The sequence below is a fragment of the Gorilla gorilla genome, chromosome 6 (genome assembly GCF_029281585.2).
Source record: "Gorilla gorilla gorilla isolate KB3781 chromosome 6, NHGRI_mGorGor1-v2.1_pri, whole genome shotgun sequence".
Classification (NCBI taxonomy): Eukaryota; Metazoa; Chordata; class Mammalia; order Primates; family Hominidae; genus Gorilla; species Gorilla gorilla.
Window position 1 is genome coordinate 165,289,350 of NC_073230.2, and position 60,948 is coordinate 165,350,297.

At 44.3% G+C, this 60,948-nt stretch overlaps 1 long non-coding RNA gene across 1 annotated transcript; it reads right to left on the reverse strand.

The window, feature by feature from the left end:
- Nucleotides 1-32,417: 32,417 nt before the first annotated feature.
- Nucleotides 32,418-44,305, reverse strand: LOC134758968 (uncharacterized). Its single transcript, XR_010134799.1, has 3 exons — nucleotides 39,152-44,305; nucleotides 36,136-36,283; nucleotides 32,418-33,871 (listed from the first exon to the last, which is right to left on the reverse strand). It is a non-coding gene; the product is annotated as an uncharacterized lncRNA (long non-coding RNA).
- Between the last annotated feature and the right edge of the window lie 16,643 nt (nucleotides 44,306-60,948).

Consider the following 60,948-nt stretch of genomic DNA (forward strand, 5'->3'; position numbering starts at 1 on the left):
ACATCAAAGGTTCAGTGTGTGTTTAATAAGAAACTGTCAAACATTTTTTGAAGTCATTATACCACTTTACATATCTACCAGAAATATGTTAGAACTCTAATTGCTCCTTTTTTAAAATTCTAGTCATTCTAACAGATGTGTAGTGTTCTACTGTAATGGTTCTAATTTGCCTCTGATGACTGTGATATTGAGCACTTCTTTGTGTGCTCATTTGGCCCTTTACAAAGGAATACATATCTTCCTTTGAGAAGCAGCTCTTCAAGTCTCTTGCCTATTTTACTATTATCGAATATAGGAATTATAATCTTACTACAAGTCCTTTGTCGCCTACATATATTGAGTATATTTTCTCCCAGTCTGGGCTTGCTCATTCTCTTCTTAAAAACTGTCTTTTTAATAATAAAAAAGGAATTTTGCTCCAATTTGATTTTTTTTCTCTTATGAATATAGTTTTCTGTGTCCTAAGAAACCTTTGCTTACCTCCAAGTAATGAAGATATTCTTCAATGTTTTCTTTTAAAAACATTATCATTTTAGGCTTTCCTTTTATGTCCATGATCCATCTCCAATTAATTTTTGCTTACAGTGTTAAGTAGACCAAGTTTCTTATTTTTCTACATGAGTATCAAGTCATTCTAGTAACGTTTGCTGAAAAGACTTACTTTTCTCATTGAATTTCTTAGATTCCTTGGTCAGAAATCAATTGGCCATACTAGTGTGGGCTCTAGAATCTCTATTCTCTTTCACTGTTCTACTTATTTATTCTTACACCAAAATCACACTGTTTGATTACTGTACTTACTAACAAGTCATAAAGTCAAATATCACAAACTCATAATTTTCTGGCTATATTCTTTTTCATATCAATGTTAAAATCAACTATTTAAGTTTCTATGGACTTATGATTGAGATTGTGTTGAAAATATAGATCAAATTAGCAATGACTAACAACATTTTAACAATATGGAGCCTTCCCACCATTCATGAACATGGTATATCTCTGTTTATTTAGGTATTCCTTATTTTATCTGTTCAATATTCTATAGTTTTTAGTGTAGATTTGTTGCATGTTTTGTTAACTTTATTTCTGTTCATTTATGCTTTTTTGATACTACTACACATTAATTTGTATTTTATTTTTTAATTTTTTGCTGCTAATACAAATTCAACTGTATTTTTGAATATTGACCTTTATCCTGAGACCTTGGTAAATCCACGTTTTTGTTCTAATAAGCTCTTTTTGTTGTTTTGTTTCATTGTTGTCATCAATAATTTTGGATTTTCTGTGTAAACAATTATATTGCCTGTGAATAAGGCAGTTTTACTTCTTCATTTATAATACATAAGCTTTTTATTTTTTTTCTCTTGTCTTTCTACACTAGTTAGGATCTCCAGTACAATGACAAATGGAAGTGATGATAGCAGGTATCCTTGCCTTGCTCTCAATCTTAGGAGGAAAGCATTCAGTCTTTCAACATTAAGTATTATGTTACATGAAGGTGTTTGTAGACGTCTTTGATCACATTGAAGAAGTTCCCTTTTATTCTTAGATTCCTGAGAGGTTTTATCTTGAATGGGTTTGAATTTTTGTCAAATGCTTTTCTGCATCTATTGAGATGAATATATCACTTTCTTGTGTATTCAATTACTATGGTGGATTATACTGATTTTCAAACATTAAACCAACTTTACATTTATAGGAGAAAGCCCAGTTGGTTATGATGTATTATCCTTTTTATGTAATGCTGGACTTCATATGCTGATATTTTGTTAAAGATTTCAGCATCTATGTTCATAAGAGATATTGGTCTATAATTTTCTTTTCCTGTGATTCTTTCGTCAGGTTTTGATGTCACAATTATGCTGCCCTGATAAAATGAGTTGAGAATACTGTCTTTTCTCATTTCTAAAAGAATATTGTAAAATTGGTAATATTTCTTCCTTAGGTGTTTGAAAGCATTTACCGGTGAAACCATCTGAGTCTAGAGTTATGTTTGTGGAAAATTATTTTGATAGAAAGCTTAAGATCTTTGATGGGTATGAAGCTATTCAGATTTTTTCTTTCATTTTGCATCATTTTTAATAAGCTAGTTTTTTTGAGGAATCTGTCCATTTCAACTTGTCATTTATTGACAAATTTTCAATGTTTGCCAAGTTTATTGGCATAAAATTGTTTATAAGACATATTTTTAGGTCTGTAGCATCCATAATTATCTCCCTTCTTTTATTACTAATATTATTAATTTATGTTTTCCGTATTTTTTCTGAATTATTCTTGCCAAGGTTTTATGAATTGTATTAATATTTTCAAAAGACCAAATTGAGCATTGTTAAATTCTCAACTGTTTTGTCTGTTCCCATTTTATTTATTTCTGCTCTTGTCTCTATCATGTCCTTCCTTTTAGTTACTTTGCATTTAATGTGCTCATTTGCTTCTAGCTTTTTAAAGTGGAAAATTAGATCACTGAGTTAAATCACTTCCTTTCTAAAATAAGCATTTTGAGTTATAAATTCTTTTCTAAGCATTGCTTTAACTTTATATTTCATAAAATTTTATATGCACTATTTTCATTTTCTTTTTTTTTCTGTTGCCTATACTGGAGTTCAGTGGCTCAACAATGGCTCACTGCAGCCCCAACCTCCTGGGCTCAAGCAATTCTCCCATCTCAGCCTCCTGAGTAGCTGGGACTACAGGCACGTGCCACCACGTCTGGCTAGTTTTTTCATTTCTTTTGTAGAGATGGAGTCTCGCTATGTTGCCCAGGCTGGTCTTGATCTCCTGGGCTCAAGTGATCTTCCTGCCTCGGTCTGCCAAAGCACTGGGATTAAAAGCATAAGCCACCATCATTTTCATTCAGTTTGAAATATTTATTGTTTCCATTGTGATTTCTTATTTGATATGAGATTTATTAAAGATCATAAAACAAAAATATTTGTTGCTTTCCTAAAGCTCTTACTCTTATTGATTTCAAATGCAATTCCATTGAAGCCAGAACACAACTCTAAACATATTTCAGTCTTTTGAAATTTATTAAGAATTGTTTTGTGGCTCAACATGTGGAGTATCATTTCATGCACACTTGAAAATGATATGGATTCTGCAGGGTTGGGTGGAGTTCCCATAAATGTCAATTATGTCATTTAAATTCTATAATTTAGATTTATGATTTAAATGTATATATTTACAAATAAATATAATGCATTTCTCACTCTCTCTCTCTCTCACTTCTCTCATTTATTAGCCCATATATTTGGAAGTTCTGTTACTAAGCTTGTAAATATCTTTAATTATGTTTTGCTGATGAAGGCTTTTATTATTATGTGATATGGTTTAGCTGTGTCCCACCCAAATCTCATCTTGAATTGTAGTTCCCCTAATCCCACCATGTCATGGGAGGGACCCAGTGGGAGGGGCAGTTTCCACCATGCTTTTCTCCTGATAGTGAGTAAGTTCTCATGAGATCTGATGGTTTTATAAGGGACTTCCCCCTTCACTCGGCACCCATTCTCTCTCCTGCTGCCCTGTGAAGAGCTGCCTTCCACCATGATTGTAGATTTGCTGAGGCCTCCACAGCTATGCAGAACTGTGAGTCAATTAAACCTCTTTCCTTTATAAATTACCCAGTCTCAGGTATTTCTTCACAGCAGTATGAAAACACACTAATACATCATGAAATGTTCTCCTTTATCTTTGGTAATATGCTTTGTCTCGAGGTAGCTTTGTCTAGTGTTACTGTAGCTATTTCAGTTTTCCAATAGTTACATATATATATACAGAGACTTTCCACCTATTATGTCTTTGAATTCAAAGTACATCTCTTAAGACAACATATACTTCATCTTGCTCTTTAATTCAATCTGATAATCCGCCTTTTAAATGGTGTATTAGTCTATTTATATGTTTCTAGTTATTAATATCATTGAATTTAGGCTCTACTATATTATCATTTGTCTTCTATTTGTCTCATATGCTTTTTGTTTCTCCTTTCTTGACTTTTTTTGAGTTCATCAAAGACTTTATTTGACATTCCTGTTTAATTCTTATATTGACTTTTTAGCTATATATACATTTTTTTAATTTAGTGGTTGCCTTAGAAATTACAATATACATCTATAATTTCTTATATCTACGTACAGGTAATATTGTATCACTTAATGTAAAATACGGTAATCATGCAACACTATAGTTCAATCTTCACATGTGCTATTGCTTTCATATATATTGTGTCTACGTGCATGATAAATCCTAGAACACAGTTTTATAACTTGCATTTTAAAAAATCTTTTGTTTTCTTTAAAAAAAAAAAAAGTTTTTTGAGACAGGGTTTCACTCTGCCACCCAGGCAGAAATGCAGTAGTGCCATCTCAGCTCACTGCAACCTCTACCTCCTGGGCTTAAGCGATCCTGTCACCTCGGCCTCCCAAGTACTAGGACTTCAGGTGTCTGCCATCACACTGGGCTAATTTTTAAAGGTTTTATGAAAACAGGTTTTTACCATGTTGTCCAGGCTGTTCTCAAACTCTTGGGCTCAAGCAATTCACTCCCCTTGGCCTCTCAAAGTGCTAGGATTATAGGTGTGAGTCACTATGCTTGGCCTTCTTTAAAAATTTAGACAAGAAAAAAAAATCGATATAGTCTTTTGTGTTTACCCACATATTTACCATTTCCAGGGATCATCACTAAATATTCTAGATCCAATTACCATTTATTATTTGTCTTTAACCAGAAGAACTTCCTTTAGCATTTCTTATGGTGTGGGTCTGTTATAAACTATCTTAGTACCTGCTTATCTGAAACATCTTTCACCTTCATTTTTACAATGCTATTAATATGTTTTATTTAACCCAATATACTCAAAATATTATCATTTCAACATGCTATAAGTATAATAAAATTATTACTAATGTAGTTTACCTTATTTTATTCACTTCTCTGAAATTTGACATGTGTTTTACATGTACATCTCCATTCAGACTAGCCACATTTAGTGCCCAATAGTTTTCATAAGCGGCTACTGAAATGGACAACACATCCCTGGAATGTCTCTTTCCCTTTCATTTTAAAGACTAGTCACATGAGAATAGAATTCTAAGTTAACAGACCTTTTTCCATTGCATCACTTTGTCATTCCATTGTTCTCTCACCTGCCTCATTTCTGCTAAGAATTATTCAGTCATTTGTATAACCATTTTCTGTATGTAACATGCATTTTTCCTCTGACTGCTTTTTAATGTTGTATATTTATATTTGGATTTAATCAACTTGATTATTATATGCTCAGATGTGGTTTTCTTTGTATTTATCCTGCTTGGTGTTCTTTGAGCTTCTTGGATTTGTTACTTGATGTCTTTAATCAAATTTAGGAAGTTTTTAGCCATTGTTTCTTCAACACAATGTTTATGCTGCATTATATTTCTTATCTCTTTTTTGGAATTCTAATTATGGTTATATTAGACGACTTGATACTGCCCCACAGGCCTCTGAGGCTCTGTCCATTTCCAAGGCTTCTTCCGTTCTTTGAAAATAATAATTTCCATTGATCTATCTTCAAGTTCACTGATTCTTTAAGCTACCATCTTCATTCTTCTGTTAAGTCAATTTTATACAAATTTGTTTATTATTATTGAACATCTAAGTTTTTAAAATTTTATTTATAGGCCAGGTATTGTGGCTCATGCCTGTAATCCCAGCACTTTGGGACACCAAGGCAGGCGGATCATCTGAGGTCAGGAGTTCAAGACCAGCCTGGCCAACATGGCAAAACCCCGTCTCTACTGAAAATACAAAACTTAGCTAGGCATCGTGGTGCGCACCTGTAATCCCAGCTACTTGGGAGGCTGAGGCAGAAGAACCACTTGAACCCAGGAGACAGAGGTTACAGTGAGCCGAGATCGTGCCACTGCACTCCAGCCTGGGTGACACAGCAAGATTCTGTCTCAAAAAAAAAAAAAAAAAAAGATTTATGGTTCTATGTCAGAGTTTTCCATCTATTCATTGATTATGCATTTGTTTTCCTGCAAGTTCTTTCACACACTTTATTTGCTGCTCTAAAGTCTCTGTCTGTTCATTGCAACATCTGGCTCACTCAAGGTTGGGTGTTACTTGTTTCTTCTTTTTTCTTGAGTATGGGTCACATTTTCTAGTTTCTTCACATGTCTGGGGTTTTCTGTTATTAGTAAATGCAAGTCATTCTGTATGAAACATTGTAGAGTCTCTGGATTTTTTTTTATGCTCCTCTGGGGAATAACTTTTATCTTACCAAGCAGTTAATTTGGCTAGACTCAAACTCCATAATCTACAGGGGGCAACAGACAAAATGTCTGTTTAATCATATTGGCTTCCAGATGCTGCTTTTTCGCCAGCTCATCTGTGATCTCCCCGCTACTAGCATAGCTTAGCAGTCACCATTGATTTGGGTAGATTTTGGATACAGATTGGGAGCAGTCTCTGGGTTTTCCCTCTAACTTTCTAGATTGTCTTCCAGCCCAAAATTCTCTCTTCTGACACCTCAATCCTGTAACACTGCAGGTTTCCGCTGTCCAAAGCCATGGACTGGAGAGTAGCCTCAGGCAAAAGGTTTTTACCAAGTGTAGACCCTGTATTCCAAGGGTAGATTCTCCTCCAGTTTCTACCTGCTATCACTCTCCAGTACTATCAGAATATTGATTTGTGCGTTTCATTCAGATTTTATAATGGTTATCCGTGGGATTGTTAATATGACCCAGCTATTCTGCTGCCACAAACTTGAACTCCCATGTTCTGGGTTTTGATTCTTGCCTTCCGTTAAACCCAGTGATTCCCCATATCGAGTTGTAACCTGAACTAGCATTGGCTAGTTTTCTTCCTGTATCTTTCCCAGCAGAAGTTCTTATACTACTTAGAGTACCAGAGCAGGTCAGGATTGCCTCTCAACGTTTCTCTCAAACTCTGAAGACAAGTAGAACAGAAAGTTGAGAAGCACTATCAGAAAATTAATCTAAATTTGTCATGCTCCTCCTCAGAAAAGCAACCACAATCACTTCTCATAGACAGTATTTTGAAGCTCAGGTTGAGACTGTATCCCTTTTTAAAACTAATTTGGTAGAAAAAAAAAACAGATGAGCTGGGAATCTTCAGAAATTCTGTTTCTGGGAATAAATGTTCTACCTTGTTCCCTTTTCCTACCTATCTTAGAGCTGGCCAACATTTTATCACATTACTGTGTTTTTTAAAATTGTGACCTGATGTCATTTTATTAGAGCCTAGACGTGGAAAAGCAGAGGGAACGGGCTGCGACCATTGACGACAGCCAAGCTGATCCTGGACGTGCACCCAGGCTTTCCATCCCTGCAATCTGCGACCGTTGACGACAGCCAAGCTGATCCTGGACATGCACCCAGGCTTTCCATCACTGCAATCATCTGTCCTTTTCTTTTTCCTCTGTAGGGCAACATAAACTTAAGAGAAAGGTGCTTAATAATTAATTCTGCCATTTTAAAGGAAGCCAGTGATCATCGCTGTGTATTTTGAGGAAAATAATATATTAATATTTCAGGAAAACATAGAGGGAAAAGAAATACACGCCCCACCAGAGTGACAGTGCTGTGTTGCAGAGATGTGGAGTAATTGAAATGTTCATCACTGCTGGTGGATGTGAGCATTGGCACAGCCATTTTGAAAAATATTTTGGCATTATCCTGTAATGTTGAACATACATATACCCTTCAATCCAGAAATTGCTCTCTTCATTTATTCCCTAAATAATCTCATGCATATGTGTACCAAGGCCCAAGAACATGTAAAAGAATGTTCTTCATAGCATTTTTGTATGATAGCCAAAACCTAGAAACAATCCAAATAGTGACCAGTAGGAGAATGAATAAAAGTATTTGAGTATATTTACATGATGGAACACTATACAGAAATACAATTAAAACTAAATGAAAATGAAAATAAACTATAACAACATGCGACATCATGGGTGAGCTTTACTAACATATTAATGGCAAAAACTGCAATTAATTTTGCACAAACCTACTATTAGCCAATAGAAACAAGATGCCAAAGAATACAGACTACATGACTCCACTCATATAAAGTTCACAACAAACCTTTTTAATTCTATGATTTAGCGATGCATAGATAGGTGGTAAAACTACAAGGCAAAGCAAAGAACAATGACCATAAATGTGACATAAATAGGGGAGGGGAGGAGGTATGATAAGAGAGGTGGGTTCACATTTTGTTTATAATTATTTATTAAAGTATGCATTTATACTTAATGCACTTTGCCATACCTATATTTCACAATGACATCTTTAAAAATATAATAAAAATAGGGAAATATTAAGGACCATGAAGCCCTCTGAATATTTGGTACCTTGGTATTTTTAGTGCCTTGAGAAAGTTTTGCAATACACTGGACTCTCAGGGCTTCCGGGCTTCCTCTGCCCCCACTCACACTGGCCTCCCTGACTGTCCTGGGCTCACCAGGGCCCTCACATGCACCCTTCTCTCTGACTCCCCTCAGATGTCTGGGCATCTCTCTCCTCACCGCCTCCTTTACTCAAATACAATGGCACCACTTAAAATCGCAGCCCCATCCCCCAGACACTCCCCACGCTTATGCTAACAAGGTGCATTTTACTCATTTATTTTGTTGATTGTCCTTGTTACGCTAAGTGCTCCATGAATCAAAGTTTCTCCACTTTGCTCACTGCTGTGTTCCCAGTACATAGAATCGGGCCTTGTACAGCAGGGTCTCAATAATGTTTGTTGAATGAATAAAGAAATGAGTGCAGCGATACGTCCGTGGTAGAGGCATGAGGAAATGCATGCAGCAATGCACGGTGGATGAATGAGGAAAGGAGCACAGACATGCATGTTGGATGAATGAGAAAATGGGCAGAGCTATGCATCTGTGGTGGAGGCCTGAGGAAATCCATGCAGCAATGCATGGTGGATGAATGAGGAAGTGTGCACAGCCATGCATCCATGGTAGAGGCATGAGGAAATGCATGCGGCAATGCATGGTGGAGGCATGAGGAAATGAGCAGAGCCATGAATCCATGGTGGAGGCATGAGGAAATCCATGCAGCAATGCATCCATGATGGACACATGAGGAAATGCGCGAGGAAATGAATGAGAAGCAGCCTCCTCCTCGGACTCCCATCCAAGGGTCCACTGAGGCCACAAATTGTTCCATTGTCCCTGATTCCCTAATACCCATGAGTTCAACCAAGAACACTGGGCACACTCAGCACTATCCTGACCCCTGCATCCTACAGCACTATCCTGACCCCTGCATCCTACAGCGCTATCCTGACCCCGGCTCATCAGAGGCTCCATCTACTTCCTGAGCTGCCAACTGGCCATGACTGTGGCATCGAGCAAGACCAGGACACAGCAAGCCCATCGGGGCCAAAAATCATCTTTTTGTGCCCAGAATAATACCATTTCCACTAATTCTCCTGAAAAAAATAAAAACCCACACCTTCCAAGAGAGTTAGCATCTTTAATGCTCTTGTGAGTGTTTACCAAAAGCACTGTTAAATGTTGACATTTCCCAAGGGCTTGTTATTGGCCTGTGGAGTGCTGGGCCTCTGGGGTAGAAGAAAGCACAGGACACATCTCTGTCCTCCACCTTGACTCATGCAGACAAAACTGACCTAGAACTATGGAGGGGCTCAAGCTCAGAGGAAAGTGATGATTTAAGCACAGTGCAATTTGTCCATGGACAGAACAGGCAGGACACACACTGGGAAAGTGAAAGAGGGGGGCCCTCTGTGCTGGGGGAGCTGGGAATGAAACGTCGTGAACAGCGCAGAATTGGCTGAGCTGAGCAGAGACAGTGAGACCGAGGCAGGGGACTTGAGGGCCAGAAGGGAGGGACATGTCTTCCACCTTTCCACGGCCACTGTCCCAGGGAGGCTGCCTGCAGACAGGGCTCAGGAGTTGAGAAGGAATTCGCACTCTGTGTTCCTACGCTGTGAGTTTCCTCTATCTGACTTCACCCCGAAGCTTTGTGTTTCAGTAATGTCAGAGCTAAGCACCGGAAAGAGCACCGAGGCCACCCGGTAGGACATTCAGAGTTGGAAAGGAAAGGGATGTGTTTTTCACTTGCTTTTCCACTCAGTCACCACTGACTGTACACTCGAGTAATAATCATAGAAGCTGCTTCACTGAATCCTAGCTACGTAAACGTACAACACACAGGAGAAATCACAATAACCCTGCAAAGACAGAATTTGTACACAGATGAGGAGGCTGAAGTTAGGAGCGAAGGGAAATGGCTCCTCCGGCACCCCAGAGCTGGGCTGGCAGGGTTCTGACTCAGGTCCAGTCGATAGTGGACGCCTTCCCACTGTGCTGTGATGTTTTCCCATGGAATCCCATAGGAATGCCGGTGCCAGGGACAAGAACAAGACCCATACGGTAGACTTTCCACTTTCCATTCTACACGACTCGCTATTGGAAACAGCACCACTACCTAACAAAGACAAGACACCCTGCCTGTCATTCAGCCTCTCTCACCGTGTGGCTTAACTGCCTTTTCAGGCTCACTTCCCACCTCCTCATGGCACCCCATGCCACAGCTGACCAACACAGCAAAAGTCCCAGCACGCAAGATCCCCTGTGTCTGCTCCTTTCCTTAGTCAATTTCCTAACCACCTCCTAACCACCTCCTGACCCACCTCCTACTGCATGCCACATCCCAGTCCACATAAAACACCACCTTAGGAATGTCTGCATCCCCCTAAATGCCCAGGGTTCCTCCAAAGACAGTTACGCCCTTAAGTGGAAGTTGTATATGTTCACGATGGGACAACTTTGTCGTAAAAGGACACGCGCTTTTGAAATTCTGTATTATTTGCAGGACTCAGAACTAGCAAAGTGCTTGTCCCGCTGTTCAGTCGTCATTACCGCCCTGATCAGCAGGTCCTCGACACCGTGCCCTGGGAACACATGATGGTTTCACCATTTTTACCAAAACTACAGCAGAACAGTGTTTTTCCTTGGATGTGACTGTTAGCTTCAATGGGTGTTTTAAGGGCATTTGCACAGCAGCTTCCTGCTGACCACAAACACCAGATGCCTAGGCAGCACTGCCAGCGGGAGAGCCTGGCCTAGTCTCAGGCCCATGGAGGATGGGGCGTGGCCTCTGTCCAAAACTGCTCCTCTGTCCCTGGACTTATCCTTTTAATTCAAAGCCTGCTCCCCGTCTGAATTGCAACTATGTCCAAAAGGGGTAACACAAATTGATTCCTTTAACATTAGGTCCCCTGTTTGTATGGCATTTCCCTCCAAGAGCTGCCGCCCTGGTCCCCACCTGAGGCCCTGGAGGAGAGAGGATCACTTGACTGTGGGCCGCTCAGCCCCGACTGTCTGGGATTCGCCAGCACAAAGTGCCCATGACCTGGCCTGGTCCTGCCTTGCCTCTGCTTGCTCTTGAAGTTTAGCACCCACCCGGAGCCCAGCTCTCAGATGGGGCTCTCGCCTTGTTCTCTGTCCTGTGACCCACCTGCTGCTCTGCTCTTTGATGCCCAGAATCTGACTGTATGCTTGCAAGTTTTCCTCTCTGGCACTAACGCAGGGACTGCCCCTTCTGCCTGGGACTGGCCTCTCCAAAGCTGGCTGTCAACAAGCTCCTCCAATTTTGGCCTTTCCGGATTTCACTTGCCCCCAGCCTCTCTGTCCAGCTGTAGCTAATCAGACGATGCAGCCACGGCAAGAAAATACGGCATAAATATTTCAATCAAAGCAAAGATCCTGATAGAGACAGAGTTTCAGGACTTTGCGTAGGTGGGTGCGTGCACACGCGTGTGCATGTCCTGTACAAAACCCCGTGTGAATCAGCACCCTGTACAGAGGAAGGAAAAGGTGGAAGCTGGAGACCAAAAGCCAACTTCACCAACCCCACAGTTTTGCTGCAGCCACAGGTGACGGGTATCAGAGCCGCTGATTTCTGATCGCTGTGCTCACATGTGACGGGCCAGGGATGCTGCCCTGAGATGCAGCGTCTGCAGGCATCATGCTCTGTGCAGGCAGAAGACCATCACTAATAGGCCCAGGATGAGCATGCCAGCCGGGCCCCCCCAGGGCTCTCGATCATGAGCCATCACAGCTCCAGGCTGATGCACATACAACAGCTCCAAGTACTCTTACTCCCAGCTCAGCCAGGAGCTCCCCCAAAAGTCATAACGGTCCTCATCTTTCAGGGGAAGAGCCAAACATGGAGGTAATGGTCAAGAGCTTGGCCACTTCTGAGATTTTTTCTTATTGTCCTTTGAAAGCAGAGAACAGGAGAGATGCACTGGTGCATGTGCAGCAAGCAGGTGCAGCATCAGTGCAAACACACAACCAGGCGGGGGTCTGATCCATACTAGGCAAGGTCCTGCAGGCCATCACCTTCTCCATGACAAGCCCATTTGAAGCCCAATCCACCTGCTCTTCACTGTGTCCCTTTGACACAAACCACTCAACTCAGAACTGACAAGAGAGTTGGTTTGGGGTGCACATAATCAAGCTTGTTTGAGACCAGTTCATGACCAACCATTCTCCAAAGCCTGCAGCTGAGACTCCAGGCCTCAGTGGTCTCCTTTCTCCTAAAATCTGATCCGATTGTCCCTGCTGTTTGAAATAACCCATGGTTCTATATGGTCCCATCATGGTCACTAATTGTCTTGTGTGAGTCCATCTAGACCTCTTAGCTGGATCATAGACTTCTGATTGGCCACCCTCTTGCCTCTTTTGTAGCCTCCACAACACCAAGGAATGGGGTCAGCCACATGAGGCCATGCTTACTCAGCCATGTTGGTTCTAAAATCTCCCATGGAGGGACCCTAAAGATTCCCCAATCCGGCCAGGTGCAGTGGCTCATGCCTGTAATCCAAGCACTTTGGGAGGCCGAGGCAGGTGGATCACCTGAGGTCAGGAGTTCGAGACCAGCCTGACCAACATGGCGAAACCCCATCTCTACTAAAAATACAAAATTAGCTGGGTGTGGCGGAACATGCCTGTAATCCCAGCTACTCGGGAGGCTGAGGCAGGAGAATCGCTTGAACCCAGGAGGCAGAGGTTGCAGTGAGCTGAGATCATACCATTGCACTCCAGCCTGGGCAACAAGAGCAAAACTGTCTCAAAAAAAAAAAAAAAGATTCCCCAATCCAGCCACCCACATGATGTTTGAAGATGATATAGTAACATAATTTTGGAGGCCATACAAGAAGTTTAGATTTTAGATCTTCACAACAAACTTTAATTCCAATTTTGGTTTTAAGTTAAGTGCCTACCCTGGGTCAGGCACCTACAGGGGCCCAAGTACACACTGACATCTAAAACAGGACACAATCCCTGACCTCAAAAGATTCAGAGTCGATGAGGAAAACAGATGATCCCATGTAAACAAATAAGTAAATATGTGATTGTAAATATTGTAAATGTCAGCAAAGGAAATGAACAGTGGAAAAGCATAGTCAGTCTGGAGGAAGGAACTTTCCAACAGAAATATTTATTACAAAGCTCAAAGGTCATCTCTGAGAGCTATAGTTTAATCTTAATGGAGGGTAATACTACTTTTGACAAACTGCACAGCCATAATTCTCCACTAAAGCCAGGAAAAAAGCATAAGAACCTCTTTACCTTGGTAAAATGTAAGAAAATGTGATACTCATTCTACTAAGGGCCTCTCCAGGCTTGTGAATGTTTTCTCGCCCCCTGCACTCCCTGTTCCTTACAGGCAGACAATCTCGAAGATCAGCAGAGAAAACGAGGCCATGCAATTTAAGATTACATAAACACAGAAGTCAGGCGAGGTGAGAACATTTTGAATCTGCACTTCTGTTTAGCTGAACACTCTTCATTAAGAAATCCATGAGCCTCCAAATGCCTCTCCTCATTGTCTGAGACGTTCATCGTCTGATGCTAGGAACAGGGTCTGATGAAAGTGATGACACCGCAAGTTCTCACAGGGCCCAGTCAGGCCCCTGAAATTACCTGGGGTGGATTTTGAATTCCTTACTAATTTGACTGAGTGTATTCCCAAATCCAGCTCTTAGGCTGGAAAATGCATACATTATGTTTCTTCATGAACACAAAGTTTTTCATTTCTCCAGCTCAATTATAATTTGAAAGTATCTAAAGTTCACCTTGGTGGTTTGGTTTATCTATTAATAACTGGATCTTCAGAATTAATCTCTTGTTAAAAAGCTCTTCTTCAGACACCTAATCCTAGTTTCTCAACATGCCATGGAAAAATTTCTGGTTTTCTACAAATTTTGGAGTCTCTGAAAGCTTCTGGGGTTGGACGGAGAGTGCTGAAGGCTTCCTCTTTTTAACCAGAGTAATTGTCATGCTTCTCCTTCTATTTGAGCAAAGATACAAGGTACTTATTAGAAGATGCAAAAGTATATCATTGATTGATCCAACATCTTATCACAGTGTACTAACCAAAAAAGCAATCTGCACAAACAACTGGGTTTCTAATTAGAGTAAACCACCAATCAAATTCTTAATTTCAACCAAGCTCCTGGGAAATATAAATCATGGACTGAATGGTGTGGAAGGTCCATGTATTGATGAAGGCCCTCCCGGAGGGAAGCCTCCAGGGCTCTGCCAGAAGGCTCCATGTGTGACCCTGTTCTGATGGATATTCTTATCAACAATTTGGGTAAACTACTGCAAAGTACATTCATCAAGTGCATCTGTGACAAGGCTGAGGAGAAATAATATGTGGCATTACAAATAATTGACAGGCTAAAAAAAAAAATCTCTAAACAGCTGAAACTAACTGTCTATAAAAAGTCCTGCAATTCAAAATCTCAGTGGCATTGTTCAGAATCTAGGGGAAACTGATGATAGCCATTTATGTTCAGAAAAAAAATTCAGAGTTTTTTTTAATGACAGCATTTAAATCCAGTCCATCAGAGGACAGGTGATTAAATTCCCCCATCCGGGGCTGTGCCTTGTTTGCTTGGCATCACACCCAGTAACAAGCACATATTAAGCATTTAGTAAACATATGCTGGGTGAGTTAATTGTGAAACCATGTAAAGTAGGCATGAAAGAAGCCCCGGTATGGCCTGTTCCCATGGCACTTCTCTGTCCAGGCAAGAACAGAATGGCCCCATGGGGCTAACACTGGCCAGCATCCATTGGTAATTCCAGTTTGGTACAGACACTGTGTTGCAAGCCCAAAAGTAGAAAAATGAGATATTGAGGCAATGTTGAAACTATGTTGTAAGATGAACCTGGTGAAGACACTGTAAGTATTCATATTGCGGAAAAAACAAAAACCAAAAAAAAACAAGCAAAAACCAAGGTAGGCATGATGACCGCTTTCACTGACTGAAGGACTGTCATATGGAAGTGGGTTTACTTTTTGTAGAACCTGAGTTCAGAACAAGGACCAAGGGATTGACCTCCAGGGAGACATATTTTTGTTAGAGCAAGAAAGAATTTTATCCAGACACAGAATTGCCAGGCCATAAAACAACCAGCCTTGGACAGCGATGATTCCTCTGGACAGCGATCATCTCTCCATCACGGACCTATCAAAGAATGATCCAATGACCTCCTACAAGAACTGCTAAAAGAGGAATCTATCTGCTCTTACAACAAAGCCTACGATGAGCACCTACTGTGTGTCTGGTGTACCATGAGGATGAGGCAGAGAAAGACTTTGCCAGGAAATGTTGCCACATGTGGATGTCCTCAGTGTTGGGAGAGATGAACCTCATGCAGAGAACTCACCTGTGTTGAGGTTTGAAGGGGGAGGTGGGGCAGGAGGTGGTATGGAAGGTGACAGGAGCCAGGTACTGTGTGGAGAATGTCATGCCAGACACCTCTTCCCTGGGGTCTTTCATAAGTCTGATGTTTCAAATACCCTGGTATCAAGTGAACATCATTGAGTATTTCAGAATCTCCAAAGAAAACAGATTTAAGATACAACTCCAGGCCCTGACTGGATCTTCCAGGCAGATCCCCTGACCATAACCTCAACTCTAAATAGAAGAGCTTCCAGATTCACCCAGCAATAGATCTATTAAGGAGTTTCTGCTAATAAGCCATCTGTAGTCACACCACCACAGCATGGAACACACTTATCCATGGAAGAGGGTCATTAATCCTTACAAGGGGCATGACTAATGGAGTCCATCATTTCCACTAATTTAAAATCATCCAGTAAAGCTTCCAAGAGCCTCCAGAGGTTAGAACTCCCAGGATTGCCTGGGACAAGCCAATGCTGCAAGCATTGGTAAACATGTGAATCTAAACGTTTTTGTTTGTTATGTAGAGTTACTCCTGAATATATACCACACTGTTTTAAAAAATTTAAAAAGCAATCCCACCTTGCTATAGTTTGGATGTGGTTTGTCCCTGCCAAAACGCATGTTGAAATTTGATCCCCAGTGTGGCAGTGTTGGAGGTGGGGCCGAGTGGGCAGTGTTTTGGTCATGGGGGTGGATCCCTCATGAATAGATTAATGCCTTCCCTCAGGAGTAAGTTCTGGCTTTCACGGGAATTGATTAATTTCCATAAAAGCAGGTTGTTAAAGAGTTTCACTTCCTCCGTTTCTCTCTCTTGCTTCCTCTCTGGCCATGAGATTCCTCTGCACACACCTACTCCCCCTCCTCTTTTCACTATGAGTGGAAGCAACATGAGACCCTCACCAGACACGGCTGCCCAATCTTGGACTTTCCAATCACCAGAATCATGAGCCAAATACGCCTCTTTTCTTTATACAGAATACCCAGGCTCAGGTATTCTGTTATAGCAACACAAAATGGACTAACATAGACCTCCAGAAAACAATAGTCAAGATCTTTGGACCAAGTGACTTCCAACAGGAAAATCCTGAAGGGAGAAAACTGGGCAAAATGAACCTTTCTTAATATTACAAAAGCCTAATGCCAACAATGCATCTACTCAAAAGGAAGCTGCCCAGCAGTTATTTCACAAACACATTGTGCTGTGCAGACAATTCTTTCCAAATATATTGTTCAAAGTGTGTGGAAAATCACAAAATATGGTTTGGTCGTGAAAAACTTGTTCATCATTGAGCTAGTACACAGCTTCATTTCATATGTGAGAACAGCAAAAGAAAAGAATTGACTTAGATTAGCATTTTCCAAAGTGATTCTGCAGAATGTTGCTGTCTAGTGAGCTGTTAACAGGTATTAGGGGAAATAAGAGCTCCCATGGACAAACAAGTTGAGAAAAAAGAACAAACCTTCCTTTTGGAGTCAAAATATGTATTAATTTATTAAAACGTCTGAGAGGTTCTGCAATTTAGCTGTTTAACCAAACTTTTTCCAAACATGTGTGATCTCAAGACTATTTTCCCACCACATAGCAATTAATACCTTGGAAAGACTCTGAGAGTTTGACTCAGGCACATAGAATGTTGGGGTGACTGTCCCTTTTAGTATCTTCAGTCTACAGTTGAGGAAACTGAGGACCAGAGATAAGAACACACAGGCCAAGACCACACAATGTGATGGGTAGAATGGAAACACAGCTGTTGATCTCTAGGCCAACTCTGAATCTTCCATACCAACCCAATATGCTCGTCAGTTCTGTGAACTAAAGTTGCCTCAACATATAGCTAAAACGTTTTGTAAACTTTTGAAGGGTACAGAAAAACAATATGAGAGACAACTACATTTATTAAAGATGTTTTGTTGTTTATTTGTTTTTATATTTTTTTACAACTTTTATTTTAGATTCAGGGGGTACATGTGGCAGGTTTGCAACCAGGATATATTGCAGGATGCTGAAGTTTGGGGTATGAATGATCCTGCCGCCCAGGGACTGGGCATAGGACCCAATAATTAGTTTTTCAACCCTTGCTTCCTTCCTTCCTTCCCTCTTCCATCTAGTAGTGCCCAGCTTCTATTGTTGCTGTCTTTATGTCTATGAGTACCTGATGTTTAGCTCCCACTTATATGAGAACATGCAGTATTTAGTTTTCTGTTTCTGTGTTAATTCACTTAGGATAATGCCACGTTGCTGCAAAGGACATGATATTTTTTACGGCTGCATAATATTTTGTGCTGTGTATGGACCACATATCTTTATCCAATCCACCATTTAGGTTGACTCCATGTCTTTGCTATTATGAAAAGTGCTGTGATGAACAGGCAGGTACATGCGTCTTTTTGGTAGAAAGATTTGTGTTCTTTTGGATATATACCCAGTAATGGGATTGCTGGGTCACATGCTAGTTCTAAGTTCTTTGAGAAATCTCCAGACTGCTTTCCACAGTGGCTGAACTAATTTACATTCCCACCAAGAGTGTGTAAGCATTCCCTGTTCTCCACAGCCTCACCAGCATTTGTTGTTTTTTGACTTTTTAATAATAGTCGTTCTGACTGGTGTGAGACGGTATCTCATTGTGGTTTTGATTTGCATTTCTCTGATGACTAGTGATGTGGAGCCTTTTCTCATACGTTCATTGGCTGCTTGTATGTCTTCTTTTGATAAGTGTCTGTTACTGTCTTCTGCTCATTTTTTAATAGGGGTATTTGTTTTTTGCTTGTTGAATTAAGTTCCTTATAGATTCTGAATATTATTGTTAGATGCATAGTTTGTTAATATTTTCCCCATTCTGTAGGTTATCTGTTTACTTAATTGGTAGTCTCTTTTGTTGGACAGAAGCTCTTTAATTAGGTCCCACTTGTCAATTTTTGTTTTCATTGTAATTGCTTTTGAGGACATAGTCATAAATTATTTTCCAAGGCCAATGTCCAGATGATGTTTCCTAGGTTTTCCTCAAGGATTCTTATAGTTTGAGATCTTACATTGAAATCATTAGCCCATCTTGAGTTAAATTTTGTATATGGTGAAAGGTAGGGGTCCAGTTTAATTCTCTGGCATATGGCTTGCCAGCTATCCCAGCACCATTTATTGAATAAGGAGTCCTTTCCCACTGTCTATTTTTGTTGACTTTGTCAAAGATCAGATGGCTGTAGGTGTACAGCTTTATTTCTGGGTTCTCTGTTCTGTTCTATTGTTCTATGTGTCTGTTTTTGTACCAGTACCATGCCTATTCTCACCACTTCTTGTCTTTTTCCACTTCTCAAGGGGAATGTTTCCAGTTGTTGCCCACTCAGTATAATGTTGGCTGTAGGTTTGTCATAGATGACTCATTATTTTGAGGTCAGTTCCTTTGATGCCAAGTTTCTTGAAGGTTTTTATCATGAAGAGATGTTGAATTTTATCCAAAGTTTTTTCCCTGTCTATTGAGATGATTGTATGGTTTTTGTTTTTAATTCTGCTTATGTGGTGAATCACACATTTATTGATTTATGTATTTGAACCAACCTTGCATCCCAGGAATGAAGCCTACTTGATCGTGGTGAATTAACTTTTTGATGTGTTGTTAGGTTTGATTTGCTAGTATTTTGTGAAGAATTTTTGAATCTATGTTCATCAGGGAGATTGACCTGTACTTTTCTTTTCTCATTGTGTCTTTTCCAGGTATTGGCATCAAGGTGATGCTAGCTGTGTACCATGTTAGAGAGGAGTCCCTCCTCTTCAATTCTTTGGAATAATTTCAGTAGAATTACTAACCACTCATAAAATTGGTAATAGCTCTCTTTTTATGTCTGGTGGAATTCAGCCGTGGATCCATTTGGTCTGGAGCATTTTTTGATTGGTAGGTTTTTTATTATTGGTTCAATATTGGAACTTGATATTGGTCTGTTCAGGGTTTCAATTTCTTCCTGATTCAATCTTGGGAAATTGTGTGTTGCCAGGAATTTATCCATTTCCTCTAGATTTTTTAATTTGTGTGCATAGAAGATGTTTATAATGGTCTCTGAGGATTTTTTGTATTTCTGTGGGATTGCTTTTAATGTCACTTTTGTCATTTATGGTTTGGATTTTCTCTCTTTCTTGTCAATCTAGCTAGCAGTGTATCAATCTTGTTTATCCTTTCAAAGAACAAATTTTTGGTTTCTTTGATTTTTTATATGGACTTTGGGTCTCAAGTTTGTCCAGTTCTGCTCTAAATTCAGTTATTCCTAAAACAAGCAAGTTTTGTTCATTTCTTTTAAGCCCATTCTTGTTGTTTGTGTTGTGTGTTGTGTGTTTGTGTATGCGTGTGTCTGTGTGCATATATACATATACACACACACACTTGCAGACAAGTTCCCGATTCACTGGTGTTTCTGTAAGCACAGTCTGATTAAAATGTAAAAAAAAAGCATTCTGGCTCCCTACAAAGGTTTCAAATGCAGCCACTGAAAACACTTTAGGCTAAACCTGAAAAGGGCAGGGGAGGGGAAATCTTATGCAACAATTTCTTGTCTTTGCCAAACACTAGTACTTGGAGTGAAGAAGAGAGCTGCACACCTGTGTCCATTGGCATCAAGTTAAATAGATACAAAAAATTAGGCAAACAGCCAATCATCTGTCATCTAAAGATTCACTTGAAGGATTTTAATAGAATTTTTACAAGTAGGGATTTAAAATCTCCATACTTGGAGAGTCTTCCTCAGATATTTACAGAGACATTACAATTTTTTGTGACATTCATGCAAAATTAGGAAGTCATATTAATTATAGATATTTAGAAGCAATCATGTTAATAACTTTGGGGAAACCCAGGTAGGTTTGAGTAAGTGATCGTTTATCACACTTCACCATTTACTTCTGTTTTTACCCTTGATAATTCTGTCTTCATATAATTATAATCATATATCCTTGACAACTTTTATCTCAAATACTCACTGGTATTAACTCTCTGTTACAGATTTCATCGCTCATTTGTTCAAGCTTTATGGAATTCCATTCTTTGCCAGGCACTGTTCTCTGCACCAGGGATAGAACTGAACAAACACATAACTCTGTCCTCAAGAAGTTTATGTTCTAGAGAGAATTTTTAACATTTTCCTAAATTTTGTTTTGTAAACCAAACTCCCTCTGTTCCAACAGCAGAAAATAAAAATAAATGGACTATCTGTGAAATCTATTATGAATCCCATTTTGGAAAAGCCATTACCTGGAATTCTGAACTCTGAAATATGTACTTGCTAGGGATTTCCATGACCAACAGGCAATGGTAAGAAATAAATGTCCCTGTATGGGTTGTCTCAGGGGCTTCAGGTGCTGTGGCAAGAGTATGCCATTTTAGTTATTTATTTTCATAAGACTCAGGAAGTAAGTATTTTTAAGAACAGTTCTAATAAGACAGGTTTCATAATATAGTGGATAAATAACCACTGGCAGCTTTTAGCACTTTAAAATTTCTAAATTGCTCTCGAGAACCACTTTGTCATTAGCCACATATAGTCCTATGGGGTCAGGTGGGGTGGGAGATAACCCCACTGTAAGCACACTAACTTCTAGCCTCAGAACAAGGCAGCCCACCAGGAGATGGGGCACCTGCCCTTGTCACTTGGTCTCTTGCAGATTTGACTTCCTGGAGCAATGTGTCTTACTGAGGGTCACTGCAAGGAATCTCTTTATGAAAACGGTCACTCCAAATCTTTCATGGAACAAATGAGAATATAAATAAGTAATTTCTTGTTGCACTTGTTACTGTTGTGACACTGCACACTAACCCTCAAACCTGATAGAAAAATCCAAGGTAATGCCTTTCGCATCTGGTTTTCAGAAAAGATTTCCTTCTTCCAAAGAACTAAAATGTTTTATTCATGTCTAATGAAAATGTTGCTTCTCACCATGTCTCTACTTTTTTATGCATTCCAAGAAACTCTGAGTCAAATTTGAAGCTGACATATTATGTTTTTGTAGGGCTTTTGGTCCACAAAAGATGGGCCTTTTCTACTAAGTAGGACCACTTTCCTACTTCCATTTTCACACTACTAATTCTTAGTAATGGTGTTTTTTCTGCCTGTTTCAGGCTGTTATGTTTTAATAGTATGATATTTTTCTGCTTGTCTTAACCTGCCTCAAATCCTTTTTGGAGTGAGTAGAATGAGATGGAGTATACTTACATTTATATGCATCCTAAGTTTATAAGTAGAGAAATTAATCATAGACATTATAAGTGCTGGGTCCAAGGTAACAAAGCTTGGATAGACCTAGACTCGGAACCCAGATTTCTGAGCAATTAGTCTGTGTTCATTTTATTATGCCACCTCCATTCCCCTTATTTTTTTTTTTTGGATTGGCAAATTCTTTCTTTTTTTTATTCCCCTTATTAACTATAAGGTAAATATCAAAGACATCTTGATTGGAAAAGTGTCTGAACTTCACAGAACCATAACACATTTGCTATCCCCATGAATCTTCTCCGCAAATTGACCCTGTCTAGCTCTACTGTTCAGTTTCTCTTCATCAGTCCAGGTCACTAGCACCAGCGCAATAAAAATTCACTTCAATTTATCCAAAACCTAAGCTGGTTTGGCCAAACATTGATGATTTAACTATGTGGTTTCAGTCAGTCAGGACTTAAACATTAAGAAAGAAACACAGACCCTAAGGGAAAAAATTGGTTGGCTATGAATGCCGCTGAAGCTAAGATAGATGTCTATGATGTACTCGTAGCTAAAGATAATCTTTTCTTAAAGTTCTTCTTCTGCCTAACAGAATCCCCTTGGACTTGCTTAGGTCGAAGTCCAGACATTTGGATTTCATCCAAAATGCTCAGTTCCCAGTTTCAGAAGGAGAACTCAGGCAGTCCCGTCAGTTAAAGAGCGATAGCAGCACAAGAAATGCTGCCATGTCTTATCAATATTCAAGCCCCGGCTAAGCGATCCAAATCCGGTGTAGGAGTTTGTATTTCTGTCTCTCCATTGATCTAGGAGCCCCAGTGGTGTCATCCCGGGGAGCTGAATGCCAGTTTATTTAATATACTGATCTTTGAATTCCATTAATGTAAATGGCTGCCTACAGTGTTAAGCCTGTCCATCGCAAAGACAGATTTCTGCTAAAGCGATGACTACTTAAGGTGCCACCTCTTCATGATGGTTATTCCCCTGCCTACAAGCTCTGGAAATAAAGATTTAATAATAACAATGGGTTTCCAGTGAAGAATTGTAAAGGTCATCAGATGGCCCTGGGGTAGCTGGCCAGTCCAGGCTCTCAGCACCTGACAACAGGCCCACAGCGTAACCTAGGTCAACTGAGAGAGGTAACCTATCCCGTTGACTATTTCAACCAACAGATACCCGTGGAGCCCCTTCTAAGATTCAGGCTAGAAATGCTTGCTGTGGATACTGTCATAAATACAAAAGACACTGATGGTTTTCAAGTAAGCAGACTTTCCCAGCTCTGACAAAGGAAGTGGAAGGAACATAGATGGCTGGAAGCCACTATAGATGGACTTCAGAGAAGCTCAGCCTGAGAAAGGGTCTCAGGGAGGGAAGGGAGGGAGCTGCACACAGACAGGGAAGACACAGCCCAGGGAACCACAAGTGCCAGGGCAGAGCCAGGAGCATGTGAGCCCTAAAGTGGCTCCAGAAGCCCACAGATGAGGGGACACACCACTGAGTTTGCAGAAGTGGGAGAAGGGAGCTCAGAGCCACACAGAAAATGGCTGGGAGCTCAGATTGGAAATGCCACAGAAAGCAACTAAAGTCTTTTAAGCAAAAGAATGACAAGATCTGAGTCACATTTTAAAGTCACCAATATGACTTCTGTGTAGACTATGGACATGCAGAGCAAAGGTGGGAACACCAGGAAGGGGCTCCCAGAATCCAGCGCTCATTCTGCAGAGCAAAGGTAGGAACACTAGGAAGGGGCTCCTAGAACCCAGCCATTCATTCTGCAGAGCAAAGGTAGGAGCACCAGGAAGGGGCTTCTAGAACCCAGCAGCTCATTATGCAGAGCAAAGGCAGGAGCACCAGGAAGGGGGTCCTAGAACCCAGCCGTTCATTATGCAGAGCAAAGACAGGAACACCAGAAAGGGGCCCCTAGAACCCAGCTGTTCATTATGCAGAGCAAAGGCAGGAGCACCAGGAAGGGGCCCCTAGAACCCAGCTGTTCATTGTGCAGAGCAAAGGCAGGAGTACCAGGAAGGGGACCCTAGAACACAGCTGTTCATTATGCAGAGCAAAAGCAGGAACACCAGGAAGGGGCCCCTAGAACCCAGCTGTTCATTATGCAGAGCAAAAGCAGGAACACCAGGAAGGGGCCCCTAGAACCCAGCTGTTCATTGTGCAGAGCAAAGGCAGGAGCACCAGGAAGGGGCTCCTAGAACCCAGCAGCTCATATGACTTCAGGAGTGCTTCATGTTCGTCTTTGACTCACCTTCTGGAAGTTTTGCTGCATTTTAGCACTTGCCCAGAAGTACAGGGCTACAGAGAGGTAGAGAGGAAGTTAGCTACTCACTAGTAACTCAGATGAGGGAAAAACTCAGGGCTATGTTTAAAGGTGATCAATTACCTGACAGCCAGTTACCACGCACAGCTGTTCACTGGATATATTTTCATCACTACCATGTCCCAAATATATCCGCTAGAAAGCAACCGAAAATGAAACCATGGCAACTACAACAATTCTCCTACACACTGATAAAGTTTGCAGATCTTGCCCATAAACCTGAACTAAACTTTAGTCATTCAAGTTAGCCCACAAGGAGTCCCTGCCGTGCCATGGGAGGTCAAGCTCGCATGAGGAGCACCTGGTTGCCTTGGCCTCTCAGCTGTGCAGCTCCCAGTTAGGCCTCTGAGCTATAGCTCCCTCAGAGGTCAGATGGTTTTCGAACTGTTTCCTCAGGAGATGCTCCAGGGCCCAGGAGATGAGAGGGAGACCAAAGGGATGGGGCTCCAGGCCTCACCCCTGACTCAACTGGATCAGCCAGGTAGTATCTGTTTCCTCCCTGAGGCTCTGAGATTTCATTTTAAAGTAGGATTCCCCTGTCCCAGAATACTGCAAATTATGTAACTAGATGATCTCAGAGGACACTTGTAATTCTGCAATCTGCCATTTGTCACTTAGCCAAAGCCCAACACCACCAGCCTTTACTTTCACTGCTGCAGCCAAGACCGCCATGGCTCTTTTTGCTGGACCCACAGTCCTTGTCCTACTTGACCCAGAAGCAACATTTGAGGCTGTGGACCAATGGCCTCCCCCTGGGGACTCACTTCTCACCCACACTTGTGGCCTCGAATACCATCAGCAGACTGATGCTTCCACAATGTATACATCCAGCCCAGGTCCCTCTCCCCAGTGGCGCCAGGTTGTATACGTCCAGCCCAGGTGTCTCTCCCCAGTGGTGCCAGGTGCACATTTCAGCTTCTGGACACCTCTGTTTGCAGTTCCCACAGCAACAGAAACTCAACATGGTCACAATGGAGCCTCCTACTTTTCCCAAAGCCTGGCTTTCCTCATTTGCATATCTCATTGTAGCTATGCGTAACAGTCTTCTCATGCTTAAGGTCTCCCATATAATGAGCTCGGAAGTTGTGTGTGTGTGTGCACTTTCGCATATGTGCACATTTGTATAAAATCTGCATCCTCAGTTAAGGCTAGAGCTTAATAAGCTATGAATTTGTCATCTCTTCTCTCCATTATCCTGACCCCTTACATTCAGTATCTATGTCCTAGACCAAAAACGTACTAACCTAGGCACCATTTATTCAGGACCTAACTAAGGAGCAGCCAGTCAGATTGATAAACTAATGTGACCCTAGCTGAGTAGATGGGGTAATAGACCAGGCAGCACTCTTGGATGTTATAGAACTCTTCTGGAAGCAAAGGCTAAACCTAAATGGCTTTGACCCTTAATTGTGGACAATTTTAGACATCATAGGAAGCTGGATGCTTAAAAATCACATTCGCTGAGCAGAGCCCTTGGTAACCTTCATGTTCCACTGCCTTTGGGAACGCCTGCTCACCCTGACCCACACAAGTTGTTCCTCACCACTTTAATAAAATTTTGCTTTGTTAATCCTAAACAATTTTGCAGTTCATATTAGATAGTATTTTTAAGCCTCAGACATATCTCTTACATAGTAGTGTTGTGTAGACAACAAAGATTCTGGAAATAAGAGGATAAAGGAGAGGACTGTGATAGCAATATTGTACCACCAGGGAGAAATTACAAGGCTGCAGCCCATTTCTAAAGCATTTGTGATCAACTCCTGCATATACAATGCCATAGTTACCCAAATCAATATTTCAGGACAGCAACCACAGAGAATATTTTCTAAGCATTAATTATAGCTAATGTGTAAATCAAAGGATAAAAGCACTGTCATTAACTGCCCTTTATTTGTTCTTAAAATTCTATCTGCAGTTGCTTTATATTTGAATATCTTCATTCGTTATCAGAGATCATTCACAGGGAGAGAAGGCAATTATTGAACACAACTTTCTTTGCCCATATGTTTCCCTGTGTCATTAGATGAATAACTCTCTCTATTTCATCCCTCTGATAAAATCCTAATAGTAGTAGCCAAGAGCTACTAGGATATAGTAGTAGGAGATAGTATAGTATATCCTACGTATAAATCCTAAAGAACCATTTTGGTAACCTCACACTACTCAGACTATTTTGGAATATTCTGTCCAACTATGGATGTCATATATTAAAAGTGTTGGCAAGCTAGATGATATGGTTTGGATCTGTGTCCCCACCAAAATCTCATGTAGAATTGCAATCCCAAATGCTGGAGGTGGAACCTGGTGGAAGACGGCTGGATCATGGGGGCGGGTTCTAATGATTTAGCACTATCCCCCTAGTACTGTTCTTGTGATAGAGTTCTCATGACTGTTTAAAAGTGTGCGGCAGCTCCCCTGTCTCTCTTCCTCCTGCTCTGGCCATGGAAGAGGTGCCTGCCTCCCCTTTGCCTTCCACCATGATCGTAAGTTTCCTGAGACCTCCCCAGAAGCTGAGCAGAAGCCACAATGCTTCCTGTACAGCCTGTAGAACCACAAGCCAATTAAACCTCTTTTTTTTTTTTGTAAATTACCCAGTCTCAGGTATTTCTTTATAGCAACGTAAGAACGGACTAATACACTACAATTCATCCAGAAGAGGGTGATGACGAGGATGCAGTGATAGAAACTGCCACTTAAGGAACTATCAAAAATGAGGACAGAGAAGAGAGGGTTTGGAGAGGACATGATGGCTGTTTTGAAGCACCTGCAGGTCACGTGGAATGGGAGGAGCACGTTCAGGTCCCTCAAAGGGAGCGCAGTAGCTAATGGTGCAGACAGACTCTGGGTTCCAACCCTGACTCCAGCCAGCGCTCGCTGCATGGCCTCACGGGGGTCCTGGGATCACCTCACCCGGCTGTGGGGCAACTGCATGAGACAGTTGAGGAAAGTAGTAGTTCTTGGCACATGGGAAGGCACTCAATAAATTTCATTGACAAACTAATCAACAGCAGTTTGAAAATCTACAAAGAATTCCCTGCAAAAAAAAAAAAAATTTCCAAACTGAAGTCAGAGGTAACTCTATTTGTTGACCGTGGTGAAATCTGACGTTGTCCAAAGGCGGTTGGCAAAGAATATCATCCACACCTGTCTGCCGGGGTCCGTAGCACCTTGCTGCACTGCACCATTGGCTCTCCCGGGCCCCCAGCTCCCCAACTCACCCCACGGATCTTGGGACTTATCAGCCTCCATAATCATGTGAGCCAATTCCTCATCATAACTCTTGTTCTTTCCTTCTTATTGGTTCTGCTTCTCTAGAAAACCCTGACTGATAGATCCAAGTCTCTCTGGCTCCCCCATTCACACACAGCCCTTCAGACCACAGCTGCAATCTCAGTCCTCTCTAGCTTCCAAGCCTGCTCTTGAAGAGAACAGCTTCCTAACGGTACATTTGTAGGCCGGTACTGCAAGGAGATTTTCAGTAGGCTTGGAAAAGAGGAAAAATATTATGATTAATGACAATCTGGGAGTTTTTACTTAAGCTAATTTTTTTATTCTAATATAATGTCCTCATACCATTTTGCTGTTTTGTTTTGTTTTGTTTTGATGGAGTCTCACTTTGTTGCCCAGGCTGCAGTGCAGTGGTGCTATCTCAGCTCACTGCCAGCTCTGCGTACTGGGTTCATGCCATTCTTCTGCCTCAGCCTCCCGAGTAGCTGAAACTACAGGCACCCACCATCATGCTCAGCTAATTTTTTTTTGTATTTTTAGTAGAGACGGGGTTTCACCATGTTAGCCAGGATGGTCTCGATCTCGCTGACCTCGTGATCCACCCACCTTGGCCTCCCAAAGTGCTGGGATTACAGGCGTGAGCCACCGCACCCAGCCCCATTTTGGTTTTAAATGCTATGTCTTTTCTGGGATTGTGGTGAGAAAAAAACAAACATTATTTTAATCAACCTCTTCACTTAGAAAATGTAAAGATGGTGACCTGAATGTAGTTTACATTTTTCCTGCAATTTTAATGGTCTATGAAATTCCTAATTCTGGGAAGCCCTGCTCTTAAAAGCATTGAATGTTTATGACCTTGGTGGCAGTCATGGTTTCACAGGTGTATACATAGCCCCAAACTCTTCAAGTTGTATACGTCAAATATGTGCAGCTTTTGACATATCAATCATACCTCAATAATGTGGTTTAAATATGTATATACATATATATGTATACACATATACATGGACCATATATACATATTTAACATATATATTTATATACATGTATATACATATATGTGTAAGTAGAGTCCAGGAGCATCCGTGTGTATATCTGAGTGCATGCATATATACAAAGCCTGGCACTCCAGTACCTCTGAATACACTTATTTGCTCATTCAACTAGCATTCATTGAGAGTTTACTATGGCTCATACTCTGACCAAGCCCTGAGGATCCAAATCTTCTCAAAGCTATAGACTAGCAGGGCTATATATAATGTAAAATCAGCTTTAACACAGTGTCATGGGGTCTATGCTATAGAAAGTGAGGGTGCTACAGAAGTGTGAACCTGGAGCCCTGCCTTGGCTAGGATGGAAAAGAAGGTTACTGAGGGAGAGCTGTACCAGCCAAGAGCCGAAGGGCTGGGCAGAAAATAGCCAGAGAAAGTGAGGAGGAAGAAGGAAAAACACACCAAACACCTTGAGGAATCAGAAAGCCAAAAACAAAGTATTTGTATGATTAGAATATGAAGAGTGTGGAGGAGGCAACTGAGGTCTGGGAGGAGAGGAAGGACCAGAAGGATAGAAACACAAACAGGAACCAGACCAAGAGGGGCCTGAGCCCTGCATTTAGGACTCGGGATTCCAGCAAGGACAATGGGAAACAACCAAGAGTTTAAACAGGATTGGATCAGGTTTACGGTTGGATCTTCAGTGTGGACAATGGGTTAAAGGTGGACATGGTGAACACAGGGAGACCAGCTGGGAGTAAGCAGTCTCAGACAGAGACATCCAGAGCTTGGGCCAGGGACAGCAGGGAGCCTTGGGCATGGTCATAGTCATGGAGAGAGGATCCCATGTTTCTTTCTAGGCTGCTGGGGTGGCAGCCTCGGACAGAAACATCCAGAGCTCAGACCAGGGTCGGTGGGGAGCACTGGGCATGGTCATGGACTGAGGTTCCCACATTTCTTTCTAGGCTTCTGGGGAGACAGTGGCACCATTCATTAAGCCAGGCAGCTTCAGAATGGATGAGTTCGTTTGGGGACATGTTTGAGATATTTGTGGGACATGCAAAATGCAATGTCTCTCCAGAAGACAGGTGGGCCTGAGACTGAAGAGAGAGACCTAGCATGAGATGAGGACGCAGAAGGCACCAGTACAGAATGTACGGCCTGGAAAAGCCAATGCCAAGAGAAGGTTAGAGCCTGGAGAAGCCTGAGGACCACCTGCGTCTAGGAAGCAGCAAGAATGAGGTGGGGGCAGGGGGATCTCAGTGTCTCAGAAAGAGCCAGGAGCCACCAGATTGGTGAGGACAAGAAACCCCTTCGGACTGGGCGGCCAGTCCAGGGACTTAGGGGCAGAAGCCCCATGAGGGGGCACTGAGGAGTGTGTAGGAGCAAGGGACGGCTAGCACGGGTGGGCTACTTCAGAAATTTGGTGTGACTGGGAGGAAAGAAATGGAGTTTGGGGTGATGGAAAACCAGGGTGCAGGGAGAGGTATTTTGAGATTGAACTCTTCCAGTCCAGATAAAAGTGTCAAAAAAGAGAGAATTTTGCAGAGACATCCATAAGGGAAGGTCACTACAAAGGCAGGTGGCCAAGTTGCCCCTAGTAGGAGGGAAGGAGGACAGGTTGGGAGGATGCCAGGGAGGGGTCAGGTGGCATTGCCTGATGTCTGTTCACTCTGGAGGGAGGCAAGGTCATCTTATGAGGCTGCATGGAGGAGAGGCTGCATGGAGGAGGCAGGCAGGTGAAATGTTCGAGACTGGTATAGAAGGTGAGGCATCCATGAAGGAAACAGAAGAGGCAGTGTCACGTTTCTGTGTCACACTGACAGAAATCAAGTGCAGCCCCCATCTTGTGACTTTCTGGATAGTACTTCCCCAAGCCCTGCTTTACATCATGTTTTACTTTTTCTTCCCACTGTCTTGAGAGTGAGACCAGGTCCTTACCAATTGAATCTCAACATTTTGTGTGTCCCAAAATACCCACACAGCACCTGACACATCACCATGACTCAAGAAAGCCTCGATCGAGATTGGCTGGTGTGACTTCCGCGCCTTTGCTCCCAGCGGCCCAGCCCCCGCCCCACAGCCTCACAGCTGCCCATTCTCCCCACTAAGGAGCAGCAGTTCCTTTAACTCACTCACGCAGCTCACAACATGGCAGAGAGGTGACAGCTCGTGTGCACCTAAAGAAACGTGGGGTCAGGCATTTGAGCACAGCAGAGCAAGGCGCCCAAAGGGAGTTCTTGGACTAGACCCATTCTTTGTCAGGAATCTGAAAGTGAGAATTGACGGTATATTAATAAATAACATAAGTATAATACAATTAATTAATTATTAGTTAATATAATACATAACTATGAATGTATGTTATTATATTAACTAATAATTGTGTTATACTTATATTATTTATACATTAATTTGATTTATTATTAATCATTAACTTGTATGTTAAGAAATACATAAATTTATGTATTAATAATATAATTATATTGTTATTAATAATTAATTAATTGATAATGCGGCCAGCATGCCAGCCTGTCCCTGGGTTCTTCAGAGTTCTGTCCTGTGGGCTGATCCCAAATTGTGCTTTAATCCAGACCCATCCCTCTCACCTACCCCTACAAAAGGGCTCAAATCTCCAGGTTATTATTAGTTAACTGATCAATAACCCATGGAGGGGGAATCCCCAGAAAACCCTGCCTGTCTAGACCATTGTCCCCTTCACACCAGGAAAGTGTGGTTTTGCAAGCAAGACCCTCAGAACCTACACACAGTAAAATCACAGTTCTTCTCCCATAGACCCTGCAGTGAGTCAGATGTCACCACCACCAGCTCCCACAGGCAGAAGGAATTGTCGAGACTGAGGCCTGAAAGAGAGAGAGCTTTCCTTCAGGTTGCCGGCAAATTCTAGCAGATCTGAAGCTGTAAGCCTGGGCTTTTTAATTCCCAGCCAGTTCTTTCCACTGCATTCGTCCCAATCATTCAATTTTGAGCAGATAGGGTAAGAAACTCTTGAGTTTGGGTGGCCCAAGCCAAGATCAGAACGTAGCCCACCTCGTTCTCCCAGCTCCTGTTTTGTGTCCCAGAGCTGGGGGCAACACTTAAGTCCTTTCCTCTGACTGGGCCTGGAGGCCCCCAGAGCCGAACATCTCCCATCTTTATTTTTCTTACATGGTGTCAAAGTCAAGTTAAGCTGAGCACTGAAATTGGTGTTTTCTGCCTCAGAGATAAAAATAGTTGGTGAAGCTTAAAGAAGTTCTGCCCCAGTTTATTTAAGGCATAATCTCAAATATCCCTTTGTCCTAATTATCACGCTATCCCCCGAAGGCAAGGAGCACAGAGAAAATCGGAGAGCAGTGCTAGGTTTTATTTTTGATCTTCAATTCAACTCTGTCAAATATTTACAAATCCCCTCAGAGCGTGAGTCCATTGGGCGAGTGTCTTTGGGTTCACCAAGTGGGGGAAAACATTAAAATGAAACGAAGCAAGGGCAGAATTCCTAAGGAGTAGGAAGCCTTCATTCCAAAGCTGTTCGGGGATGGTCGATGGTTTTAATGCACTGACAGGTGCTCAGCCTTTTTCACCATCTCCCTAACCTTGAACCAGGAACTCAGAGTACTTCACAGGGTGCCCCACCCACGTCGCGGTTCAGCCAGGGCCAGCAGAGCCAGCTGCTTCTGCACTAGTCCTGTCCCTGGTAAGACTGCCCTAACATTTGGGTTCTATCACAAGGCAAATACCATGGAAATCTGAATTTATGATGATGAGTGTATATATTTTTATGGAAAAAAATGCTTAGGCAGACATTTTCTTTTAGGATGCTGGATTGAGCCATAAATCCAGCCTAAGGTTTACCTTTGGGCCTCTTAGTGAAGTACCTGATTCCATTAAGAGTAGAAACATCCTTCAAAAACAGCTGTGGAACAAATACAACCTGCAAACAGCAGGTCTGAAACAGACTCTCCCTCGTCAACCACTTCTCAATTCCTGCAGCCCTACGTCTATCAACACAGACGTCTTAGAGTCTCTGGGACCCCGTTCTATACGGGACTTGTCTTTTTTAGAGTCTGAAATTAGCATTCCTCCCTTCAAACTCCCCCACTTTAAATTAACATGAAAAGGCTAAACTTTAATAGAAGAGCTGCTCAATTATGATCTGGGCAATGGATGGGTGTGAATTCCTTTATTCTACAAATATTTATTGGGCCTTCGATATGGAGAAGGCCCATGCTAGGCACTGAGAAATGCTGTTACACTATGAAATGTTCTAATAATTAAATGCTTCTGTGTGTAGAATGGTTTATAACTAACTCAAAGTGCTCTGTGCAAAGGATCCCCAAAGTGAGCGGCATGCTGGCCACGAAGAGTTTCATCACTTACTGTAAATCACATAAACAAATAAGATCATTATTTAAATGAGGGCCCTTTACTTACAGAAACCCTATTGCAGTTATTTTCTTTCAAGATCTAATTAGATTTAAAGCTTCATTTGGAAAACAGAAGATGAAAATGAACCTCTTATCCTAAGGGCATCTGGATGAGAATCAAATGCATACATGATTTTTTTTATCATACAGCAAATTTGCCCAGGTCATAAGCAAACAAAAGAGCTCTGTTCTACGAGTGTAGTAAGAAGGAAGAAAAAATAAACTGAGCCATGTCTTGTGACAGTTGATGCTCATGCTTAGTGTGTTCATGATTGATTCCCTTGTTTTTGACACTGTTTTAGGAAGATTGGCACTGTCTAATTTGATCAGTCCCTGTACATTTGAGATACATAAATTCAGGGATTGTATTGAAACTCCCAAAACAAACATACACTACACCATACGTTTAGGAGTCAATATAAAGTATTCTGAAATTGAAAATAAACAGATAAGTAAGTTACACCCATCCTTAAAGATGTACAATGAGTAACATGGCCCTTAGTGGGGCCTTTAAATATTTGAATCATTGGCTGGATGAGCCAGTGAGACAACTCTGCAGACAACTTTTGAACTTGGCCCACTTGGAAAGCACGTGCCTTTGTCAGAAACTCATTCTATCAGGCCACAGTATTCGTTACAAAACATACAAATGTAACTGCTTTCTGATTTTAGTAATTATATTTTTTAATGTTCCTAAAACAAAGCATATGAAGAAGAAACATGCTTGTGTTCTTCATTTTGCCAAAAGATTCTTAAATTTAAAGGAGCTGCAGGAAAGTTCTCGCGTACATTAAGCTGCCAGGTGCATTTAAGTGGCGGTCTATAAAGCAGTGGCTTTCTGGCTGGGCGCGGTGGCTCATGCCTGCAATCCCAGCACTTTGGGAGGCTGAGGCAGACAGATCGCTTGAGCACAGGAGTTCGTGACTAGCCTGGGTAATGTGGCAAAACCCCATCTAAAAAAAATAAAATAAACAAATACAAAAATCAGCCAAGCATAGTGGTGCACACCTGTAGTCCCAGCAACTCAAGAGGCTGAGGTGGGAGGATTGCTTGAGCCTGGGAGGCAGAGGCTGCATGAGCTGAGATCATGCCACTGCACTCCAGCCTGGGTGACAGAGTAGGACACTGTCTCAAAAAAAAAAAAAAAAAAAAGAAAAATTAAAAAATAAAGTGGTGCCTTCTTGACCACACTCAGCAGAGACGGATAAGGCACAGAAATGTACAGTTCAGAGGAGCCACTGCTGAGAGATTGGTCGGGAATGACTATCAGGCGACCTCTGGAAAGACCAAGTCTGTGTGAGTCCATTATAGAGATTCTATCCACACTTGCTCTGTGACCACATCTACCCCGTCACGTCCGTTGGTCCCTGTGGAAGTTGCCTCTTTGCAGTGACACTTTCATAGATTTCTTGAGGAGTCACTGACTGGCAGACGGTGGCACTTTTAACAAGATGGAAACACCCTGTGCAGATAATTAAGAGTCCCAGAGAGAGGAGAAGTAGTGCTTCCCACATCTGCTTCCACCTCCAGCCTCCTGGGTCCGCTCAGCTCCATCCACTTACTCCGTCTGAGCTTCCCAGGGCCTTCCAGCCACCAGGTGAAGAAAGCATGTGAGAAGCTGTTCGCTGGTCAGTGTCCTTCACTGGCTTCTCCAGGTTTCCCCTAACAAGAAAGGGTTTCTCATTCCAATCTGCATTTTAGGGTGCTGAGCACCTGCATGTCGGGGTGCCAAGCCACCTGCGTGTCTGGGTGCTGAGCCACCTGCATGTCGGGGTGCTGAGCACCTGTGTGTTGGGGTGCCAAGCCACCTGCGTGTCTGGGTGCTGAGCCACCTGCATATCAGGGTGCCGAGCCACCTGCGTGTCAGGGTGCCGAGCCACCTGCGTGTCGGGGTGCTGAGCCACCTGCATGTTGGGGTGCTGAGAGACCTGCATGTTGGGGTGCTGAGAGACCTGTGTGTCGGGGTGCTGAGCCATCTGTGTCTTGGGGTGCTGAGCACCTGCATGTTGGGGTGCCAAGCCAACTGCATGTCGGGGTGCTGAGCACCTACTTGCTTGTCCTCACTTATGCCCCTTCCTTCTCTGGCCCTGGACTCTCAGCCCATGCCTGGCCACCTGGGTGTAGACCTCACATGGCTCCAATCTGACTCACTTCTGCAGTCACTCCTGTGCCCACGGCTGCTCCCTGGGAATAGATGGAGTGTGGGCTTGGTGCCTGGCCTAGAAGACGAAAGAAGAGGGGGCCCTGTATGGACACCTCCACTCTGCCCCCACCAGAGTTAGGGAAGAGGGAAGGAGAACGGGCTGGCTCAGATGGGGCACCAGGTCCCTTAGATGCCCAGGAAGGAGGCCGTCGAACCCCTGGCTCACGGTGCATCCTCCTTCTCCTGGCTTCCCTTAACAGCTGTTTTCCACACGGCCTATGTGATAGCAGGCTTGTTTGGTCATATTTCTGCCTAATTATTTCATGTTCAAAAATCATTACTGATTAAACGATGAGATCCTTAAGGGCCCCTGGCACTTGCCCAGTGGAAAAGTCAGTGAGGAAATCGACGCTGATGCCTCCCAAGCCCAAGCTGAGGTCGCGACAGCCCTCCCTTCTAGACCGGCAGGTCCAGCTGCCAGCCCCTCCACGGGTCCCGAAGGCTCAACACCCAGGCGACGATTCCCCTGCACCCCGGCCTCCTTGAGGGTCCCTGTCTCAGCGCCACCAGTTACACACACCAAAAACCAAGGCACACTCCTTGACACATTTTCCATTTCATCCCCAAAATCAAACGCAAGCTGCTACTAACGTCCCATCGGGCTTTCCCCTGTGCCTGTGCTTTTTCCACACTCCACACATTTGCCTCGGCCCTTCTCCCACCCCCATCCGAGACACCGCCGCTTCTCACCTGCCCCCCCAGCAGTAGGTCCTGGTTGTGTAGGATGGACCACACTCTCTGCAGCTCATTCCCACGCGACAGCCAGAGTGTCTGATCTGCCACTGATCTGACTGGGTCACTCCTGCACCCAAAACCCTCCCGCGGCTCTCCGTGACCCTCCAAAGTGATTCCAGACCCATTCTCCTGCTTCTTCATAAGCCCCCATCGACCTCACCTCCCATCCCCCAAGGCCGTGATCAGTCCCTCTGGCCTCCTTCCGCCAGCTCGGCAGCATCCTTGCACCCCCGGCTTTTGCATAAACTGCCCCCCTTGCTCTTCACCCCCCTCACTTACCTCATTCTCGTTCTTCCAAATGCCACTTCCTCAGCAAAGCCTCTCCCTGCTGTCAACTTCCCCTTGTACATGCTCACGACACTGCACTTGTCCTCCCTTCGTACCCTGTGATGGCTCCACTTCCTGCTGCATGAACTCATGAATACATCTAATAAATAAATAAATAAATATAAAACAGCAAGCAAACAACAGAAACCACCGCTGTGCACTCCTGCATTACATCAGATCCAATTTACCTGAACCACAAGAGGTTAATTGCTTCCAAAGGTGGTGTGTTTTCTAACTGGTGCAAAAAAGACCATTGCAAACTCTGGGATTTAGGACTTTTCTACGACAATTTATGACAGTGATGATGAGACTGCGTGCTCGGAGGAGCCACAGAGCAGAGGGTACACAGACCCTGCAGAGGCACAGCAGGGCCTGGAATTCAGCAGGGGACTAAGGCACCCAGAGTCACACAGTGGGAGGCCATCACAAACCCTAGCCCTAAGGGACCAGGGAGAGAGTGATTACCCAAACCCACTGGCCGCAGGGAGACAAATGAGACCCCATCCAAACACGACCTGGCAGGAAAGTAGCCAGGAAATAAAGGCCCCGGCCTCTCCCCTTACCCCCTTCTGATCTTACACCAGGGCCTTCCATTGCCCAAACCCAACCGAAGGCCAGAGCCCTGGAGGGTGGAGTCCATAGAGACCAGCCTCCCAGGGCCCAGACCGGACGTGGAATGTCAGCATATGGGTCTGAAAGGACAAAGAGGGACTTCCCGGCACACCTGTTCCTTTTGCCAGGTGGACATAAGAGAAAGATGATGGAGAAAGCTCCCACCTTCAAGAGCTGAGCTCTCTCTTCTCTCACACACAAGGCCTTGTTTTGTGTGGGGTTTAGTGAAGCAGTAGGTGCTGGCTGGTGGCAAGGCTCAGAGCTTATGCATCGTACACAGGTGTCCTTGGAGCATCTCTCCTCAGAACCACAGGAACCTGGTTTAGGAACCGCACTCCTGGGGTCACCGCTGCCCTGTCCAGGGAACAGGGCTGACCGTGTGGCCCCTGCTCATCTTCCCCTTTTTTTCTTATGATACAAAAACTAAGACTGGAGGCATTTTGAGCACCTTACAAAATGTGCAGCTTCCAAACTTGTGTGACATTGGCCAAGCTGCCTTTCTGAGCTAATCAGGTGCGTGAACATCACGGCACAGTAGACAACCTCCAGGGCTGGCCTCAAACAGTCTCCCTGCTTCACCTCCTCAAGTGCATTAAGACATTTTCGAGCTTGCTTGCAAGTTCCAACCTTAAAATCCTGATTATTTATTTATGCCCTTTTTGTCTAAGAAGTTAAATCCCCAAAGCATCTCAATTTAGATCAAAAGCAATTTACCAAACTTCACCTGGCGCACCTGTGCCTTGTGATTTGTTAATTACCTGCTTAGCATTTCCAGAGCTGCGAGGCAGAGCCGCAGCCTCGTTGGCTGCAGGGAGAAACCTCTGATACTCGTCTCCTGCATCACAGCCTTCCAGAACGCCTGGGGTGTTCACCGGGTGAAGCTACTCCACCAACTAAGTCACATGCACTTCTGCAAATTGCTCTTATTTTCCAGGGTGAAGAACTCGGCGTGGAGCAAACACACACGTGAATGCAGTAAGCTGCTGACATATTTCTTGGCTACCTGATCAAATTCTACAATGGTCCTAATCTGTCTTATCAGCAGCGTCCTATCACACGTGAGATCATCAAACAGCAGCACCCCGTTTATTCCCCCAGTGCCTTTGGTTGACAATTTGGCATTAGAATATTAGGAATAACAGTAATTATGGCTTTTACAATTGCTTCAAATGAAAGAGATCATTAAAGTGCACACATGAAAAGATTATCTCATTTCTGAGATAGCTCTGTTAGGTTTTCTTCCTTTTTTTAATTTTTTCTCCTTCAAAGTTCCTAGGAATCATCCCTGTGAGTGTTTTCTCTGTAGCTGGGGAAGCAGCAGAGGAATGAAAAAGATAGGGGGTTTGTTAAACAGCACAGTGCACTGACGTTTTTTGTCCTTCCTCCCACCCTCCAGTTTTCTTGTGAAGAAACAGAAAGCATAACCTTTTCTGAACTCAACACTGCCAGAGAGGGCCAGGGAAGGGTGGCATGTGCCAGGTGCTGGCCTGCCTGGGTCACCTGCATGGAGTTTTTCCTTTTTAAGTTAAGCTCTGGGCAAGTTAAGTATACTCCATGCTTTGAGGCATCTAGAAAATTAAGATTATAAAATTCACTGGCTTCCGGAAGTAATAATAAAGATGTAGCTCAATGCCTCTCCTCCGCAGAGGCGCTCTGATCCTCCATGTAGAAGTGATCACTCCCCCATTGAGCTCCCACTGTACTTTATTTTTATCTCTTCCATGAAACTTGCCACGTTTTGACTTGCACCCTAATTGTAATTATGTCCCAGCTCATTCATGATGCTGCAAGTCCTTTTAAAGCCAGATCCTATCGCTGACTCCTCTGTATCCCTCTTCCGCACCCAAACTGCCTCCCCCTTGGACCTGCACATGGGCACCACTCCCGGCCTGCGCTCAGGGCTGCCACTGAGCCACCTGGTTTACCAGCTCTTGCATGGTTCGTGTCTCTTGGAGTCTTTACTCGTCTGCAGGATTTGCAACATATTCCCAATCAGAACTTGTATTTCCAACCTCGCTTCATGTTCTAAAACTCCATCAGAATTTCTTCCCAAATATCCCACACTATCCCAGTCTTACTGCAAGATCTTGATATATTGATTAGAAGAAATGGTACCTTACAGCAGGGGGCGGGCGGGGGAGGAAGTTATCACAGCAATCACAGTTAAATAAATCCTATCCTTCATAAAATAATGAAATGAGTAATCTAAAAAAAATACAATGAATAATGAATCAAGATCAATTGACTTCCAGCTGCTACGAAGAAAAACAGGCTCTGGTTGGTTTTCTACAGGAGCGTGAAATGAGTGGAGCTGCTTCATCCACAAAATGTGATTCATTTGGATAACGGCACTCACCTGGCTCTACATGTGTTGCGTGTTCCAGGACCTGGGGGTGTCTCCACACTAATAAATATTCATTTATGGTTGTAGTTGTGCAAACTGAAAAGATACATGTCTATTCACATCGATGATGATAGTTGGACTAATTCCAAAGCAATACAAAACCAAACAACGCAAGCAGTGTTGTGCTGTATGTGGTGGGAGAGAGTCCTCGCGTCGGAACACCTGGGTTCAAGTCCCTCCTCAGCTAAAGAGCCCGTGTGTTCCGGCCACTGGCTGCCCTCAGGCCCTCAAGCTCCTCAGGCCATAAACTGAAGGGGCCGGAGTCAGGACTTTTCAGATCTAAACTGTGCCTGCCCAAAGAGAGTTTTTATCCTTTATAGAAACCCCAGAACTTCCAAAAGGTCAAATAAAAACCACAGTAATTTGAAGGTAGAAGCTGCTTGTATCTCTACTGTGGAGCCGTTTGCTCCGATTTCTTCTGTATCTCTCAATGAGCCTACCAAAATGGCGGCCTTTGGGAAGCCTCCAAGCAGCACCGTTGACGGACAATGTACCAGAGACTCTAGGATCTAACCAAAGGTGGGGAACGGTTATTTGAGTTATAGCCTCTCGGACACACCAAAAGTCAAAGCAACCAAAAATTGTGAAGGAGGAAAGCGTCTGCATTTCCGCTCTTTCTAGAGTGGCAGTGTGAAAACATCCCAGCCCGCCATGCTCGGCCACCGAGGTGCCGACTTTGGACGAAATTGCTTTTGGCAGGAAGGTGCGCCCTTCCCAGCTCCATTCCAGTCTGGAATTAAATTGCCTGTGGTTGATATCAGCACCCAGAGCAAATGACGATGGGCCAGAAGGCACAGACCACGTCTCCTCACACCCAGGGTCACCAGGTGCCCCAAACACTGCGCTGAATGCTCAGAGTGAGCCTGAGTGAGCCCTGGAGGAGCACAGAGCCCCAGCCTCTTGTCCCCCTGGCCTGGCATGGAGCCACCCTGTGTTCATCTCCTGGGGCTGCTCTCACAAATGACCACAAACTTGGTAACTTCAAACAGAAATGCATTTTCTCCCAGTTCTGGAGGACGGAAATCCAGTATCAGATTTGGTTCCTTCTGAAGGCTCTGGAGAGCGTCAGCTCCATCCCATCTCCTCCTGGGAGCTGCTGGCAATCCTTGGTGTTCCTTGGGCACAGATACATCACTCCAGTCCCTGCCTCCACTGTCACATGGAACTCTCCCTGTGTCTCTGTCTGTGTCATGGGGTCTCGGGCCTACCTGATGAGTCCAGGAGGATTTCATCTTGAGGTCCTTAATTACATCTGCAAAGACCCTTTTGTCCAAATGAGGTCCCATTCATGGGCTCCAAGTGGACTAATTTTGGGGGGTTGGGGAGGCATCATCCAACCCCTTGCGCAGCATTCTTCCTCAGGATGCTTAAAATTGTGAAACCTGTTACTCCTGTTTTTCTGTATCTCTCAATGAGCCTAACAAAATGGCAGCCCTTGGGAAGTCTCCAGGCAGTGCCATTGACCAACAAGGTTATCGCCAACCCGGTTTTCCTGTAGAGCATGCTGACCTTGCCTTTCCAAACTCCTGGAAAGCAATAACAAGTTTTTTTAAAAAAATTACATAGAATTGGCTTATATTAGACACTTCATGTTTAATTGAACGGATCATTTTTGAGTAAACTTTTCTTGTGATAGCCTGTGGTCGTTGCATTATTTCCCCAAGAATGCATTTTGTGAATCTGGATCACGGATAAGAGAGAAGAAAGAAGAACAGAGAATGTTGTCTTTTCAAACATTCATTCAACAAACTGATTGCCAGCCATGCATGCAACCTGTGTAAAGGGCTGGAAAGAAGCAGCTGAACCGAGAGCCCGGTCCCCTCAGAACTCACAGCCCAATTGGGAATTCACTACTGATCCATGTGGTCAGGCAATCATGCACTTGCAAACAGGTAAGGGCACAGAGGAGGAAGCAGCTCGCTCCGGAGTGGGGGAGATGTCTCAGGAACGGGCCTGCACTGGGTGGGGAGAGAAGGAAGTTCAGAGCCAAAGGAGGAGATTTGGGAATTCTACAGGTTTGGGGTGGGAAATGGAGGAAGGCAAGGCTTAAAGTGTGAATGGAAGCTGGTTTGGGAATTATCTCAAAGGCTACCTTGAACCCCTCCCTGTAGGCATGGGGTGTGATGAAGCCATTGGGCACAACAGCTCCCCGCTTCTGCAGTTGGCAACACCCTTGCCCCCACCAGGATCTCTGACATGGAGGTGAAGGCTGCACAGAACACCCTTGCCCCTGCTGGGGCCTCTGATGTGGAGGTGCAGGCTGCACAGAGCACCCTCACCCCTGCCATGGTCTCTGACATGGAGGTGCAGGCTGTACAGAGCACTCTTGCCCCTGCTGGGGTCCCTGACGTGGATGTGCAGGCTGCACAGTACACCCTCACCCCTGCCGGTGTCTCTGATGTAGAGGTGCACTACAGAACTGCAGGGGTGGCTGTTCACATCGGAGTCTGTGAGAATGATGCTCCCAGGCTTATGCAGTGTTCAACAATGCAGCCAGATGGGGCTGCCCTGCTCTTCACTCTTTCTTCCCACCTGTCTTGGTCCATTTTCTGTTGCTTATAACAGAATATCTGAAACTGAGTCACTTGTAAAGAAAAGGAGTTTATTTCTTACAGTTATGGAGGCTGAGAAGTCCCAGGTCAAGGGGCCACATCTGATGAGGGCCTTCTTGCTGGTGGGAGGTCTCTGCAGAATCCAGAGGTGGCCCAGAGCATCACACAACTTGGGGGCTGAGTGTGCTGGCTCAGGTCTCTCTTCCTCTTCTTACAAAGCCACCAATACCCACTCCCAGGTTAACCCATTCATCCATGAACCTATGAATAGATTAATCCATTCCCAAGGGCAGAACCCTGATGATGCAGTCACCTCTTCAAGGCCCCACCTGTCAATACTGCCACATGGGGGATTCAATTTCAACAAAAGTTTTGGAGGGGACTTTCAAACTGTGGCACCACCCCTAACAGTTCTTCATATAAAAAGCAGGGTTTTGCAGTTAGATATTTTGGGACTTGAAACTATCACCAGCCATGCATTAGAACTTATCAGAATAAAGCTGACAGACTGTCCTAAAAGCTTGCTTGGTAACTTATCCTAGCATTTATAACATATAAATAAGTCATGTCTATTATAGCTGTGCAGAAATCCCGCAACAAGAGGGCAAATAAGAGATGATAAAAGGTGGCCAAACTGGAAATGTGTCTACCCGGGTATTACAGGAATTATTTTAAGGTTTCATTTACGAAGGGAGCATAAGAACAGATTTATGAAATGGGAAGAAGCTCAAGTTACGCACAGTGGCCTGAGCAGTTGACTTCCCGTCTTTCTGAGCCTCAGGTTGCAACACCTATAAAATGGGACATCAGATGTTGCCTCTGTTTTATGGAGTGACTGTCAGGATCTTACATGAAAGCTCGTGGGGAAGCTTAAAGGGAGAGATTCATGTAAAATACCGTTATTGTCAGGGAAGGAGATAAGGGGCACTGACTCTTAGGACTGGGAAGGAAGTAACGCACACCTCCTTTTACAGTACCGAGCTTTCTTCTCCTCCCCATTTGCATTCCATTCTCTAACACATTGGGGAGATTATTAAAAAGCAATAATCCTGCACGAAAAAATAGAGTCGGCAGAGAATCTGGCTTATACCTACAGATAGAAATGGGAGAGGAGGGAGAGAAGACAATCTTAGGAGACCTGGGCCGAAGTATTACCATGCTGCAAGGGTGCATTAGCGAGTCTGTACGCATTACAACAGTGCTTTCAGCTTACTCAGGCCTGGCAGCTCAATACAAGAAAGATAGACAATTTGGAAGAGGTTCAGAGAAGAACAGAGTAACAACAATATTAAGGGGCTGGTTTCAAGGACTGATTTAGGAAGAAAGATTAAGGACGCTAAGTGTGTACAGCTTTCCTAATCACGGACTAAGTGAAGACAAGACAAACATCATCAGATATTTAAAGAGTAGAAGCAGTGAGGATAGAAGGGGATTATTTCGACGAGATTCTCAATTTATGCAACATGGTGTAAACTGTCATAAAAAGCTCCAGGATGAGGACTTGGCTCATTCAGATGAAGTGGGAAATGGAGTTCAGCTGGAAATAGTTTACGGCGCTACACTTACCCTCACAGAGAAGTCTCTCTCTCAAGACATTAAGGCTGAAAGCTGAAGTTGATCTTCATTTAGGGAATGGGAGGCTACATTTACATTAAAATAAACCAGCATCTTGGCAGTCCATAAACTGGCATGGATGGGATTCAGGCAAGGACACCAATTGCCCATCCCAGTCTCACCATTTCCCAGTGAGCCACCATGGAAGAGTGTAAAGCCATGGGCTACTCATGCCTACCAAGGAGAAAGATATCTCACAGTCTGACTTCTTAACTCATCCCCCTCCTCCATGCTCTGTTGACCAGTATTTTAGCTCTACCATGGTCCTACCCACTCACATCAGGTATTACTATTACTAATAATAAAACATGCTTTTTTGATTTCTTGTTTGCCATTGCCTTTGGTTGTTTCTCATGAATTTTGTTAAGTTTTGTTGCTATGGTGGTGGTGGTAGTGGGGTTGGAGGTGGTAGAGGTGATGGTAGTGATGATGCTGATGGAAGTGATGGTGGTAGTGGTGGTGGTGGTGATGACAATGATGGTGGTAGTGGTGATGATAGTGATGATAATGGTGGTAGTGGTGATGGTGGAGGTGATAGTGATTATGATAATGGTGGTGGAGGTGATAGTTATGGTAGTGGTGGCAGCAGTGATAGCAATGATGATGGTGATGGAGGTCATAGTGATGATGATGATGGTGGTAGTGGTGGTGGAGGTGATAGTTATGGTGGTGGTGATGGTGATGGTGGTGATGACAATGATGGTAGTGGTGGTGACAGTGATGATAATGGTGGTGGTGGTGGAGGTGATAGTGAGCATGATGGTGGTGGAGGTGGTAGTGATTATGACAATGGTGGTAGTGATTGTAATGGTGGTAGTGTGACAGTGATAGTGGTGATAGTGGTGGTGACACTGATCATCATGGTGGTGGTGGTGATGGGAACGGTGGTAGTGGTGGTGGTGGAGGTGACGGTAATGATGGTGGTAGTGGGGTGGAGATGTTGCGGTGGTGGTGGTGGTGGTGATGGTGGTGATAGCAATGATGATGGTGGTGGTAGAGGTGATAGAGATGATGATGGTGGTGGTGGTGGTGGTGGTGGTGACAGTGACCACGATGGTGGTGGTGGTGATGGTAATGGTGGTAATGATGGTGATGGAGGTGATAGTGATGATGACAATGGTGGTAGTGGTGGTGGAGGTGATAGTTACGGTGGTCGTGGTGGTAGCAATGATGATGGTGGTGGTGGAAGTGACAGTGATGATGATGGTCGTGGGGTAATGGTAATGATGGTGGTGGTGATGATGATAGTGGTGGTGGAGGTAGTAGTGACAGAGGTAGTGGCGGTGGTACTTTTTCTTTGTAAACCTCAAGAACGGACAGTTGAGTTAACTGTATTTTATTTATTTATATACACATATATATACATATATATATATAGACACACACATATATACGTATGTCTCTTTTTTACAGATATTGCCACTTAACATAGGCAATATATTCTTAAAAATTGTGAAAATGCTAACTGGGAACCTATATCTATTATTTTCAAAGGAAATTTTTAGCCAATAACTCCAAACCAACTTTTCCAAATGTAACTACAACACCTCCATACTGGAAAGCAAATTATTGTGTTCAGATGAGTTATGTTCCATGCAGCGATGTGGCCTTACCCAGTGTTAACAGCACCCAAGACACACAGCCCTGTCTTTCACAAAACATCCACGTGGGACTCTGACCATCCAGTCATTGAATTTAGAATGGAATGAGATCTCCCTGCTTATTTCCTGTTTTGTTTTAAATACTGTATTCATATTGACATTAGAATCCTAAACATAAGATTTTTTTTGTAAAACATCAGGTGGAAAATGTTGCATTGAAAGAAATGTGCCTCTCTGACAAGTGGGTATTTAAAAACCAAGAGATATTCCACTGGAGGAAAAAACAATGTTACCCAGGAAGACTCAACAGACAATACCTGCAGCATTTTGTGTGTATGTTGTACATTGATCTAAGTGGTCATGAAGTATAGATCTCATTCTGTCTGTTGTTTTTTTGGGTGACACATTTTTAAGATCTGTTTCTGCTACTCAAGCCATGCCTCATCAATCACTTACCACTGCCCCGTGTCCCACAGTGTCCATTTGCCACATTTGACCGAGCCATTCCCAGGTGATGAACCCCTAGGCTGCCTCCAACACCTACCCTCGCATTCAGAGCTACAGCAAACACCCCAAACATGGGATACATGGACCTGTATGAGAGTTCCTCTGGGGTATGCCCAGGAGTGGGGTTGCTGTATCATCAGATATATGAATATTTAATTTTACTACGGAATTCCAGATTGCCTTCCAGAATGGCAGCCCCACCCACCCTTCTTCCAATGGTGCATGAGATCTCCTATTTCCCCACATCCTTGCCTATCTTGATATTAAAACACTGTCTACTTTTTGCTAACCTGATGTGTACAGAGCAGTGCATATAACATTCTCGTCCTGATTTGCGTTCCTTTAATTACTAGTAAAACTGTCCATTTCAAAGGCAGCATTTCCTTCCATTGTCCATGGCTTCCATAGGATAGAGCTCCTGAGCTTCTGAGAGATTCTGGGGCTCCCCTCACCCCTGCATTTCTCAGCAATGTGACAGGAAATGTTTCTCTTTTTGATCTGCTTTTACAAAAATTGCTGGGTTATCCATGTGCCTTTATCCTTCTAAATCAATCAGCTTGTTGAGTTCCTAAAATTATTTGCTGAAATGTTTGTTGGAATTACATTGAAATTATTAATTTGGGACAAATTGACATCTTTATGGTATTCAATTGTTCCGTCCATGAACCTGGTATAGCTTTCCATCAGTTAAAATCCCCTTTTATGTTGTAGAACAGAGCTTTTAATATTCTTGTAAAAGTCTTATGCATCTCTGTCAGTTAGGTTCTAAATATTGTATAACTGTATTACTATTTCGAGTGTTGCTTTCTTTATATGATATAATCGAGTTGCTTTCTGTTGATGAAGAAAAACATTACTGAAAACTGTAAGTTAATTTTGAATGCAGTTTCTTTTCTAGACTTTCTTATGAGTTTAATAATTTATCTGTTGATTCTGTTAGGTTTTCCATATAGACAATCATATCATATGAAAAATGATAGTTGTGTCTATCTCCTATTATCTTTACATCTATATCTTTGTGGGTATTTTTTTAATCTTTGTGTCTTATTTCTTGGGTCGGCACATCTGTTGAACATTAACAGGGATAGCAGTCATCCATGTCTTGATTCTAATCATAAAGAAATAATCTTATATTTCTCTATGAACTACGTTGCTTACTGTTCATTTTTGTTTATACAGACCTCACAAGGTTAAGGAAATTTCTTTCTATTCCTAGTTTCTGAGAAGGTTCATCATAAGTAAATGTTGAACTTCATCAAATGCTTTTTCTGTGTCTACTGAAGTAATTATCAATTGGTACATTAATATGGTGAATTGCTTAGAGAAATTTCTGATGATAAAATAGTCTTGTTTTCCTGAAATGAACCATGCTAAACCATGATGCATTTATAATGCACTGTTGGATTAAGGAAACTAATATTCCTTTAGGATACTGCATGCATGTACATTAGTAAAGTAGGCTTAAAGTTTTCATTTCTTCTAAGCTCCCACACAGGATCCTTGGCCTTGTTCCCTCTGCCTGGAATGTTCTTTCCTGGTCTTCACCGACATGGTTCCTCTGGACATAGAAACCTCAACCCACGTGTTCTGTCCACACAGAGGCCCTTCCTGACCATCGAGACCCCTCCTTGTCACTCTCATCACATTGTGCTGGTATTTTTAGTGAGAGGGGAAGCATGGTACTTATCCCAGTGCAAACTGGTTATTTATTTGCTTCCTTATTCCTTGCTGAGCTTGCCCAATACAATATAAGCACCTTGGGAACACAGACCTCCTCTGTCTGGTGCCATGTTGTGTCCTCACTGCCCAGAACACTTTCTGGAATACAACAGACTGTCAACAAATATTCAGTTATTGAACAGATGCAGCAGCAGGGACGCAATGCGCAGACATCGTGCAAAGCAAAGTTACGCAGGGACAGGGACTGACTGAGGACAGTTCTGATTCCCCAAAATGCATTACAAAGGCTCAGTGATACTTACATTCAGGTGGGGCAGGGGGTGTGTGGTGTGTAAGAGATAGTGAGAGAGAAAGAGAAAGAGAGAGAGACTTTGGTTAAAATTAGAAAAACACAGGCATGAATACAGGTTCCCTAAAGATACTGTTCCTAGCATATATCACTAAATACATCTTGGTAGATACTTGCAGAAACCAACCATTCAGTAAACATTTTTCAGCCTTAACTATGTGCTCAGCACCCAGCTGAACACCAAATGAGACAGAGAAACCAAATTCCCCGATCTTCAGAAGCTTAAATTACAGTCAGGGAAAGGTATGGGTATAGAAAGCTACTACATACCAGAGCAAAGTCATCATAAAAATGATAGCAGTCGCCTGTAGAAGGAAGAAATATGTGATCTGGGGATGGAAAAGAGGCACTCCCAGAGCAGCCAAGCAACTTCCTAAGGGTTGGAGAGTCACAGGGTAGAGGATGGGCCATTTGGCCAAGAGAAACACGGGAAAGTTTCAACGTGGGGAATAAATATACATGGTTCCCTGGAAATGGAGAGCAGCCTGCTCAGGTGGGAGGTGAGAGCTGAAAACGTGACAGATGATTGCTGCGAACATCATCCAAATGCCCCCAGAAGAAAATCATCCTTTGCTGAGTGCACACCCTGCAAAAAGAAAAATGTTAAGAAAGGAGAATGAAGGAGCATTGACAATATATTGCTTGATTTTACATAAGGCTCCAGATACATTTCATATTAAACGGTGTTTATCACTGTAGCAGTAGATGACTTTCTGTTGTGGAGATGATTTCTTTTTAGTGCATTTAGCATGCACGGTGCCAAAGCACCCTGTGCCACAGGCCACGGTGGGAAAACAAACATATTTGTCTATAATATGCGCGGGTGGGAAGCCCACACATATTATAGGGGCCACGGGGCTTCTCCTGCCTGGTGGAAGTCTTGAATGGGGCAATCGGAACTGTGGGATGAATCCTGGGCATCTTAGATCATTCTCCAAAGGGCTGAGAACCAGCCTTGCACTCAGGCATTCCCGACGTGGAGGGACGTTTGTCCAGAGACTACAAAAGGGATGAATTGTGATCCACTTAATTCCCTGATCTGGAGGGAGACAACAAAGTGTGCCCACTTCACTTTGCTGTCCACTGGAAGGCGGTTTTCAGGACTTTCCGTTGATTACGTGAACTAGTGAAGATAGTAATTAGTCTTTCATTATCAACTTACCTAACTAAAAAATGAATAAGCTCACACTATTAGGAAAATGTCTTCCTTTTCCATATTTTGTGGGTCTCCCACAGATGCCAAGACTTCGGTAAAATGCTAATTGTCTGTAAATCATAAGAATGTGAGTCATTTATCTATCATGCAGTATACTATGGTCATCCTAGTGGTTCAGATGTGCTCATTATGTATTTAGCAACAGATGGTCATTTTTTGGAGGCAAGAATGCACTCAAACTCAGGCAACTATTTTCATTTTAGTTCTTCAACTTCTTGTGATTCTAGGAAGCATATCATTAATTTGCACAGCGTGAAAAACTCTCCCATATTCTTGCTTACCCTATGTGTGTCCTTAGTTAAACTTGTATCTGCAGAACGTGTTCCTCCCTCAGTGTTCAAAGGACACAAAGCAAAAGTGTCTACAGGAACAGAGGTGAGGCAGCCACAGGGATGTCTGGTAGGCTGGCTTTCCTCTGCAGCACTGATTTTTCTTTTCGCTGTTTACACATCCATAGCGCCCTTTTTAACACCCCTCCCCGCGCCTTCTAACATCGTATGCGCTGTCAGGATGAAAACATCGAAGTCACCGTCACCCTAGTGTTCACGAATGTTTGTCTTCCATGCCCATAGCTTCAGGGAATATCACTGACACTTCTTCTTTTCTTTTCTTTTTTCTTTTTTTTTGACGGAATTTCGCTCTTGTCGCCCAGGCTAGAGTGCAATGGCGCAATCTCGGCTCACTGCAACCTCCGCCTCCCAGGTTCATGTGATTCTCGTGCCTCAGCTTCCCGAGTAGCTGGGATTACAGGCCTAAGCCATGCCACCATGCCCAGCTAATTTTTGTATTTCTAGTAGAGACGGGGTTTCACCATATTGGTCAGGCTGGTCTCGAACTCCTGCTGGGATTACAGATGCATGCCATCATGCCCGGCCAACACATTTATAAGTGTGGTACTGAGTCAAGGGGAGATAAAGACCTTTGGAGCTCTGGAGCTCCCGAAAAAATTGCTTCAGTCCATACCCAATTCTTTCATAAAATGGTTGTGAAGAAGTTCAACAGGTTCTGATATCTTCATGACAGTTATTTCAATGCTTTAGAAAAAAGAATCTAATTCCTTCTAAGACCTTTTCTTCCCTCTCATGACTTTGGAGCTTCTGTTTTGCTTGTGCCCTAATCCCCTGTGTGGAGACCCAGGGCTGGATCAAACTTTTTATTTCTTTATAAAGAATTCCATTGAGCAGGTAAAGGAGACTCGAGAAGGGATTGCCTGGTGATTTTCTTTGAGGTGCCACACTGCCTTCTGACTGTGACTCAGAACTCCTTACTGGGTCTATGAAACCTGTTTCAGAAATTCTAACATGAGCCCCCGGCAATCCAGAACCCATAGGTCTGGAAACGTTCAGAAGACCTGAGTCAACTGTGAGCAAATAAATAAGATGGAGGTGTTGAAATGACAATCTCCCCAAAACTCCACAAATCACTGATGCAGAAGTGGGTAGACAGAGTGGTTGATATGCACGTGGGGAGTCGTGCGTGTAAGGCAACAGGTGTCTCTGAGCCCTGTCACTGCAGGTGACTCCGTGAGACTCTCGTGCTACCAAAGGCACGAGGGCACTGAGCCCCCTGAGGCCCCCAGGTCTGCACCATCAGCCACGGGACCAACTCCAGCAGCAAGCCGATGGCAAACGGCAGGTGGAACCTGGGATCTGTTTGAATGGCGCCGCTCCCAGGGCAATAGAGTCGAACTGAGGTAAATTAAACACATGCATGATTTCACTTCATTGTAATCCTCATATTTTGTGAATGCTCTGTTTTCCCAAATGTTATTTTAGATGCTATCTTGTGGTTTTTCACGAACCCCATAGGGTGGGTCATAGCTATATCACCCTCGCACAGATGAGGAAATCGAGGGTCTACAAGGATAAGCAACTTTCCCAAGGGCAGAGAGCAAGCTCATGACAGCTTAGAACAAGATTCTGAAGCTCAGAGCTTTCAGGTCTCAACTCCTCCCATATTCCTTGTCAAAATGAAATTCAACCAGGAAAGCTGAAACGCACCTCAACGCAATGCGCCTGTGCCTCCGTGGCCTCCACACTGGTGCATAGCTCCTGTCACCCACAGTGCAGCGAAGGGAAGGCTGCTGAAATGCTTACGGGCTCAGAGGCTTACGGCAAATCCATCTTTTTAATGGCTCACAATTATCAAATAAACATGAAGGGAGAAAGCCTTCAGCTTTTGATCTGATGTAGTTTTGGTCACATTAAAGTGCTGTGCAGTTGAGTGAACGGCATTTAGTCTTGGCAGGCCCCTTAAAGGTTCAGCCAAATAATTTAAAAGTCCATTTGGGGAAACTGAGCAGTCTGAGAGCATTGCGTTGACGTTGCTGATCTCGATCAGGGATGGTTAAATTACTAAAAGTAATTACAGCTTATAATATTGTGCAATCCCTTCATAAAAATGTAAAAGTAGCTCTTCCAGGGTTGTGGAAACTAGCAGAACTTTCTCAGTGTGAGGTGCAGCTGTGACTTTGGTGGGGTTTTCTACGTGCATGGGCATGCGTGGGGGCGAAATGTGAACATATGTGAAGTGTTTTGGATGCCAGGGGAGAATGACAATAGCAATAACACGATTCCAAGGTTTACAGTGGGAACCCAGAGAGGCTAATCCTAGAAGGGTGTCTGTCTGGAAGGGAGAACGTAGCGCGTACATAGCAGGGATTTGCACATGTGCCATGCCATTAGGGGCAAGAAGAGGACTCCTCCAAATTTGGGAGATGGGATTTGTTTTGACTGCCTCACTCTTAAACACCACACCTGGCCCAGGGTGAGGGCTCTGTCCTGCTGGCTGAAGGAGTGGAGTGGGGTCAGGTTGCCTTGGATGGCACCTGTGAGGTGTCTCACGTAAGCCATGCTCATGGCCAGAGCCCCAGGGACTTACCTTGGGAAAAGCACATTCCTCTCTCTCGCTTGTGTTTTGCATACTGATAAAGTGAGACCTGTCCCAGCCGCCCTGCCCACCTCAGCAGGCTGTACCGAGGGCTAACTCGGAGCTGCGAAAGGGCCTTTAAATGCATGGTACCCAGGAAATAAGATGTCACTGCTGGCTGGAACGAGTCCACGATGAGAACGTGGCTCTGTTGCCTAATCATTAACTAACCTGGAGGCTTCTGACTCCACTCCTGCATCGAAGCCTTTGTAACACATCCCAGCTTTCGATTCCAGGTCAAGACTGCGAAGCCTTCCCAAGTTTATGGGTAAATTTCGAGGCACTTAAGTGCAATGTATTATTAGCTTCAATGGCTTAATGCTCTCAATTCCATTTTTAATGGATACGTGTTTCCACCTCACAAAACCACATAGCGATGGACTGTGGAGGCTGAGAGGCTGGAGCCACGCAAGACAGGGACACTGGGACAAGGGGCTACAGAGTTCACAGGACATGAAAAGTGGGCCGCCGGCTCACCCACTGCCCCTGACAGGCATGGGAAGAGGGGACAGAGGGAAGTGGCTAAGTCCTGAAAGGTAATCCTTTTAAGAATAAGGACAAGACTGGCTGGGCGTGGTGGCTCATGCCTGTAATCCCAGCACTTTGGGAGGCCCAGGTGGGTGGATCACCTGAGGTCAGGAGTTCGAGACCAGCCTGGCCAACATGGTGAAACCCCGTCTCTACTAAAAACACAAAAATTAGCCAGGTGTGGTGGCACATGCCTGTAATCTCAGCTACTTGGGTGGCTGAAGCGGGAGAATTGCATGAACCTGGTAGGTGGAGGTTGCAGTGAGCTGAGATTGTGCCACTGCACTTCAGCCTGGGCGACAAGAGCGAAACTCTTTCTCAAATAACAACAACAACAATAATAATAATAATAAAAATAATAATAATAATGACAAGACTGCAGGAGCCACGCAGAGCCCTGGGGCTCCCTGAATCCCACTGCAGAAAGGACACAGGCCTCTGGAGTAGAGATAAGCATGTTTCCCACAACGTCCATCTTTTGTATGAGCACATGAGTTATGAGTTATGATCTTATGTTTTACAGAGAAAATTCAGCTGTTACTTTAGGCAGCTCACTCTGAAGTATCAGTCAGGTACTGACTGAATAGACAGGACCAGGATTCAAAAGAAGGTGCAACCCCTGCCCTCAGGATGGAGATGTTTCAGCTAAGAGTCTAGGAATAATTCAGGGTGTGCCACTGATGATGGGTAGAATAGGAGTTATTAGTGCTCTAAATCTGTGTGGGGTAAAATGAAAAATAAGCAAACATACGCCGGGGAGAATGACACCAGCCAGACCTTCCGAGATGACAAAGCATCAGACAGGAGGAGGGGAGCATTCCCAACGAGGAGCCCAACGAAGGTCTGCAGTGGACAGAAGGGACGGGGCTGGGTGTGCCGCCAGTCCAGGGCCAAGCTCTCAGGGCAGCATCGGGCGGGGAGGGCAGAGGAAGAAAGGGCCGGAGAGAAGCCCGAACAGGAAGTGAGCTGGACCTCAGGAGGAAGTTGCCAACACCACTGAGAAGAGATGAGGTCTCCGACAAGACACTGGCCCTCCGCAGCCACAGCCTCCTCAGCAAAAGCGAGGGAATCACCTGGGCGTTACCTTCGACTGTCAGTTCCACGGGGCAAACCGTGGCCCTGGGCTTTAGGGAGGCAGATGGAGCCCTCTTTCCAAAGCCCTCGGTCTGGCAGAGCCACTGAGCATCCACTCAGGAATTTCTGCGATGACCATGGAAATAAAGATGACACTGCACAGAAAATGTCTGTGTGCTCTGAGGTTTCCATCTGAGGACCCATGATTTTCAAGAGCTCTTGATCACTAGGAGTCGTTGGATTGAAAAAAGTCATCAGGATTGAAATTATAATACTAAGAAATATAGAAGAATCAGAAAACTGTTAATAGAATGACCCGGCCAGCTCACCATCCCAAATCATCCTGCCCCCAACTCAGGTGGCTTCACTCTCTCTCCTGCACCCACCTCCAGCCCTGTCGTCCGGAGCATGGCAGTTCTGCTCTTCTCAGTTCTTTGAGATCCACATCCTGGCTCTTTTTAACTATGTCCTTTTTGGCATGGGGCTGATTGCCACAGCCCAAAAACGCTGAGACTCTGCCAGCACCCAGCCTTGAAATTGCCTTGAATTACTGCCTTGAAAGTTGTCCTATCTTCCCTTCAGGAACTGAAGTAGTCCTCCCTGCCTGTCGTGAGTTTCCACCACAGCTGCTGTTGGGTCTCTCCTCCAGCACTTGCCCCTGCTGGGCAAAGTGTCTATTCCATGAGACCCAGAGACTCACCACTTCCACCCTTGAAGCAAAACCCTAAGGGCCTCCAGAGAAAGGAATTGTGCAACTCTTCCTTGACAAGGCCAATCAACCAATGAACAGGGCAACTCTTCCTTGACAAGGCCAATCAACCAATGAACAGGGCAACTCTTCCTTGACAAGGCCCATCAACCAATGAACAGGGCAAGTTTTCGTTGACAAGGCCAACCAACCAATAAACAGGGCAACTCTTCCTTGACAGGGGCCAATCAACCAATGAACAGGTGTTGATGGGCAGCATCTTAGGTAGGTGAGACATGTTTCTGAGCACCTATCATATGGTGAGAGAATAAGGCAACTTCAAATCAGCAGGCACAGGGATGCCACAGGAATCCAGAGGGAGAGGAGAAAACATTTCAGAATGATGATTGCACAAAAGGGCATTTGAGCTGAAACTTCAAGAAGGGAATAGGTTCTGGAGAGGTGGAAAGGATGAGAAGTTAGCCCATCTGAAGCCATGAAGTCCGGAGGACACGGGATGTGTTCAGAGACCCCCAGATATTCGCCCAACACACTTGTGGCAGGCATGAGTCCAGGCGCCGGGATCCATCAGTGGACAAAACAAATAACCCACCCTCGCATGCACTATATTCTAGTAGCCACGTGTCAGGAGTAGGAGTCCATGTGGGAGAAGCGGAACTGAGGTTAGAGTGGGCTATGGACAGCTGCAGCACCGCCTGACAAAGCCCCGCCGCCCTGTTCTGCCCCTGGAGAGACCTGGAGTTATGGCCAGAAACCGGCAGCACCTGGCCTGCCTGCCACCCACTGCCACAAACCCTGACCTTGGGCGTTTAACCCTTCAGCACCTCAGTTTCCTCATCTTTAAAATGAGGGGGTGGAGCCAGGCCTAGCTCAAGAATTCTGGGATGCTGGTTATATCTTGGTGTTCAAATCATGAAATGTGTGGGATTTGTAGGGGAAAATCTAAGTAGCTGTTCATTTTTATTTCCTTTGCAAGTTGCAGTTGTGTTTATTTTTCTTATTTTGTGATTAAAGTTATCCAAGTGTGTGTTCCTCAGCCCTCATTTCTACTGAGCTCTGGATGCCCACCTTACATTGGCAGAATTGGTAGCTAGCTGTGTGCCTATCGTTTGAAAAGAACTAAAAGCCACCAAAATTATTTTCTGTTCTGAAGTCCCTGTGAAAATAAGGCCTGGGTGGATAAAGGGACACCTTCTGGAAATGCACCCACTACTTTGGAAGCTACATTACATTACAAAAGGGTTTGTTGCTATTGGCAAGTCACACTGATTTATTTATCAGACAACTGGAGGTTGGTCAGGAAAAGAAAATGAGGAGTTGAGGGGAAAAGGCACAAGTGTTTTGAATGATCAGGGAGCTAAGTTTCCTCCTTCGGTGAATTAATGGACAGAAAAGCCCAGAATCCCAGGATAGACACAGGACGATCCCATTTTCTCAGCTCCATCTCCTTTTGCTCTGTCCTGGGCTTCAGTCTTAAACCAAAAGAGCCCTCCAAGGTCAGAGAAGTACATGAGGACTGCCAATAAATGTCTCCAACCCATGCAGGGCCCGAGGTGTCTGTCTTGGGGTGCTGAGGCAGGTGAGGATTTGAGCAGCAGAGGCAGGCTGAGTCCAGGCAGGTGGTGGTTGGGGTTCGTGGGGCCCTCTGAGGTCCCGGGGCACAGTGGGTTACAAAGAGAATGCAGGCACCAAAGCATTGAAGTTCAAAGCCGGTGACACAGAGAGAAAACTGAGATACTAAGTTCAAAGTCAGCCAGCAGCAAGAGCAAATTAACACTGCGTCCATGAGCTGCTAATTTGGGTTCCTTAGAAAGCTCTGCCTGCATCTCTGTCTGGGTGCAGCTCAGCTGTGGGTGGAGTTCCAGCTTTGAAGTTCATGGAGATGCCTGTGAGGGAGCCCAGATCAGGGTGCAGGTGGAGCCCACAGAAAGGAGAGGGCATCAAAGACACACTTCGCTGGCTGCACCATTTGCTCAGGGTTGGGCCCAGCTCCGGTTACAGCTCCATAATCCATTGTGTTCACCACTGTTTGCTTAGGTTTAACTCGGAGTTAGAATTCTGGTTTTGTTTCTCACTTAGGGAAAAAAAATAGCTTTGTAAAGGGAGGTTACTAAATAAAACTTTGAGAACTCTATTCACCCTCATAGGATGACTTTTGGCTTGCAATTCGATCCCTGGCAGGTTACTGTTCATGTATAGAATTTCCAGGAGACTAGAAGGCATTTGAAAGGAATTCTTACCGAACATTAACCTGCCTTGGTAACCACAGAAGGCATTTCTACCTGCCAAGCTCAGGCTGGGAGCTTTGGTGCAGTCCGACCTCAGCAGCATTCTCTTACTCTTTCAGGAAGCAGGTGTGAGCGCCTGCTGTGGAGTAAGCAGAAAGTCAGGTGCCCAGGGACATACTCCGGTATATAAAACACAGTCTCTGCCTGCAAGGAACTCATAGTGTAACACAACTTCATGAAGAATTCTGCTCATCAATTTAAAGGAAAAAGACTTCTAGCTGATTAAATGGCATCAGATCAAATAGGAAAGGCAAAAGCCCTGAGCTAGGTCTTTGAGAATAAAAACAATGGAAAGGGGTAAGACACCAGCTACTACGATGGGACCCACAACACAGTCAGGGTGCCCTGAGAGTGTCTCCCCACAGAGAGATGGTCAGATGCTGCAGATGGAGCCACGCAAGACAGGGACACTGGGACAAGGGGCCACGGAGTTCACAGGACACAAAAAGTGGGCTGCCAGCTCACCCACTGTCCCTGACAGGCACGGGAAGAGATGGTCAGATGCTGCAGCATAGGGAGTGCAAGGGGAGTGTTAAAGATATTTGGCATCATCTCGAACCCAGAGGACTCACAACATATGTGCACATGTGCAAGGCCCCTGTGAGACCCGGTTTTGTGTACATGTTACTTAATTTAGATGAATTGCAGCATCCAGGGTGATTTACAGATGAACTCCATCTGAGCACACCATGCTTACTCTTGGGGGAGAGCAGGCTTGAAGGCCAAGGTGGTGTTGATGGAACACACGAAGGCTAACGCAAGGTGCTGTTGGGGAGTGAACAGCCAAGACGCCCTGGGGCTGTCCTCGTGGGTTCCACAGGAGGCAAACCCTGCACAGGAGGCTGGCACACAAGGCGTATGCCAGGACAGCCTCCAGAATCTCAGCCTGCAGGGAGGAGGAGAGCAGGACTACAGTTTCAGGGAGGCCTCCACCTACCCCACGGCCGTCGGCATTCTCCCTCACAGGGCGAGAGACCAGGCCTTTGCACACCTGCTTCTCTCTGTCACTGAATGTGGGTTTCTCTGAGGAGACGTGCACTTGGGCAGGTCTGTCCACTCACCTGAAGCGGTTCCCAGGGAATGCCGACAGTGAGTGCTGTCTGCTGGCAGCATTCCCTGGGAACTGGAGGAATTCATCCTTTTTCCTAAAGGGAGATCCGGGTGCTGCATTGCAGTGGCTCTGCGTGGCCTGAGATGGAGGCGCACACCCGGTGCTGTGTTGAGAGGCGCTTCTCCTTGCCCTCATACTATGCGGTCTCACCGAAACATCTGGAGCACGCACTGGGCTTCTGAGACACAGCTCCCCAGTGCTTGGGCCAACCAAAGACACACATTCCTCCAACACACCAACGTCCCATGTCCCCAAACATTTGATCCTGGTGAAGATTCAAGAGTAAGATGGAGCCAGTTCTGCTGTCTTCCAAAGTTCACAGACCCATCTTAGCTCTAGTTCATGGCCAGATCTCCATGGGAGCACGGGGCCAGGTTAAAGCCTCCCACAAGGAGCTCTTTGTTTCCACATCCAGACACTTGTACCGACATTAGATTGAACTACTGGCAGAAAGATGACCACCATCACCAAAAACAATGGGCCATCTTTCAGGGTAATCTTGCTTCTGTTATTGTTTACCCTGTAATGCCCTATAAGAAGCCATCTATTTATGTGGAAGAAACCGTGAGACACCCTCATGTGCAAGGTGTATGAAGGGTAGGCTCTGTCTCTCCTTCAACAATACTGGTGGAGCCTGTTCTGATCTGCCCACCACGGGGCCAGAAAACCAGCAGGAGACCAAACGAATCACAGACGTGACCTCTATCCTCAGAAGCTCTGCCTGTCAGAGTAGAAGAGCAAGACCTTCCCACAAAACAACATGATTACATGATCAGATGGCTTGAAACCGGCAACAACAAAAGAGCTTTGAGATTTCAGCGAAGTGAGAAAGAATACAGGCTGTGATGGTGAGAAAGGATCTTACAGAGGGGGCAGGTCTTGGAGTGCCCTGGAAACCTGGGAAGAACCTCAGTGGTGGTGGAAGCAGGGGGAAGAGGTGGGAAGAATTAGTTATCATGACATCATCTCATGCAGGGAGACAGCTGAAGTGAGGCCCAAAAATGAGACACTGGGGGGACGCATGGGGGACTGGAGGCTTCTGCAGCTCCAGGGAGAGCTCCAGCCAGGAAATCACATGGGCAGATTCCGCGTGGGACCTGTTCCTCTCGTTCCCACATGGCTGACGCCCAGAGAGCCATCAGACCATGAACATAGGCCTGACGAGAAGACATGAACATTCGTCAGGTTTGCATAAGAGTTTCCATAATTAAGACTCGGTGGCTCCTAGCTGCAGCTTGGGATATGAAATGGAAATCACTGTGACCTGAGAATAAAAGGTTTCTGTGAGACCTACAAAAGGGAGTTCTTGGCCCTCAGGATTCAGGTGTCATCTGGGGGAAGAGGGGAGATTAGAGGGAAAGGAGGGAGCTGGCTTAAAGGACAGAGGAAAGACCGAGAGGTACAGAGGACAGGGGAGGATGAGAAGACAAATGCCACAGCCCTTCCAAGGAGGAGCCTTTTCTAACGCTGCTGCTGAGTGGCTGTTCTCACGTTCCCTCGCTGCATCCCATCAGGTGCTTTCTGTGTTTCATTCTGTTAGCTGGGTCATTATGTGACCAGAGATACACAGGCCACAGCAGACCCCTTTCCTCGTCTCGTAGCCAGATGCAGGCGGTTCACAGTAGACTGCATTTGTATCTGCGGCAGAAACTTCCCTCGGAGCCCAGTCTCACCCGTCCACCTGCCACTCAGCCCTAACCCATCCCCACCACATCCACAGCCAAAGAGCATCTCAGACATAACACATCCAACTCTAGCCCTCTGGCCCTCCTGTCCCCAACTGCTCTTTCCACATCCCTCAGAGCAGAGGAAATGCCTTCCTGTCTGTTGCTCAGGCCAAAGACACTGGACCCCTCCCCGGTGTTTCCTTTTCTCTCAACCCAACGTTTAACCAAGCAGCAACGCCTGTGCCCCACCTCCCACCATCCCAGGACACAACCGCCACTCAGCACCTCTGCTCCCACCTGGACAGCTCCTCCTGCCCTGGCCCTTGACCCTACAGTCTTGTCCCAAAGAGAAGCCAGTTTATCAAAAAAGCAGAAAATAAGCATCTGTGAGGATGTGGAGATACCCAGGCCCTTATGCACGGCCGGCAGGAATGTAAAACGGTGCAACACTGTGGAAAACGGTGTGACAATCCTTCAAAATATCCCGCGGAGTCACCACAGGACCCAGCACTTCCACTTCTGGGTGTGCGTCCAAGGAAGGGAAAGCCGGGACTCAAACACATGTCTGTGACAATGTTATTGTCAACAGACAAAAGGTGGACGCCACCTAAGTGTCCATCAACAAATGAAGGGATAAACCAGACATGGTCCATCTAGACAGGGGAATATTCCTCAGCCTTAGAGAGGTAGGAAATCCTGGCACACACCACAGTGGGTATGAACCCTGAGGACACAACACTCAGTGAAGGAAGTCAGTCACCAAATGACACACACTGTCTGATCCACTCGTATGCGGTCCCTGGAGTCCTCAAATTCAGAGACACAGAAAGTGGAAAAGTGGGTGCCAGGGGCTGGCAGGAGGATTGGGAGTGAGTAATTTGATGGGGACAGAGTTTCAGTTTGGGAAGATGAGAAAGTTGTGGAGATGATGGTGGTGATGGTTGCACAGCAGTGTGAATGTACTTAATGCTGTTGCACAGTTACAATGGTAAATTTTATGTCGTGCATATTTTACCACAATAAAAAAAGAGAGAAGCCAGAGCATGATTTTCAAGCTCAGATCAGCCCCGTCTCTGCTGGGCATGACCCTCAGGGCTCCTGCTCACCACGGTTCTGTGCTCACGACACTGCCCACTGGCCTGGGCCAAGGGCACGTTCTGCTCCCTCTGTCCCCGACATGTGGGCCTCTCCCCACAGCACCTGCAGCCACCCGGCAGACACATCTCCCAAGAGCCAGGGGATGCCCATGCTCCTGCACCCTCTGCCCAGAGAGGCCCAGGCCACCCTTGGCCCCCACCCCACCCAGCACGCCCTGCCTCGGTCTCTCTCCACAGCACTCATGGCCAGCTGACTTAATGGGCATGGAACTTATTCGCTTATTTACTGTCTGTCTCCTCAAATGAGAATGTGATTTCTATTAAAGCTCAGATTTGATCTCTGTATGTTTAACATTTCCCAAACACCCGAACAGTGCCTGGCACAGAGCAGGTGCTCTGTGCCCACCTCTTGTACCTGCTGAGTGAGTGAGTGAGTGAGTGAATGAATGAAACCTACATCCAGCTTGATTATAAAAGGAGAGGAGTATTTTCTCTGAAATATTAGCTTTTTCTAAAACTCGAAATCTGTGTATGCTGATTGTTTCCCTTTATGTGAAGGTAATGTTGTTAAAAGAAATCCATATGATGTGTGTATCAAGCAGAGGAAAACATAATTAGCTAAGCATAAAATGGCTTTTATAACAACACGGCACCTATTTACCCTGTTTATGATAAATTACAAGGTCACAATTTCTAGATTACAAGCACATTAGTGAACACATATGTGTTTATATGTGTGTGTATTAAAGAGTCTTTAACAAATTTAGCTCTAAAACATAGTTGTAAAAGTTAGTGGGAAAAACACCTTCACTCTACATTTTACTTGCA